General features: G+C 52.0%; 2 protein-coding genes and 3 long non-coding RNA genes across 16 annotated transcripts; 2 read left to right on the plus strand and 3 right to left on the minus strand.

The window, feature by feature from the left end:
- Positions 1–10,350: 10,350 nt before the first annotated feature.
- On the plus strand, positions 10,351–11,159 carry LOC147911202 (uncharacterized). The gene is made up of 2 exons (XR_015551407.1): positions 10,351–10,747; positions 11,027–11,159. It is a non-coding gene; the product is annotated as an uncharacterized LOC147911202 (long non-coding RNA).
- A 1,761-nt stretch (positions 11,160–12,920) lies between these two features.
- On the minus strand, positions 12,921–18,496 carry LOC147911203 (uncharacterized). Of its 2 annotated transcripts, XR_015551442.1 has the most exons (4): positions 18,121–18,496; positions 16,919–17,987; positions 14,374–16,439; positions 12,921–13,510 (listed from the first exon to the last, which is right to left on the minus strand). It is a non-coding gene; the product is annotated as an uncharacterized LOC147911203 (long non-coding RNA). The 2 variants fall into 2 exon arrangements; XR_015551441.1 differs by having other exon boundaries at positions 14,374–17,987.
- A 12-nt stretch (positions 18,497–18,508) lies between these two features.
- On the minus strand, positions 18,509–25,131 carry LOC147911204 (uncharacterized). 2 transcript variants are annotated; one of them, XR_015551444.1, is made up of 4 exons: positions 24,403–25,131; positions 19,575–22,919; positions 19,321–19,402; positions 18,509–18,715 (listed from the first exon to the last, which is right to left on the minus strand). It is a non-coding gene; the product is annotated as an uncharacterized LOC147911204 (long non-coding RNA). The 2 variants fall into 2 exon arrangements; XR_015551443.1 differs by having other exon boundaries at positions 18,509–19,402.
- Positions 25,132–26,070: 939 nt separating this feature from the next.
- On the plus strand, positions 26,071–58,613 carry LOC147911205 (uncharacterized). Of its 9 annotated transcripts, none has more exons than XR_015551437.1 (10): positions 33,880–33,993; positions 35,055–37,407; positions 37,896–39,746; positions 42,009–42,078; positions 43,750–43,834; positions 46,671–49,444; positions 50,248–51,202; positions 52,688–52,937; positions 55,398–56,032; positions 56,203–58,613. XR_015551437.1 is itself a non-coding variant. In XM_087428428.1 (5 exons), the coding sequence occupies exons 1-5, from the start codon at positions 26,145–26,147 to the stop codon at positions 38,064–38,066; spliced, it is 1,005 nt and encodes a 334-aa protein (XP_087284554.1). In that variant the 5' UTR covers positions 26,071–26,144; the 3' UTR covers positions 38,067–38,565. The 9 variants fall into 9 exon arrangements, 2 of the variants coding, with proteins under 2 accessions (XP_087284554.1, XP_087284555.1); XR_015551438.1 differs by having other exon boundaries at positions 36,618–37,407; XR_015551439.1 differs by lacking the exon at positions 35,055–37,407.
- LOC147911206 (odorant-binding protein 2b-like) lies at positions 47,100–49,603 on the minus strand. 2 transcript variants are annotated; one of them, XM_087428431.1, is made up of 5 exons: positions 49,360–49,603; positions 48,849–48,958; positions 48,088–48,176; positions 47,749–47,775; positions 47,100–47,328 (listed from the first exon to the last, which is right to left on the minus strand). In XM_087428431.1, exons 1-5 carry the CDS (start codon positions 49,464–49,466, stop codon positions 47,158–47,160), a joined length of 504 nt encoding a protein of 167 aa, XP_087284557.1. In that variant the 5' UTR covers positions 49,467–49,603; the 3' UTR covers positions 47,100–47,157. The 2 variants fall into 2 exon arrangements, with proteins under 2 accessions (XP_087284557.1, XP_087284556.1); XM_087428430.1 differs by having other exon boundaries at positions 47,749–48,176.
- Positions 58,614–69,030: the final 10,417 nt, after the last annotated feature.

The following is a 69,030-nucleotide window of genomic DNA, read 5'->3' on the forward strand; positions in this document are numbered from 1 at the left end:
CCACGGGCGCGCCCCCGGCCTCCGCCGCCTCCTGCCGGCTCCGCGAGCACACGGCCGCCGTTCAGAGCCCTCGCCCCGGCCCGGGGCAGCCCAGCGGGCGCCCCAGCCGGGCCCTCGCCGCTTCACGCCTTCAGGCCACCCGGCGAGGCCTACTTGTGTGACCCTTGACCCCACGCCCCGGCGAATGCGCCTGCCACCACGTTTCCTATTGGCTGAAGGCAGAGGCGCTCAGGGCCCCCAGTGGCGCAGCCAGTGGGCGTGGCTGGACTGGGCGGAGCCGGGGACCTGTGATTCTCAGTGCGGTGGATGGGGCCCTGGTTCTGGCCCAGCCACCTGGTGCCCGACCTTCCTCTGAGCTCCAGCTCTGCCTGAGCGCAGTCCCCTCCCCGCACAGCGCACGTTTCCGAGCATCTGCCCGGCTCGCGCGGGCGCAGGGCGCTTTCCTGTCGCGAGGCCCTTTGCTTCTTGGCTTCAGCCTGGGAAACGCTGGAGGGGTGGCGCCCTCCTCGCATCTCCGGGTAAGTCCTTCCCCTGCCCTGTGTAGTCCCTTTGCCACTGTCCATCGTCATCTCTCCTCTGGCCTTGTCGTGGGCGTTCCCCGCCCCCATCAGCCACTAGGCCACTCAGTCCCTGCTCCAGCCACAGTGAGCTAGAGGGTAGTTCTTCCTATTGGCGTTCGCTGCCAAAACCCCCCGCAGGCATTCCCCGTTGTCTTCCACAGTACATCCTCCTCCCGGGCTCACCTCGCTCCTCAGCGCTTCATCCACTTGAGCAGAGGGCTCCACTTGTGCCTTCTGATCCCAGCGCTGTTTCAGGCCTCCCTACTTTGCACGCACTGCCTCCAATGCCCTTCAGATGTCTGGCAAACTCCTAGTCATCTTCTAAGATCCAGCTCAAGCACCTCCTTTGAACTTCTGTGAAGGCAAGAACTTCAGTTCCTTCAGGTTGTCCTCACCAATGTTGTCCTCCTACAGGTCGGCAGGCGGCCAGGAACAAGGGGTGCCCTCCTGAATGAATGACCAGGAGTCTGGGGCCCTGGGTTCTAGTCCTGGTTCTGCTACTGAGTAGTTGTCTCCCTTTTCTGGATCTCCTGTCTGAAATGAGGGGACGGGTTAAAACAAAAGTCAATACATGAAATGCATTTTTGTAAATGAATGAGGTGTTTTGACTTTATGGCTTGTCGTAGGATGTCTTGCAGCCGGTTATGATCCCTGATGGGCATGCCCAAATACTAGCGCCAAATGCTGAGGGCCAACGCCCTCTGTCTTCCCTCCCTTGCTTCCTTCTCTCTCTTTCTCTTGATATTGCTTGATCCCTAGAAGTAATCCAGTTTTAATCTACTCCCAACACCAGTTCAGATTACTTTGTTGTCCTGGAATGTGCCTTGTATCCAGTCTGAAATGTGGTTGATGTTTTACTGTTCTGTGGGGCTGTTTTGCAGAGAGTGATCAGGGAAAACTGACTGATAAGATATGGTATCCAGGAGACTGCTCCTCGAAGGCCTCCACCTGCAGCAAACGTAATTAACCAAAGCTATGAAGTCAGTAGTCTGCTGGGCTATGAGATCTATCCTCTGTTTGCACTGAGGTCGTGCTTCCCTTGGACTGCTCCGAATCAGTGAGTGAGGCAGGGATAGACACTCAGGCAGACCTGTTCCTGGGAGGCATGGACTCCTCTGCTGATCTGCTTGTGCTCAAGGACTCCCCAGTGGCATTCCTAAGCCTTCCTTAGACTATACAGCAGTGTAGGACACTTGGACCCATCCTTCCCTCTATCTCCCCCTCATTTAGAGTCAGACTTGCATCATGGCCTGATGGCTCTCCCACTTTGCCAGGCTCCCCCACCCCATTTTCTGTTACAGAAGCATTTCCCCTCATAAAATCCTTGCCCGTTTAATCCTGTCTTGGTGTCCACCTCTCAGAGGACATTTGAGCCAAGGCATGAGGAAATGAAGAGTGAGCCATTTAGACATCCTGGGTAGAGGTTCTAGGCAGAGGCTACCTCAAGTACAGAGGCCCAGAGGTGAGAGACTTCTTGGGTGTGTGTGCTGCAAACCAGCCCAAATACCACCAGCTAACCCAAAATAGTCCTGCCCAACTTTTAGGTTGCTTTTGGTAGAGAGGAGAGCCAGCAAAACTTTGCCTTGGTAATGGTTAGCTAAGCCCCACAACCTCATTACCAGGTTATAATGCAAGCGAGTCTCACGTGAAATGTTGTCACACAAGCAGACATTTACTTAAAAATATTCCTTAGGAATCAGGGAATGAAAGAACTCGTAAATCCTATTCTGTAAGCTCAGCAAAGTCTCAGCTCTCTGTCCTTTTAGATGAACCTACCAGCCACATGCTTGCAAGATTTTCTTTAGGCAAATAGCACATTCCAGAAACAGAATTTTTGTTTCCTTTTTCACAGCAGTTGGCATTAGGCCTGATAGAGCTGCTTGGAGATCAAACCTCAGGCAGACCTGTTCCTGTGAGGCATGGACCTGGTTCTGCAACCTCCTCTTTTCACTCAAAACTACATTGGAGATACTTTTGTAACAATTTGCTTGGACCTATGCCATTCTTTTTCACTGTTACATGTTAGTATGAGTAAACGACATCTCCTTTGACCTTCTTCTTTTGGTGCACATTTGGGTTGTTTCCAGTTTTTGCTATTACAGTATTAAAACTCTTGTTTTAATTCTCACGTCAACAAATGTCCTTTTTCTAATCTATGGAGTGCTACGTTTGTCACCTTTTGTGCTTCTCCTTGGTGCTTTTGCTCTTTAGAATGGCCCTCAAACGTAGTGCTGAAGTGTTGTGTACTGTTCGTAAGCACAAGGAGCCTGTGATGGGCCTTTCGTAGAAAATGCTTGTGTTAGATGAGCTTCCTTCAGGCATGAGTTATAGATAGTGCTGTTGGCTGAGAGTTCAACTAATGAATCAACAATCTATATGAAATAAGGTGTCTTTCAAGAGACACACATAAGACAAGGTTGTGCATTGAGAGGTTCCCAAACATGTCACGACCAGAGGCTGCAGAAACCTCACCTTGTCCTTCCCCTGGGAGCACTGGTTCATTCTTGCTCATGCAGTGTCAGCGAAGAATTGACAGAACATAACTCTTCCAAATAAGGAGGGTCAATGGTAACATAATGGAGATATTTTCAAACCTCTCTTTTAAAAACCATATCTACAAAGCAGGTGCCTTCTCAACTAACTGTTGAACTGTTGTCTTTACTTTGAAAGGACAGAGTTTTTAACAGTATCCACTAGGACGCATATCTTTGATGGCCACTTATAACAAAAACCTCAGCAAATTTGGGACGATTGTCTTTTTGCAAAAGACAATGTGTACGGAATACATGTATTAACGTCAAGACGGTAGTTACCTCTGGGCAGGAAAGAGAGAGGAAGGAGAATGGTGTCTTCCACTGTGTAATATTTCTTAAAAAACGACATCAATAAGGTGTGCTCTGTTAAATCTCAGCAAAGAGTAAATGGTTTCTGTTATCCTATTCTCCTTCTAAGTATATTTAAAATAAATATGTAACTGGAACTGAGATGAAATAACACTAATGTAATAGATGCTATTTGCTGGAGTGCTCCCACCATCTGATGGACAGCTCATGATGGGTTGGTGATGTCACTGACCCCATCTAAAGGTCAGGACACGTTGTTTACCAGCTGTGGAGCTAGAGAAGGCTCAGTCACCAGCAGCAGAGCCAGAGTTACCTCAAACTACAAAGTTCGAGCCACATAGCACCAGATCCTGCTCCAGCTGTGGACTAGTGAGAGCTCTGGCGCCAGCTCTAGAGCTCAGTTGCAGCCAGCTCCAGAACTAGAGCTCCCTCCAGCTCCCACACTTGACCAGCTCCAGAGCAGCAGCCATTGCCATCACTAGCTCCCGCACCAAATCTGTCAACAATGCAGAGCTAGAGTCAGTCTCAGGACCGGAGCCAATTCTAGAAGCAGGTCAGGCACCATCGCCTGAGACAGAACGAGCTCCAGCCCCACATCAGGTCCAGCTCCTGGGCCAGTTGCACAGCCAGAGCTGGTGGGATCTCCAGCATCAGCCACAGCAGTGGCTCCAGCGTAGAGCAGCTGCAGCACCGTCCTCATCGCCAGCAACTAAGGCCCGGACGGCTCCAGCTCCACCCTAGAGTTGTCCTTCACCTTGCCTGTGAGGGCAGGATGTCTTTTCCCTTTTCTATGTTTTGTGATTTTTTTTATGTTTTATGTGTTCAAATGTAGATTCAATAAAGTTTAATGTTTTCATCACTTAAAGTTGTACAATTCAGGGCCGGCCATTAACTACATCTTCTATGCTGTGTACCGTCACCGTTATCTAGTTCCAGATCATTGCTTCACCCCACCAGAACCCCTGTACCCATGAAGCAGCCATGCCCCCATATCCACTCCCCCACCCCCTGACAAGCACTGATCTGCTTCCTGTCTCTGTGCATTTCCCTGTCCCTGGCATGGCTGTCCTGAGCACAGCCAACCCTCCTTTGGCCCCTCCCCTCCATGTTGAAGACCCCTGAGGATGCCAATGTGTTCAGTGCCATGAACCCGAAGCCTAGTATGACTTTGACTTGAAGAAGCCCACCGTCACCAAGGGGGTGAGGTCAGGCATGGAGCCAGCTCAACCCGGCCTCACATGAAGAGGAGGGACTCGATGTTGCCAAGGGCAACTTCTCCTCAGTCCCTAGTGCCGTTCAGCCACAGGGCCACCCTCCCCAGGGTCTGGCTAGCTGGGGAGACGAGCACATACAGACTAGAGTGACAAAAACCAGGTGGCCATCTTTTCTGTCCAACCCGCTGGCCCAGGCTACCCAGGAGCAGTTTCACCCTGAACCTCTCCTGCTGCAGGCCTGATGCCTGCCAGTCAGCAGGCTGTCCTGGCCTGCCGTGGACCACTGGCAGCCTTAGGTGCCTTCTGCCCTCTAGGGTCCAAAGGACTAGCTGACCTTTGCCAAGGAGTGCTGCCCATGGGCATGAAGCCCTGCCTGCCACTGAGGCACTGCCCTCTGTGCACCTCCGTCACACCTTCCCAGGTGCGGGTCACTTTCATCTGTGACTTCAGGTGTCCCAGAGTCCCCACTCACCCAGTGGGTGTGACCTCTGCAAATGCAGCCCTTCCATCGTGCCTCCAAGCCTCCAGGCCCCAACACAGGCTTCAGGACCAGGGACAGCTCCCACACCAAGTGCTGGGACACCTCAGGTGGGGCCAGGACCTCAGTTGCAGGGACATTGTCCAATGCTCAGCGAGCACTTGGCTGGTTCCTCCAGCTCCAAGGTGAGGAGAGTAACATGAGTTTTGACCCAGAGTCCCCTGATTTCAAGGAAAAGAAGGTGACTGCCCTCCCCATTCTCCCTGACAGCCCATTCCCAGTCCCTTCTTGCCCGGGACCAGTGTTCCCCAGCGACACCTACAAAGGGGCCAAGAAGCCCAGGAGCTGGATGCCGGCCTGGGGTGTCCTGCCGGGTCCAGAAAATCTGCTGATCACGCCATCCCCCACAGTTATGGAAATCACCCGCCCCCTGGTCCCCGATGGTCTCTCGTTTCATCTTGGCCTCCAGCAGCACTTCTTCCTCCTCAGCCTCCACCACACCCATGGCAGCTTTGGTCACACACAAGCGTTGTGTCTCAGGCTCTTCAACCATAGCTCCTCGCTGGCCCTCTCCATCCACACGGTGGGCGATGCTGCATCATCCCTGTCCACCTGGAATAAACAACAGCAACGTGGACAGGAGCGTCTTGTTTAGCCCACTGGTGGGACGTGCCCTTGGTCCCATCACTCAGAGCTCTCTGAGCACAGACCTGTCCTGAATGGCTACTTTGACAAGAAGCCCTCTCTGGGCCCTCCAGGCAGCATGCCCAGCCCTGGGAGGAGGTAGGCGACCGCCACAGTGCCCACTGTACATGGGAGGAAATGGAGGCAGCCTTCTCATCCTGTTGGTTCTTGGGGATCTGGGCTTGAGTGGAGGTGGATAAGGTGCCCACACCAAGCTCCCTCCAAATCTAGGATCTAACCGCCAGAGGCTCTGATGAGACTGCTCGTTCACGTCCAACCAACCTGTAGTGAGGCCTGACTCCTTGCCTGAGTCACGGCCCTGTGTGATCTGGTCCAGACACCGTCCCCAGCGTGCACCCCTCACCGCACCCCACCCTCCCTAGAGCCTTCCTCCCCAAGGACCCTGCCAAGCCCCTGCCCCATTCAGAACTCCTAGCCTGCAGTGCCCCTCCCCCGAGCCCCCATGCAGGATGCACTCACCTCTGTGCTGGACTCACAGGCCACCTCCTCAGGCTCCTGTGCTAGCAGAGCCTTTAGGGTCAGATTGACCTGGGGTCAAACCCACAGCTGCGTCACCTCACAGCCCTGTGACAGGCAAGGTCATGTGGTGTCTTCTCGGAGCCTCAGTTTCCTCCATGAAAAATGGGGTCAGTGACTCTGACCTCAGGACGGTGTGTTGGGATTCAAGCAGGGAGAAGAAGGTGCCCAAAGTGCTTGGACTCAGGAGGTCGCCTGGCTGGGGGAGCCCCAACGCAGGACAAGGCCTCGATGGTCAATGCTGGGCTCAATGCTGGTGAAAATCAAGGATTTCTAGTCCCCTGTTCACGTCTGGACTTGGTCACTTAGAGCAGAGTCACCTTGAATGCTGGGACCACTGGTCATCTGTAAAATGGGGTGCAATCACTCAGCACCCAGGGGGCTCCCTAATAACAGTGACTCCCTCCACTAGTTGCCCAGCTGAGCTCCCTTCAGCTCCTCCTACACCCGCCAGGGCTTCAGGCAGGGACTGGCTGGACCTCATGTGGCAGGGATGGGGGGTGTAGAGGAGGAGGGAAAAGGGCGGCCTGGCCTTCTTCCTGCCCAGGGTCTGTGTCCACCACTGTCTTCGTGTCTGCAGGACCAGCCATGCATGGAGCTGGACCCTGGGATGCAGTCTGTGGACCAGGACAGTGAGGTCGGTGTATATTCAGTGACCCTCACGTCCCCAGATGTCCAACCTACCCAACTGCGCACCGTGTGGCCCACCTGGCTTGTGTGGCTTGTTCCCGGGACGTAGGGGATGTGAGGGTCACCGAGCAGTTGGCTGGGGGAGGGGACAGATGAAAGCAGCCATGTCAGGGGACCGTTGTGTTACACGTGTGTGCTGCGGGCTGTGTCCCCCGAAGTGCTGTCTGCAGGGCCCCTCTGTGTGCCTGACCGTGGACAGGAGGCCTGGTTGCCCCACAGGAGAGAGGCCTGTGAGACCGTGAGGGTATCCCTGCCACACTCATGCGGGCAGAGATCCCGGGCCATGTCCATGCTCATCGGGGCTGATGTTGCTCCGTGTCCAACCCTCACAGGACAATTGGGAAACTGAGGCCAGGAGAAGCAGGGACAGGCCCTGGGCCCACGAGGTGGGCAGAGTCCAGAGGAGAAGAGAGCATTCCAAGCTCTTAGGCCAGCCTCAGCACTTCCAAGGGGTTTGCTTTGGGAATGAGAGCCCCTAAGATCCTGGCGGACCCCTGCCAACATCCCCCATGTAGGGCCCTTTCCTCCACGCATCCCCACGTGGACACACTCACACACACAAGCATACACACACACTCTGACTGCCCAGCCCTGTGTCAGAAGGAAAGTGCACACTGGGGAGGTGACAGGAGGAAGGAAGAAAGAGGTTGGAGGAAGCTCTGCCATGGGGCAGGGGCATCCGGTCCCCTAGCAACATGCGCAGGCCCATAGCATGAAGGGGAGAGATGCCAGACTGGTGGGCAGGGGGTCCCCAAGGTGCACAGGGGGATGCAGGGGTTGGGACCATCCCTAGAGCAGCCTGCAGAGAACCAGGTCTGGCGTCCTGTGTCCACCACTCTGGGCACTGGGAACTAGGATGTGACCCCCTAGGGGGGAGGGGCTACAGGAGAGAAGGCCTGATCTTAGGCCTCTGTAAATTGGGGTGCATAGATGGGGTGACTCTAAGGGTCCCACAGGCTTGTAGAAGAGTCTATTGACCTTCGTTCTCCATCCATGACCCACTGTTCTCTGAGTCCTTGTAAAATGCATTCCGTTCCCTCGAGGTCTTGCTGAGCAGAGGGCAGCCTGAGAGCTTGGGGACTGGGGCCCCGGGCAGTGCAGAACATGGCAGAGCACTGGTCGACTTATCTGGGGACCAGGGACAAGGCCATCCGTGTCAGAGCCTCGGGGGTCTCCTTTGGAAGTGAGGTGGAGTCATTGCCCTGGCTGGGGTGAGGAGGCCTTGTGAGTCAACGGGACATGCCAGGGCCAGTGTAAGGAAAGTGGGGAGCAAGAGAGGCTTCTGAGGTCCCTCACGTCCCTCCTGGAGCCCACAGGTCCTGCTCCTTTGCGCCCTCGGCCCTGGTGGAACCACTACCTTGAGGACCCCAAACAAAGAAAGGTGTGTGTTTTGCTTTCTGCTTTCCTGTCTGGGGCTGCAAGGCTGGGGCTGACCACCAGGGGTGTCCTGTGTCCACTCGTGCTCAATGGAGCAAGTGGAGCAGGGAAGGGACGCCCAGGGCTTGTTCTGGGTGTTCCCCTGTCCAAAGCAACAGGCACCTTTGATTACTGGCATCCACGTCCACAATGGGAGCTGCTCAGAGGCGGGAGGGGACTCTGAGATCCTCCCATGATTCTGTCAGCTATTGTGGCCCCAGCACTCACCCTGAGCAGGGCCCATGTTAGTCCTGAGGGCAGTGCTGAAAGCACCCACATGGTCCCTGTGCTCCAGGAGCTCACAGCCTAGAGGTGGAAGGGACAAAATCATGAACAAATCCATGCGAAAAAGAAGAGCAGGTGCTACAGGGCAATGAAGCAGGGTGCTGGAGGAGGGAGGGCCTGGAGCCCCTAGGTGGGTGTACAGGGCCCCCCTGGGGACATTTGTGCCCTGAGCAGAAGGACAAGAGGAACCAGCCCTGCATCTGTCTGCAAACAGCGTGCTGGGGGGAAGCTCAAAGGCACAGAGACTTGGAGGCAGAAGAGAATTTGACGAGAGAGGAGGTGAGAAAAGAGCCAGTGTGGCTAGAGTGAGCTGGGGAGGAGAGAAGTGAGGGAGAGAGGATGGCAGGGCCAGACCCAGGCTTGGAAGGAGGTACTAGCTGTCTATGCTGGGTGACAGCATTAGCCTCACTTAGCACTTACGAGACCTATCATTGAGCATCTGACAGTGTCTCTACCAGGGTCCAGGCTCAGGTCAGCTGGGAGGCTCCCCGTCAAGGTCTAGCAGGAGGCTGGGGCTGTGTTCTCCACTGAAGCTCGATAGAGGCAGGAGCCATCTCGGAGATCATTCACAAGTATCGGGGCAGTGGTAGGATTCAGTTTGGATGGGGGGTTTCAGGCCTTTTCTGTCTGTGGGCCGGGACCCTCTGCCAGTTCTTTGCATTAGGGGGTGCCATAGGGAAGGAAGCTCATAATATCTGATCTGGCTTCTCCTGAATAGTGGATCAGAGAGACAGAAAGAGAGAGAGAAAGAGAGACAGAGACACACAGAGATAGAAAGATGGGTAGGAGAGACAAAGAGAGGAGACACAGACAGAGACAGGGAGACAGAGAGGAGAGACAAAGAGAGAGACAGAGAGACAGGGAGAGACCAAGAGAGATACAGACAGCCAGAGACACAGAGACAGGGAGACAGAGACAGAGAGAGAGAGACAGAGACAGAGAGAGAGAATGAACACAGGAGAGACAGAACCAGGCAGAAGTCACAGACTTTTCGTTAAGCCGACCGTGGAAGGACATCCCATCACTCGGCCCTATTCTATTGGTTAGAAGCCAGCTGCAAAGTCCATTCTCACTGAGGAGCGGGGATTACATAGGATGTGTGCCTAGGAAGCGGGAAGGCTGGGAGCCATTGTGGGGGCTGCCCACCACATAGGCTGAGATGACCGCCACTCAGGCACTTGGACCTGAGTCTAAACATAACAGGAGGCCCTGGAGGGTTGCGAGCCAGAAGGAGATGATGGCTGAACGTCATTTCATTTCAACCCTCCCTAGGGACACTGGGAAACAGGCAAGAGGGGAAGTGCCTCTCCCAGACGCCCAGCAGACCCAAGCCTCTTTGCGTTGTATTCTCTGCCACAGCCAGCCCTTCCTGTAATCCTTGCACTGCCAAGTCTGTGCAGGAGCTACGTGTGGGAGCAGCCCACGAGATTCACAGACTCTGAAGGGATCTCTAGGTCTATACACCTGATGACATCCCTAGGAAGTAGATGCTAGAATGACCCCCACTACACAGAGAGGGACATGAACACAGGAGAGACACTGAGAGGGGAGGCCCTGAGAGGCGCAGGGTTGTCCAGGGTGACATCACTGGCAAGAAGCAGGAGCAGGACTGAATTCAACTCTGTGTCCTCAAAGCTGGGGCCCCGGTTGCGTCCAGACCTCCCCAGAGGCTGTGGGGTGGACTGTGTTGGTGTGACTGTGTCTGGACAGGGTATGGAGATGGAGAGTGAGCAGTCAGCAGCCCGGGGGGCCGTTAGGAAGGTCTTGTGTGAGGAGGAAGCTTAGGTAAGTGGATCCCAGGAAGTGACCTCACAGAGCCCAACAGAACTTGGAACCCTGGTAACTAGGCACCCACATCCTAAACACAGCCCCCAAGCGAGCTCACTTGTCTAGCACTTGTCTAGAAGGAGCAACATGTTTAGTTGCTGCTTCCCAATGACCAGGGGCCGGAGCCCCAGGAAAGCCCCCAAAGACCGATGCAGACGCTGGTGCCCCTCTCACGGCCGACGGCTCTGGCCGTTTACCCGGAGGGATGGAAAGGTAACACCGGGAGGCCCAGGGAAGGCCATTCCAAACCAGGCTACCACTGTGGTCCCATCTGGGCAGCCCTACATCCCCTCCCCATGTGTGCCTGGAAGGGCGGGTTCATGTGGGTGGACCACCGTGAACAGGAGCAGTCGGTGAGATGTTAGAAGCCTGGGGGGGTCGGTCAGGTTCAAAGCCCAGGTCAAGGCCGGCTGGGTGGGACGTGGAGTGCGGGGGTGGCGCCCTTCTGCCTGAGGTTTATCCCAAGCCCCTGAGGTGTAGGTCTTTCCTCAGGGGCGGAATACTGTGCAGACACAGGTGTGTGCCTGATCTGGGAGAATTAGGTCCAGAGGGCAGAAGCAGCAGCAAGGACAGCTGGGCAGGGCTCTGATGCCTCTGGGACGGAGCCAGTCACTGTCTTTGCAGAGCTCCAGACAGGAGATCAGCATGGAGCTGCTGGAAGGGGATATTCCATCCATCTCCCCGATGGAGGCACCGGTGTCCCACAGGACTGGATCAGCAGCTACCGGGAGAGGGTCTGCAGTGACAGTGATAAAACCCTCAGAGCCACCAGAGGACCCAGCCTCAATCCCGGGAGAACAATCATATCCACCATGTCCTGGAGCAGACCAGGAGGCAGCTGAGGCCCCAGCCTCCATGCAGGGAGCGCCATCCCCTGCACAGGCTCCTGTAGGATACCAGGAGGCAGAAGAGGCCCAAACCTCTGTGCAGGGAGAGCCATCCCCTGCACAGCCTCCTGCAGGAGATGAGGAGGCAGCTGAGATCCCTGCCTCCGTGCTGGGAGAGACATCTCCTGCACAGCCGCCTGCAGGGCTCCAAGAGGCAGCTGAGGCCTCAGCATCCAAGCAGGGAGAGCCATCCCCTGCACAGGCTCCTGCAGGAGAACAGGAGGCAGCTGAGGCCCCAGCCTCCGTGCAGGGAGAGCCATCCCCTGCACAGGCTCCTGCAGGAGAACAGGAGGCAGCTGAGGCCCCAGCCTCCGTGCAGGGAGAGCCAACTCCTGCACAGACTCCTGCAGGAGAACAGGAGGCAGCTGAGGGCCCAGCCTCTGTGCAGGGAGAGCCATCCCCTGCACAGGCTCCTGCAGGAGAACAGGAGGCAGCTGAGGCCCCAGCCTCTGTGCAGGGAGAGCCATGCCCTGCACAGGCTCCTGCAGGAGAACGAGAGTCAGCAGAGGGCCCAGCCTCCGTGCAGTTAGAGCCATGCCCTGCACAGGCTCCTGCAGGAGACGAGGAGGCAGCTGAGGCCAATCTCTGCGGCCTGGGAGAGCTGGCCTGGGAACCTCCCTCATTAGAACCTCCAGTCCCACCTGTTCCACCTACTCCCTTACCACAAATTTCCTTCACCACCCTCCTAATTGTGTTTCTCTATTTCTTGGTTTCTTACATTGATTTTCTTTTATTGTTTATATCTTGATTATTTAAAATAAATTTCACTTTCGTCTTTTAACACTTTAATGTTTTTCATTTTAAATTGTACACTTCATGAGCATTAAGTACATTCACAATGCTGTGCAGACATCACCGCTGTATGGGTTTAGAATATTTCATTCTCCAAAAGAACACCCTGTTCTAAAAGCACTCACTCCCACTTTCTCCCTCAGGCCCTGGCAACCCCTAATCTCTTTCTGTCACTGTTTGTTTGTTTTTTTTTAAATCTGTTCAGGATGTTTCCTATAAGTGAAATCATGCCGTAGGTGGCCATGTGTGTCTGCCCATTTATTTTCACACGGCCTGAGAGGTTTTCCTTTTCTGTTTTTATTTGAAATAGAATTTCTCTAATTTGATAGGAAAATCCCAGATGGAATCTAGATTTGATGTATCAAAGAAAGCCCTTTTGGTAAATATGTGCATAATCTTGGGGTACAGACTGCTGTTCTAAGTGGGACACCAGAGCCAGCAGCCACACACGAAACGCGTTGCTCTTCCTGCGGCCAAAACAAAAACAAGAAAGGGTAGAAAGCTGGAAAGACAAACCACAAACCGGAAAGTATTCCTCATAACACAAGGCCAGGGAAAGGTTACGCATCCTTGGGGTCCAAAAAAATGCTCGAAAGTCAGAGTTTTAAAAAGAGATAAAGAGCAAACACATTGAACGCCAACGAGACGTGATACACAGGGGCAGCATGTGTCAGAGATGCTCGAGCTCCCCGAGGGGGAGATGCGCACATGGAGACAGTGTGGAGAGGGCACTGGGCCCCATCATACGGGCTGGGTTCCAGTGTGGTGACGACCAGCCCTGGTGACAATGTGAGGAAGCAGAGGCCCCAGTAGACCCCTAGTGACAAGTGTTAAAGGACACTCCTCTCTGGAGACCAGCCTGCAGGACACATCGCAGTCCCCAGAGGCACGCCTGTGCTGGCGGTGCTGATCCCAGGACTTCATCCCACAGAAATTCCTGCTCAACTTTTCAAAGATGTATTTTCCAGACTATTCATCACAGCACTGGTTGCAATAGCAAGCAATTGGAAGGAACGCTACTGTCCATGGCGAGGCGATGGGATCCATCCGTCCCATCTGTAAGACCACGTATATGTGATATCAGCCGGGAGACACGCATCTACGAAAATGAATCTGTGTGTGAGAGAGAGACAGAGACAGACAGACGGAAAGAGAGAGACAGAGCCAGAGAGATACGCACCAAATTGTCCATGGGGTTCAGCTCTGGGGATGGGAATTGCCACTCGCTTCTCTTCTCCTTTAGGGGCCTGCGTGATGTTTCAACTTGATAGAATGTGCCTCTATTCCTCTTATAATTCTAACAAGATTAAAATCACATGGTGAATGTTATCCATTTATCACTCATCTTTGGACTGAAGTACATTATTTAGTTTTTCTTTGTAAAGGTTATTATTACAAAGACAATGAACGTTTATTATAGTAAAAGAATGAATTCTAAGGGAATTAAGAATTAAGTGGAAACTCAGGAGTGCCCTTAACAGGCAGTGTTCACCGTTTCAGTCCTTTGCCTTTGTATGCACGTGTGTGTGCACGTGTGTGCATGTGCCCATTCAGCTGTGTGCATCTGTATGCACATGGGTATGTCTACGTGCAAGTGTGTGTGGGTGTGCACTTGCGGCTATCGTGTGGGAAGGACTGCAGGGGGTGTGCTCTTCTGGAACCTGATCTCCCCAGGGCTGGACCCTGGCCAGTCAATCCTCTTCCTCCTCTGCGTCGGCCTCAGAATTTCCTAAGAGCCTCTGCTGGGCAACACGGATCATTTCTGATTTTTCACCCCCGTCATCGTGCTGAAAGGAACACCTGCATCCATAAATCTCTACTTCTTTAGGACCGATCCCTAGAGGCGGAGATTCTGGCTCATAATGTAAACGTGATGTTAAGGTGTTGGTCACAGTCTCTGACACCCAAGGTCTCCTTCTACGCTGTGATCTTGTTTGGGAACAGGGAGTCCAGAGACCCTGAAGCAGAGACCTGAGGGAGGGAGGGAGAAGGAGGAGAAGCTAGGATGCATGGGATGAAGGTACCTGGGGTGATCTGCCCAGCTGGAAGGCCCCGCTCCTGTTCCTTCTGGCCCTACAACTCCCGTCACCCCTGGTGCCGCCCCTACCACAACTGACACCGCTTTGGCCTTGCCCATGCCCCTCCTGCTCCCTAACTCACCTGAGCTGAGCAGCCTGGCCTGCCATCCAGGACAGATGATGATGAGGGTCTGGACACTCCTGCCTGCTCCCTCTCCCTCCAAGCACAGAGCCCCATCCTCAGTAGGGAAAGCACATCTAGGGCAGTGCAGTGAGTCACAGGGACCTCCTTGAACATGCTCCCTCCAGGGGGAGTTCTCAGTTGCAACAGCAGGACCCACTTGAGCTTGTGTGAGCAGAAGTGACTTTGACAAGACACAGTGGAGGTGTCATAGAAGGTGCCAGAAGGTCAGAGCACGGGGCTGGAGGCTTTGGAGAAGGTCATTGTGCACAAAGCACAACTCAGGGTCTTCCAGGTGTGCTGGCTGCCTCAGGCGCTGTGCCAGCCCCATCCCACATATCCAGCACATTCAGCCTCTGCGATGGAGGGGCCCTGCTCAGTGGAGATGAGGGAGAGAGCCCTGGTGACCTCGGAGAGGCACTGCCATTGGAGCCTCGGTTTCCTCACCTGTGAAGTGGGGTGGCAGCCGACCTTTCATGGTGGTGTCAGACAAGTTCGCTGAGGCTGCACCTGGAGTGCCCTGCACCTTCTCAGAGCTCAACAGCTACTAGCTCTAATGAAGAGGAATCACGGGAGGAGAGATGGGGCTGGGTCCTGGATCCCCACCTGGCTGGCTGACTGCCGTGGGACGAGATGGGGTGGAGAAAGGCATTCCAGAGGAACAGCGGAGTCAGAGCGAGTAGGGCATGCCTGGTGGGAGATCAGAGTGGGCAGAGGCGAAGGGCCCCAGGGGGCTCTCAGTGGGGTGACATCAGCAGGAACAGCTCACGGTGATGAGCACTTACCGGGGCCTCTGTTCTCCTCTTGAGCTATCTCCTTGAATCCTCCCCACAACTCCTTGGGGGAGGAGCAATTATTGTCTTCATTTCACTGATGAGGAAACTGAGGCTCAAAGAGACTTGCCCCCTCTGTGCCCTGCAGAGTGGCAGAGCCGGGATTTGAACCCAGTGCCTCTTAGACCCCATGGGGCCTGCCTGAGAAGGGCTCCCACATGCTCAGGGAGGGACCTCTTTTCCTTAAAGTTCTGAGAACTTTTGGTCCTGATGCCCAGAGAGACCTCACTCTGTGCGGGGGTAGGCTGGTCCTTGGTACTGGGAGAGCCCACAGCGCCCACGGCTGACCGTTCCCCGGCCACCATACCCAGCCCCAGGCAGATGGAGTGACCCTGTGCCTTTAGTTCAGTGACGACTGGCGCCCAGAAGGGTGCAGGCCCCAGGGAGGCCAGGACCCCTGAGCCTGAGGAGGCCGCAGCGCAGGACAGTGGTTTGGAATGATCCCAAGTCAGAGAAACAGGGGTCCTAGTCCCTACTCAGCCTCTTTCTAGCTGGTGATGCAGGTGAGGCTCTCAGCCTCAGTTTCCCCATCTGTACAATGAGGAAAGTAGGCCAAGTAGGACTTGGCCTACTGATGGGCTGTTGGGAGACTTCCCTGAGGAATGGCTTGAGCATCTCTAGCCTGGTGCCCGGAGCGTGTTAAGAGCCCCCTGCCAGGCTGTCACAGTGGTCCTCCAGGGCGCAGGGTCTGGGAAGTCCCTCCTCAGGTTCCCTTCCTGCTGCCCTGCTCCCGGGAACATTCAGCATTGTTTGAGGAGGAGCTGAAGAAGATCCAGGACCACACTGTGTTGCAGGTGATGGAGGCTCAGCGCTGGAAGGACAGCTGGACATGCTCCATGCCACCGTCCAGGGCTTGTGCTGTGACCCCCTGTGAGCCCGCCACAGATAAAGTCTCCTCCTTTGTGGATCCAGCTTCTGTGGTTTATTCACTTATTGCTTCATTCACCCAGTCATTCCTTCACTCATTCCCTCACTCACTCACTCCTGCACTCATGTACTCATTCATGCATTCGTTCATTGTTTCACTCACTCATTCAGCCAATATGCGCTGGTCCCTGCCATGGGCCGAGCACTGTAACTTCACCAGTATGACCCGACGTGGTCCCTGCCCACCTGGAGCTCACATCCACTGTGTGACCTGAAAGAGGGCTGTCCCTCGGGTTAGCAGGGGTGATGAGCACCAGGAATCCACTTCTGAAAGTAGAGGCCACCCATGCAAAGAGAAGAACGGAGAAAACCCACGCTTGGCACTTCATCGACAAAAACAATAATTAAAAGTTAAGAAAAATAAAGATAGCCTATATTTAACAAAATGTGGGTTCTAATCACAAGTGTGCACTCATTCCTACAACCAATGAGAAGTAATCCAGAGTGGACTGGGTATTTGTAACACATTTTTCTGGCCAATAATAGCATTTCAGTAAACATGTTCCAGGGCCTCACGATTTTCCTAAGGCCTCTGTGATCCTCCAACACTTAAATCTTTCTCCTTGGAAGCCTCTGTCCTGTCACCCTCCTTGTCGAATGGCTCTTCCACTGTTCGGGGGCCTACCCTGCACGGCCACACTCGTCAGTGACTCTCCACGTTGTTTGGACAGGCTGCCCGCGTTCCTCCCTCAGCCTCACGAGCTCCTGTTTCTTTGGGAAGGTCGGTGTTTTCACTGGGTGATCACCTGGCATCCTTCTTTGCAGCGGTTTGCATCTTCCCACGCTGTGTCTCCTCTGATGGCTCCGGGAGGCAGGCCTTTTGTCTCCATCTTACAGGTGAGGAAGCTCAAGTCCAGAAGGCTGGACGACCTGCTCCAAGTCACAGCCAGCGTGGAGACTCGGCAGGGTTTGGGCCCCCAAAGCAGACAAGGATGTAGGGCAAGTGGTTTGTTTGCGGGTGATGGAGGAGGCCCGAGGGAGGCCATGGGGAAGGGAGCCTGGAGGAGGAGAGCCAGTGCGGGGCCTGACGAGGGAGCACTGAGGTGAGCATCCATCCTAGTCCTGTTGGGAGATGAGATCCCACCCCCACTGGCTCTGTCCCCGTGGGTGGAGGATTTACCCCGGGTCATGAAGGTTTCTGTGCTACAGGCTGGCACAGGCTTGCAGGAGAGGAACCTCCCAGTGCAAGAGAGAGCCTTCAGGCAGAGAGTGGATGCAGGTGCTCCAGGGGGACACTGTGGGCCTGCTGGGGACTGGCTCCCAGGGACTGCAGGGACTCAAGTGGGCTGAGGGAACTGAAGGGCAGCAGCAGCAATGTGTGCAGCGGGGGTCTGCACACGTCTCACCCTTATGCCCACAGAAAGGCTGCTCTGCATGACATTTCTTCTCCCAGATGCGTGGTTGGCCCAAACCGCCCCTCCACTCCACACTCCCAATTCCTTTCCACTCATCTCAGGTTACTAGAAATTCAGAATATTTTAGTTGGTGTTGGAGCCCAGAGACTTTTGTTTGTCCTGCCCACGTTCTAACATTGCTGGCTTTTTAAAGATCTCAGGGCTTTGACTCCAAAACAGCAAGATGCTGAGGATCCCAGAGAGCTTTCTGGAAGCAAGACTTTATGCTTTGCAATACTGCCATCCCACCAGCTCTTCTCAAAATCCCTCCAGGACACAGACTCACAATCTTGGGTCCTCAGATTGCTGAAAGGACGCGCCTTCAGAAAGTGATCGGGGTGGGGCGGCAGGACACACCGAATGGTGGAGTGAGGAATTCAGCAAATCCTCTTCCCAGAAAGCAACGATCACACTGGACACGCTGTCAGAAAACAACCAGGTCAGGCCACTGGGAAGAGACCAAATAAATACAACCAACTGAGGAGCATTTGAAGCTGAGGGAAGAACAGTGAGAGTTGTGGTGTTTTTGCCCAGGGCAGGTCCCCTCCTCCTACCCTCAGTGTGACGGCCCTGTGAGCGGGGCAAGCCTGAAGGGGGACGGCTTCACTGTCAGAGTTTGCCCACTTGATGTCGCCATGGGTGGGCAATGCCCGGCCCCTAAGCATTTCTGGAAACAGTAGCCATCTCAGTGGCAAGCTACGTGGAAGATCAACTTTGTAGCCGCCTGAGGTTGGATCTAGAACAGAGCGATGAATCAGCCAGCAAGGTGAGATGGACAACCACACAATGAGATAGACACAGCGGCCTTGATGGGATGCACATAACCCCGGGGGTATGAAAGGTTGTGTGCTTGTGCAGGCCTGTGCCCAATCAGGAGAGACCAGGCAGATGGGGATTGTGGGGACGCTTAGAGACCTGCCACCAGCCTAGGGCCTGCCCCAGGGGTTGCTGCCTCCCAGCAAGTCCAAGTTGACCGACGGGACAATGCCCAGCCCTGTGGAAGGTCCCTGTCCACTCTGGGGCTCCCATGGAGAGAGGCCTTCCCACCTGGAAACTTCTCCCTAGGTCTTCTTCTGAGGCTGAACGAGGTGCTCTCAGGGCAGAGAAGATGGTGAGCAGTGAGGAGAGGCTCGTGAGGAGTCGGCCCTCCTGGGGAAGGAAGCAAATGAGCTGGGAGGGGGGAGTGGTCCCTGCTTGCTCTGGCCTCAGCCCCTCAGTGTACATCTCCCTCCTAGAGGAGACAGGAGCCCAGGGAACCCGGGAGAGCACACCTGGGCCCCGAGGAGCAACACTCCCTGGGAAGAGGATGTGAGCTCAACGCAGGATGAGCCCAGGTAGGAAGGGAGCCTTTCACCACCAGGACCCTCGAGTCAAGGTCAGCGTGCTCTTGCAGGGATGATCTCCCTGCCTGTTCTACACGTCCCTGTGGACCACTGACTGCTTAGGGACTGGCTTCTGACCAGCAGACCCAGCACAAGTGACAGGACGTCACTTCCCAGATTCCATCACCGAGGCCGTCGTTCCCTCTCACTCGCTCTCTTGTGTTCCCTCTTCCCTCTCCTCTTGTTTCCCTGTCTCAGTCTGTCTTACCCTGGACCTGGGGACACACACGGACGTGCTGAGCTCCCCTAGGCAGAGGCGCACACAGGAGACAACCGAGGGAGAGCCCTGGCCAACAGACAGAAAGGAGCTCTGCTCTCAGTCCAGCTGATCCTGACCACGCCCATGGTAGTTAGCTTGACAGCACATCTCACCCTGGTCCAGCCTCAGTGGAGGCCACAGCCCCAACCTGGATGACGCCATGAGCAGAGGCTCCAGCTCAGTTGTGCAGGATTCCTGGTCCACAGAGATGGGGAGAGAGGGAATATTTGTGGTTTAAAGATGCAGGGTGGGGAGCAGAGTTAGTTGTCAGAGAGAAGCAGACAACTCACACCATCTCCCAGTTCCCGGGTCTGGCCTGCCCCCTCCCTCCTCTCCCCTCCAGGCTCTCTGCAGCCACAGTGCCCACCTCTCTAACCTCCTCTGGCCAAACTCGTTTCTGCCTGCGTGTCTCCGCACCAGCAGTGCCCTCTCCCTGGCACGCTGATCACAGGTGAGTGCAGGGCTGGCTCCTCCTGTCATTCTGGTCACAGCAAATGTCACCTCAGTCAGGCCTTTCAGACCCTCCTACCCAGTGAGACCCCAGCCCTCCCTGCAGGACTCTCTTTAGTTTCATTCCAGTTCATGCTCTTCTCTTTCACGTGTCTCTGATTTTGTGTTTTCGTCCATCTCTCTGCAGACTGAGCTCCTGGTGGGCAGGGACCGCTGGGTAGATTTCAGCACCACCCTTGGGCCCACCAGGGCTCCTGGCCCAGGGTGAGGGCTTGGCACATAGCTGCTGAATGAACAAATAGGGGCATCTTGGATCCCTCCTTCCTGCTTTTGACCTGCTCCGATGGTGGAGATGAACGCTAGTAATAGGAGGTGCAAGTGGGTCCTGAGGTAGGGGAGGGTTGGCATGACTTCTGCATGACTCCTCCTTTCTCCAGTTGCTCCAGCAAAGCTCAGTGGGCACCACGGACACAGGAGGCTGCCACCTGACGGCCAGCACAGGAACTGCCGCCTCAGGCCGGGACACCACAACACCAGACAGGCATCTATTTCCTGTGGAGAAATGCCTATCCAAATGCATTGCCCATTTTTCATTGGGCCATGTGTATTTTTATTGTTGAGAAGTAAGACTATATTATATATTCTCAATAGTAGATCCTTATCAAACATGTAACGATTTGCAAATACATTCTCCCCTTTCGTGATCTGTCTTTTCACATTCTTGATAGCGTCTTTTGACACACTCAAGCACTCCTTTTGGTGAAGTTTAAGTGATCTGTTTTCCCTTGGGTTCCCTACACTTTGGGTGCCACACGTAAGAAACGATTGCCTAATCCAGGGCCATGTTTCCTTCTAAGAGCTTTACAGTTTTAGGTCTTACATTTACATCTTTGATTGTAAGAAGATGTAACATTTTTGTATGCGGTGTGAGGTAGGGGTTCACCTTTATTATTTCACATGTGGAGCTCCAGTTGTCCCAGCACTACTTGTTGAAAGATTATTCCTTCCTCATTGTCTTGGCATCTAAGCTAATTCTATAATCTGTGATTGTTGGGGGTAGTTTAACTTTCAATTGCTTAAAAGTTTTCTTTACACGAAGGTTGTTTTTTTCTGCCCTTGTGGACTTTCACCCACTGCATATGTACACTGGTCATTAGTGAAACAATCATATCACGTATTTTGACCAGCCTTTTCTTTGTTTGTGTTGGAATGTAAGTCCATACTCTGTTACTCCCTGATGGCTGGGTACACCACATTGCGTCATTGTTCTGGCCTGGATTATTGCAGTAGCTGTCTAACTTTTCTCTGCCTCTATATTGGTCTCCCCTAATCTATCCTCAAGGCAGCAATTGGAGTGACCCTTTAAAACCAATAATCACACGCTGACATTGTAAAATCTCTCCAGGGGTTCTCCATTTCTCTCAGGGTCAAAGTTGAAGTCCTTATGATGGACTACAAGCCCAACACAATCGGTCCCACCCTCTCTCTGACATCATCTTTGGCCAGTCGTCTCCTGTATCATTTGCTCCAGTCCCTCTGCCATCCACTGTGCTCCTGGTACATGCCAGGCACTCTCCCACCTGAAGACTTGCACTGTTTGTTCCTTCCACTTGGAGTCCTCCTCCACATGATGATTTCATGCCTCATTTTCTACACTGTCTTTAATTCTGTGTTCAAATGTCATCTTGGTGACGCTGTATCGACCATGTCATTTAAAATACAAACTACCCCCTTGCCCTGACGCTCCCTATCCAACTTGTTCGCCTTTGATTTTTCCCCTTAGCACTAAAACCCTGTAAAATAATGTATAATTATGAGAATCAGTGTTCAATCAGGACAAGGAAACCAATCAATTGATTGAGCAGGGATAGTTTATATAATGAACAATTACCTATAAATGTTCAAAGAGAACTATAGAGAATAGCCCAGAATTACAGTAGAGTAGTTAAGAAAGAAACAAATTTGGGAGGAGACCCCCTCGCCAAGACTGTGTTCAGGCCTTGTTGGAGAAGGAATGATCGCAGCACAGGGATGGGGCAGAAGACCGTCATGCTTCCCAAGGCCAGTACTGGTCCCTGGTCAGGGCAGAGCTCAGCAGGTAGGGAACGGCAGGCAAATAGGAAAGCCTGTGCCCTCCCAGGGGCAGGTGGGCTGAGGCTGGGATGCTATAAGATTCACTGGGATTCCACTTGTGGGGGTGCTGCTGAATCTCCCTAGGAAGCCATCCAAGGGGATCCACTGAACCCAACGTGGATCACCCACTGTGGATGAGCCCCTGTGGACACCCCTGAATTGTGCCACGGCTGCTTGTGCCGCAGGAGAAAGTGAAAGGAAGGAATGGAAGCACCCCGGAATTAGGAAGGAAGGCCCTTTGTCCCAAACCTTCTCTAACAAAGCTTAAGCCCTGCCAGGTGCAAAAGAGACATGCCTATTGGGTCCAGCTCCATTATTGCAGAACAGACAATGGAGGGCAACACACTGATGTTGTTATACAGAGGCAATCCATTGATAACTGGCACCATAATTCCCTTCTTATTTTGTTTATTTTCTGTATTCTATGCTTTTACTTCCAACTTGCCTCTGTCAAAGTAAGATTTTGAAGACAGCATATGGTTGTATCAAGGTGTCTAATCTACTCTGCCAATCCCTGTCTTCTAATTTTTCTATTTAGTCCATTTCTATTTGATATAATCATTAATATGTTAGGGCTCGTATGAGTTCCCTTGGGCTGCTGTACCTAAGTGCCACAAACCAGCTGACTAAAACACAGACTTTCATTCTCCCAGAGTCCTAGAAGCAGAAGTCTGTGATCAAGTGAGATGGGGAAGGCAGAATATCCAATAAAGAGTATGTTAATGAGAAGGTCACCATCAGGGCCACTCAGACTCAGTCTTCCTGAAGACCCTCCATTAAAGAGGGTGGAAACATCTCAGACTGCCCCATGGAGAACAAAAAGCTTAGGACATTTAGCCCATCAGTTACCATCTCTAGTGACGTGGTGTGTGAATTCACCTGCACATCTGCTTTCACCACGTGTGTCAGGGGAAGCAGAGAAGAACAGAGGGTGCGGGCACTGAGGTGGGAAGCTGGGAACCTGTCAGTGTGCAGGAACAGCAGCTGCAGTTGGGCTGAGGGGGTGGGTCATCAGCTCTGTCAACCACAGTCCACCCCTTGCACTGCACTGATGCACTCGTGCTCCAAATCCAAGCCGTTCTGGCAAATTCTGGAACTGAGGCTTCAGGGTGGGAGCTGACCATGATCTCTAAAATAATGAAAATAGACGGTTAGTGGAACAAGCTACAGTCCCCATTTTCCAGTTGGTCTTGCGGCCTTAATCGGTATTCACGTTGACTCCTCTCCTACCCCTTCCACATGCCCCTCAGTCCCAGCCAGCATGCCCTCTAGACTTGGTGTTTGTTTGGTGGGGCCATCAAGACCATCTTGCCCCCAAATGCCAAGGAAAGCCCAGACTTTGTCCCCTTTAGTGAGGCACCTGAGAAGTAGCAGCACTGAGAAGCTGAGACCACTCTGAGATTCAAAGGACAAGTTGCGAAGTGTCAGCACAAGTGGTGAGAGCTAGAGCTGTGGAGTAGGGGCAGTCCTCATGGTGTGGCTGGTGTGAGGGTCTCCCATCGGAAAGGGATGCAGCCATCCAGAGAAATGCCTCAGGGCATGGGGTTCGGGGGCAGGGATAGCTCACTCCTCCTGCCCCGGTGTCTCCCAGTGGTGTCTACCACCAGTTGAACACATCCAGTATCCAAAGGGAACACCGTTGGAGAACTCTGTAGAGTTCACCTGCTGGGGCACAGGGCAAGATGGTGGATGATGGGCAGCCCCTGGAGAGTTCCAATCGCACCAAGTATAGGGTTCACGGGGTCGCCTGGACTCTCAATGATCTCTGCATGTCTTCCACCATCTTTTTCGAGGAACGAACTACATTTGTCAATGTCACAAGATGCTTCTTTCAGTGACTCCATATAATAAGGGAAATACCAGGTCTCTGCGGTACAGTCAACAAGAACAGGGACAGGAAGAGCTCTCACACTGATACAGAGGCTCCAGCACGTTTACTAACCTCTGGTCCTAAAGTACACTGGCCTCGCCCTGTCCCACTCCCAGGAGGGCAGGCTCTCTGCTCAGCAGCACCTTCCGAGCTGGGAGTTAATCACTGGGTCATGCCCGCACCCTCAGTGCAATCCCCCAGGGCTTATTAGGGAGCGCTCATGATGATTATTCAGGGAGTACTTGGGGATGAGCGACACACGGTGGTGTCCAATCCCGGGCCAGAGAGGCACAAAGGTGCCCTTGTGTGGCCCAGCCCCTGCGGACAGGCTCTGGGTCAGCTGTGGGTCTCAGGGAAGATGATTCAAGCCCAGGAACTACAGGGTCAGGGAGGGAGAAGGCCAAGTTCTCGCTCAGGAGGCAGCGGGGCTGAGGCCAGCAGAGCCTGGTGCCCAGAGACGCTCAGCCATGAACTCTGAGCACAGCCCTGCACGTGGCCTCTTTGTGCCTCACTCGGCCCATTTATCCAAAGGGAATGAGATTTGAGGCCTGTCTTGAGGGACACGGAGGGGGGTCAAGGCTGAGGAGGGAGGTGAAAGCGCTCTGGAGAGTCGGGGTTCTGCAAGAATGGAAGTTAAGGCAGTTGCACAAGTGTGGTCTTGGACAGGCTCTGATGGAACCTGGTCCCGGGCCGCACTCCAGGCAGAAGGAGGGGAGGAGCCCTCGTTCACGGAGCCTTGTACCTGCCAAGGGAGCGGGCTTCACACGTCGTCCCAGCAGAGCCTCACGGAGATCAAAGCGATAGAAGTTGTGGGTCCCCTGTCGGAGAGGAATGCTCTGAGGCTCCGAGAGACTCAGTAACTGGTTTACTCCTGAGGGAACAGAGAGAGGTCTGAGAGCACCGAGCATGTGGGAGGAGCTCCCCATACAGTGGCATCGCCCTTGTGAGACAGGAATCAAGCCTCTACCTTTGGGGAACTTAAATTCTAACAGGGGAGGCGGGCGGTGAACACGCGTGTGAAGAAATGAGCAGCCAATCCGGAGAGTAACGAGTGCTCCCTGGGAAACACAGCCCGGCCCCGGGGTCCAGAATGAAGGGGTAGGGTAGCCATAGCGCTCCCTCCTGTGGCCTGGGGAGGCCCCTCTGAGGAGGTGATATTTCAACTCATCCCGAGTCCTAAAAGAGTGCCCCCACCCCAGGAAGATCTGGGTGAGCATCCCAGTCCCTGGAGGAGCAAATGCAGGGGCCCCAGGGTGGTGAGAGCCTGGGCTCTGGGCAGCCTGTGGGACTCGGCTGATCGCATGCCGTGTCTCTTTGGTTCTAAAGCTCAGGCCCTCTCCCCTCAGCAGCTGGCGGGGGCCCGTGTCCAGAGAACTTGCTGAGGGTCCAATCCTGGGCTCCTGGGAGGAGCAGGGGTGGGAGGGAGGGAAGCAAGCCCTTGGCCTTCCCTCTGTGACCGTAGTGCAGACACGCACACCTGCCCATTCTGATAACATCCTCCTCCAGATGGCTCACCTGGAGTGAGCGCCCTTTGAGGTGCAAACGGGATGGCAGGATCAGTCTTATTATGTGGTTGGCACTTAACTCTCACTCGTCAGGTTCCAACAATCATGACAGTCCACCTTCCCTGATGCAGGACTGGCCAGGATGCTGGGTGGGAGGGGTGTGGTCTGTGCCAAGTGTTCACGGGCAGGAGCTGAGCTGGGTATAAAGGGCAGCCCTGTGAGGGGCCCGCACAGCCTCCTCCAGATGCCCAGTGACCTGCTGGGGGCTGTGAGCGCAGAGCCCTGGAGATGAAGGTTCTGTTCTTGCCCACCACCCTCGGCCCGATCACGGCCCTGCAGACCCAGGACCCCCTGTTCTTCCCCTTGGTGAGACAGGGTGTGAGCCTGGGGAGGGGCGGGGAGGATGGGTGTAGGGGAAAGATGGTGACTGGCTGTGAGTGCGCAGTGACCAGGGGCCCTGTCCTAGGAGGTGTCATTCAGGGTCGAAGTTCTGACCCTGTGCTCCCTGCAGACAGCGGTCAGAGGGGGCAGGAGGGCTCTGTTCTTGTGTTTTCAGATAGTGCAGCTCCTTGAGCACAGAGGCTGAAGCAGGGGAGCAGGTTCAGCTCAGGGACTGTTGAACTGACCTCCTGGGGACCCCAAAGGCACTGAGGATCCTGTGAAGTGTGGACTCATAGGGAGCTGTGGCCTGGTCCCAGCAGAGAAGAGATTCGTGGGGTCTCAGACAGCCCTGCCTCTGTTTAGGGCTGGGAGCCCTGAGTGCTGGGCTTGTTCTGACCGAGCCCTGGGGTGCGGATGTGTGGAACCAAGCCGGCCTGTGGAGGACTGCAGCCGGGGTGCTGGGGATGTCTGGGGATGGCTGCAGCCTGCGCACCAGGGAGGCAGGCAGGGGGGGTGAGGAGGAGAATCTGGGCCGTGCCCTTGCTGGGTTCACGGCCCCCACCCTGCTCAGATCACAGGGACATGGTATGTGAAGGCCATGGTGGTTGAAAAGGACCTACCTAAGGAGAAGAGGCCCAGGAAGGTGTCCCCTTTGATGGTTACTGTCCTGGATGGTGGAGACGTGGAGGCCATTTTCACCTTCATGTGAGTGTCCCTCCTCCTAGGGTCCAGCTCTCTCCTCCCTCTCCCCCTCCCCAGGCTGTGGGGTGGCCCAGAGCAGACCCTCCTGGTGCCTCTTCCCATCCCAGTTTGGCATGTGGGTAAAATGAATGTCCCCCGACCTTGAAGGGACAGAGTCCCAGGCGGTGGGGGGTGACAGTGGAATTTGTGGGGACACCAGGGCAGAAGCCCATGTGCCAGGTGAGCTCAGGTTGCCTCAAGAATGTTTCTCGAGTGCAGCTTCTCCTGCCTCCTGTTTTCCAGGAAGGGGGAGCAGTGCCACGAGGGTGGAACTGAGAGGCACCAAATGTTCCCTAATGTGGTCTCGAATATTTTCTCCAGGAATGAAGACACTCAAGACCCATTTTCTCTCCGTCTGTCCACAGATGGGGGCAAGGGCATATGGACACCCGGGAGCTGTCAGTGAAGGACCACCACATCTTTTACTGCGAGGGCCAGCTTCAAGGGAAACTGATCTGCATGGGAAAACTCATGGGTAACAGGCTGCTGTCCGGGTCCTCTGAGATCCGCCTCTCCTGACCCAGCCCCACAGTCTCCGCTTCCAGAAGCCAGTAGAACTGGTTTCAGCCCTGGATCTGGGAAATATGAACTCCCTGTGGCTGTCTTTCTGGGCCTGGCATGGTTTGCTGTCCTGGGGCGGCCAGTCCGTGCTCCCTCGGTGACCTGACCACTCACAAGGTGGATGGGGCCACAGCTGTAAAGTGCGACTTCCTGGGGCCTGGTGGTGGGGCCAGGTCAGCGTGGGGGAGTGTGCTGTTGCTGAGAGAGGCCTTCTCGGGGCAGTGACCCTCCAGGGTGGGGGGAAGTCCAAGATTTCTCTGGCCAGATGGTAGCATGGTTCCTTCAGGTCACGAGGTTCTTCTAGGTCAGGGGTGTGACCCTGCAGGTCGGCTTTGGGAGTGGGCCCGGGACCCCAGGGGCTTTCAGTGGCTCTGGGTATCCCCATGGCTATCCCCCTTCCTGGCAACCTGTCAGCTGGGTGGTGGCTTGTCTACTCTGTGCCTGTTCTGCACCCACCTTCAGGCTGAGCCCTCCACTCCCGGCCTCTGCTGCTCCAGGGCAAAGCCCCCCAAGTGCTGGGAGGGGCCATCTCCTCCCGGAGTCTGATTCCTGACAGCCCGGGCTAACCTGGTCACCTCACCTGCAGGCAGAAATCCCGACTTGAACCTGGAAGCCCTGAAGAAATTCCTGCCGCACAGGGATTGCCACAGAACAGCTTCACGCCTGTCCAGTTGTGTGAGCAGACAATTCTGCCCATGTTCCCTGGGTCCACTCTGCATTCCCCACTGTCCCCAGTGTGCCTCCCTGTGTTTCCTCCAGGTTCCTCACTTCACACTGTGTCCCTCGTGTCCCTCCTTGTCCCCCATGACCCTCCCGCCTCCTCGCCCATCCCCTCCACGGGGGAGACATCAGCACTGTGACATGGCACAGGGATGTCAGGGCCCCACTCTGGGTCTTCACTGTCGGTGTCTGAGCTGCGGCAGTGATGAGGTCTGTGTCCTTGTCCAGGGCATCTTCTCACTCCTGAATTCTCCTTGGTTTCTACAGAAAGCTGCATTCCTGAAGGTGACTAGGGTAAGTGACCCTTAAAGCAAACAAGAGTCCTGGGTTCAGTGGGATGTCAAGAGCACCGGGGCCCCCCAAGCTGCCGACAGGAGGGACCTCTGTCTGATTTGTCCGCTCTGAGATCCCCTCTGGGACTGGATCCTCACTTGGGATGTCTGTCCCCGAGCATCATTCCCGAGGCATTTAGGGACTCTCTTCTTTTGTCTAAATGTCTGTGTAACTCAGGAACAACGGGCTAGGGCCTGTCCCCTACCATACCGATGCACCTGGTGGTAGTGGGATCCTGCCCCCACGCAGCACCCCTGAGAGCTTTGCACCTGACTCCCTTGGCAACCCGACATCTGCCCCCACCCTGCAGCCCTGAGAGCCCCATGTCTGCCCCTCCCACCTCCCCTTGTCCTGGACTCACCCACCCTCCCTCCTTTCTAGGGCGGGGGCACCAGAGCTCCACAGCAGCCCCAGGGCGGCACCACCAGAACCTCTTTCCTGCAGGACATGGACGGAGCTCCTGCCTCTGGGGTCTGGGCTGCTCTCCCCTCCTGCCACCCCCACTGCCCTTCCTCTCCCAGCCCTGGATCGACTTTCCTGGTTCCATGTAAAGAGCTTCGGCAATTCCTGGTGACTCTGCCTGTCTGTGGGGTACCACGGGTGGGCTGGGGATGAGGAGGACGTGGGCAAGCCAGTGCAGGCAGGATGGGTGGACCCAACAATGCCCTGATTCTCCTTGGTGGGTGGCGCAGTCCAACAGGCATGAGGGTGTGGGTGGAGGAGAGCGGGCTGCAGCTCCAGCTGAGGGTCCTCTGGGGGGCTTTCTGCAGGTCTGACAGCCAGGAAGCTCAGGTTCTGGGCGGTCGCATGGTTAGGGAGAGATGGTGTGAAGCTAACAGGGTCAGCTCCAGCCCCAAGGTGGGGACACGTGTGCAGGTGAGGATCACCTGGCCCATGGCTCCCGACTGGCTGGAGGTGGTGGCAGGAGTGAGGGGGAGGCTTTCTTCGAGGGCACAGGCAGGAGGCCATGCTTCCCCAGGTCACCAGGATGGAGACAGAATCCCAATGACATTCTTCACGGAAATAGAACATAGAATCCTAAAATATAAGGAACAACAAAAGACCCCAAATAGCCAAAGCAATCCTGAGAAAAAAAAGAACAAAAGAACAAAGCTGGAGGTATCACAATCCCTCACTTCAAAATATATTACAAAGCTACAGTAATCAAAACAGCAGAAAAACAGACACACAAATCAATGGAACAAAATTGAAAGCACAGATAAAAAAACCACACGTCTATGGACCTCTAACCTTTCACAAAGGAGCCAACAACATATAATAGAGAAAAGAAAGTCTCTTCAATAAAAGGTGTTCCGGGCCGGCCAGGTGGCACAGCGGTTAAGTGCGCGTGCTCCACTGCGGTGGCCCGGGGTGCGGATCCCAGGCACGCACCAACGCACTGCTTGTCAAGCCACGCTGTGGCGGCGTCCCATATCAAGTAGAGGAAGATGGGCACAGATGTTAGCCCAGGGGCGATATTCCTCAGCAAAAAGAGGAGGATTGGCATTGGATGTTAGCTCAGGGCTGGTCTGACTCACAAAAATAAACAAACAAACAAACAAACAAATAAATAAATAAATAAATAAATAAAAGGTGCTGGGAAAACTGGGCAGCCATGTGCAAAGGAATGAAAGCAGATCATTATCTCGCACCACACACAAAAATTAACTCAAAATGGATTAAAGCCTTGAATGTAAGAGCTGAAACCATAAAACTCTTAGAAGAAAATACAGGCAGTACACTCTCTGACATCAGTCTTAGCAGTATCTTTTTGAATACTATGTCTACTCAGGCAAGGGAAACAAAAGAAAAAATAAACAAATAGGACTACATCCAACTAAAAAGCTTCTGCAAGGCAAAGGGAACCATGAACAAAATGAAAAGACAGCCCACCAATGGGGAGAAAATATCTGCAAATCATGTATCAGACAAGGAATCAATTTCTAAAATATATAAAGAACTCATATAACGCAACAACAAAAAACCAAGCCACCCGATTAAAAAATGAGCAGAGGATATGAACAGACATTTTTCCAAAGAAGATATACAGAGGGCCAACAGGCACATGAAAAGATGTTCAACACCACTAATTATTAGGGAAATGCAAATCAAAACTACAATGAGATATCACCTCACACCCGTCAGAATGGCTATAAATAACAAGACAAGAAATAACAAATGTTGGAGAGGATGTGGAGAAGAGGGAACCCTCGTACACTGCTGGTGGCAATGCAAACTGGTGCAGCCACTACGGAAAACAGTATGGAGATTTCTCAAAAAATTAAAAATAGAAATACCATATGATCCAGCTATCCCACTACTGGGTATTTATCCAAAGAACAGGAAATCAACAATTCAAACAGATTCATGCATCCCTATGTTCGTCATAGCATTATTCACAATAACCAAGACGTGGAAGCAACCCAAGTGCCCATCAATGGAGGAATGGATAAAGAAGATGTGCTATGTATATAGATAATGGAATACTACTCAGCCATATAAAAGAGAAAATTGTGCCATTTGTGACAACATGGATGGCCCCTGAGGCTATTATGCTAAGCGAAATAAGCCAGACAGAGAAAGACAAACTCTGTATGATTTCACTCATGTGTGGAAGATAAATACATGGAGAAGGAGAACAGACCAGTGGTTGCCAGAGAGGAAGGGGGTGGGGAGAGGGCAAAAGGGGGAAAGGTGCACCAATGTATGGCAACAGATAAAAACTAGACTATTGGTGGTGAACACGATGCAGCGGATATAGAAACTGAGATGTAGTAAAATATGCCTGAAATTTACACCATGTTATAAGCCAATATGACCTCAATAAAATAATTGACAGAAGAAAAAAACTGACATAGTAATGAAATTAGCACACTGAAATTGCCAATACTCATTGCTAGTGGGGATATGATTCAAGCTGTACTTCTATCCATTGCTGCTGGCAGTATAAACTGGTAAAACTTCTGGAAAGAAAATTAACAATACATTCCGACAACAATAAAAATATCCTAATCCTTTGACACGCTTTTGGGATTTATCCTAGAGCAATAATCCAAATGAAAGAAAAAGTTACGTATGCACAGGAGACAAATGTCATAATATCTCCAATGGCCACTGCACCCAGCCCCCCAAAGAAGTATGCCACCTGACAACAGGGTAACGCTTAAGTAATTATTTAATAAAATAACTAAAAGAATAATTAATTATGGTAAATTAAATTGATGCTCTGTCATACAAATTTTAAAAACTGTAACTGTGATAGTTGTACCAACTTGGAAAAAAGTTTCATGGAAACGGAAATGATAAAACAAGCATACAAAGCGACACTTACACTGTGATTACAGTATAAATGATGTGCACATCTGAACGAGGACTGGAAGAAAACACTAGACAATGAACAAAGATGATTTCATGTGCTGGTAGGATTACTGAGGATTTACACAAGATCCAATCTTATTTTGAATGGCCCTCCCTTCAGACAAATATCAGACACAAAATGGTTAAATATACAAGCTTGAGAAAGTTTCTCAATCATTCCTCCCTGCACCAATCACATCCTTCTCAAATCAGTGAAAATCAAGCTCCTTTTAGGGGGCACTTGTCTTATCTTTGAAAGCCTCACACAGTTTCCTGTCTCTGCTGAGAGAAAGGCTCACAGCTCCTCTGCTGAGGGGTGGCTCTAATCCTCCACCCAATCCTTTATCTGTTCCTTTCCATGGGAGCCGGGGGTGAGGGAACTGGGAAGGGACAAACAGAACAGTGGCCCCAGGAAGTGATAAGAGAGGTAAGAGTCAAATGAAGGCAGGTGGTTTTAGCCCATGAGAGCCCCACCGCTCACAGCTCCATACTGCACCATCCCAAGGGGGTGTAAGGTCCATTACCTGTTTGCCCAGCTGCGCCCCATCCACCAGAATAGACTTCTCCTTTATCCGTTAGGAACAGACTATGGTCCTGACCACAGGCGACCTATCAGACGAACAGAGGGAAGGCTGATGAGAAGAAATCCTTGGAAGCCCAGTGTCCCGCTCAAGGGACCCAAAGCACGGGAGCATTCCCTACCACCCCTGAGCCCCGAGGGGGCCGGATCCAGGCAGGCTGCCCCACACAACCTCCACTTCTTATTCTTTCTCACTCCACTGCAGCCTGGTTTCTGCCTGCCCCTCCACTGACGCGGCTCTTGCTAAAGGAAAGGGCCAGATGTCCTGAGGAGAAGACCCAAGAGCACCTCCATCCCAGTCCATCCCTGAGGAACCACTCCCTCCTCCACAAGCCTTTCTCTTCCCCATCCCTCTCTTCTGCCTCTCCAGTAGCTTCCAATCTTGTTCCTTAGCTCAGCCCTACTGCTTACCCTTCAGTGTTGGAATCCTTCTCCAAGGTCTGTCTTCTGCCCTCTTCTCTCCTCCTCTTCACGCTCCCCTGGGAGGCTGCATCCGTTTCCAAGGCTTTCCCTCTCACCTCTACACTGCTATCTCCACTCCCAACAACTCTACTGAGTTCCAGACCTGCTTTTCTAACTGCCTAATGAAAAGCACCGTTTACTAAATGCTTATTATGCCAGGCACCGTGCTAAGTCAATAACCAAGAACACCTAATAAGAAACCGAATCTCAGAGAAGGGTGGTAACTTGCCCAAAGTCATCCAGTTAATATGTGGGGAAGCAGAGACTTGAATTCGCATCCATGGGACTTTCAAGTCTGTGCAAGAAGCACTACACTCCACTGCAAACTTAAAAGCAAATTCACTCTCTACCTCCTCCTCGCGTCTCCCTCCCACTCAACCCAAGCCTGCCCCTCCTCCAGGACTCCCCCATCTGAGTTGAGAACATCAGCAGCCACTCATTTGCCGGTGGAGTCAGGCTCCACTCCTTCTGGCTCACTCCCTGGACCTCTTATCAAGCCCCAAATCTGGTCAATCCTCTTTACATGTCTCTCCACATGTCCCTTCTCCCCACGCCTTCCCAAGTGGCCTTCATCACCTCCTCCCCCAACCCTAGAAAACCCTGCATCGCTCACTCTCCACCTGTCTTCCAGCCTATGCCACAGCACTCCCCTGTAAGCATGCCAAACTCCAGCCACCCCGCATGCTCTCAGCAGTTAAAGTCTCCACCTGCCCCCTCCCCTCTGCCATGAAACCTTTCCCACCCTCCATCCCCGGCCTATCTGGTAGATGCCTCTGCCACCTCCTCCAGGATGCCTTCTCTCCCTTCCATTCCACCCCACGGACTTAACAATTCCCCTTTTGGTACTCTTATAGCACTTTCGAGATGCATTCACTTTCGTATTTAAGGATTGATTATAGCTATCTACCAGTCTAGCTGAAGAATTGTCAACTTATTTGTGTTTCGAGAGAACCAAATTTTGGTTGAATTGATTTTCACTATTGATATTCCGTTTTCTGTTTGATTGATTTCTAGCTGTATTTTTAGTATTTCCCTTCTTTGCTTGCTTTCGGTTTAGTTTGCTCTTTCTAGTTTCTTAAGGTGGAAGGTTTGGCTATTGTTGAGGTCTTTTTTCTTTTGTCATGTAGGTATTGAAAGCTACATTACAAGCTTTAAACTAAAGTTTAAAGCTAAAATTATAATTTTGTCTCTAGGCACTATTTAGCTACAACCCATAAATTCGGATATGTTGTATTTCTTCTGTCTTCATTTACCTTCAAGTAGTTTTCAGTTTTCTTTGGAATTTCTTCTTCCACCCTGGAGTTATTTAGAAGTGTTTACTTCCCAAATATTGATGGTTTTCCTAATTTCTTTATTTGTGGATTTCCAATTTCATTCTGTTGTGGTTAGAGAACATATTTTAATTTCAGTCCTTTTAAATGTATTGAGACTTTCTTTTTTTGCTTAGCCTATGGTCTATCCTGGAGAATGTTCTGTGTGTGTTCTAAAAGGATGTGTATCCTGCTGTTGTTTGGGTGCAGCGTTCTAGAGATGTCAGGTAAATTTGGTTGATAGTTTCAGTGTTAATCTATATTGTTTGCTCCTACTATTATGCACCACCCAGGCAGCTTGAATGTTCTTTATTAGCCTCTCATTGTTTTCAACAGACACCCCGGGAGGAAAGGCTGTTTGCTCTGGGTGATATCTGCGTCAGGTCAGAAAAATAGAGCCTTGTTAATGGGGTCTTGCAGGGCACCACCAGACAGATGAAATGCGAGTTCTCTGGGAGTGGGGCTTTGCAGTTGTTCCAATCCTTTTCTGCCTCCCCCCGTGGCTGCCAGATTGCTGATTTCCACTGAAATTGTGAGCTGTTGGTGTTGAGGGCTCCTGCAGAGCTGAGGAGAGGTGGATGGGAATAGGTCAGATTAAAATGCCACCAAGCTTGCTGTTCTGACTGAGAGTCAGCTGCTTTCCTGGAGTAAACCTCCCCCAGATTGCTTGAAGTCTTTGGTTCTTTGTCAGAGTTTTGAAAAGTGGATTCTGACAGTTTCCCCGTGTTTTTGTTGCTCCACTATTTTCACTGACGTTGCTCAATCCATGTCCTTTGAATGTAGTTACTGATGTGGTCGGATCACATCTGCCGTTTTGCTCTTTGTTTCTTTATGTCATTTTTATCTCTCTGCTCTTCCTTTGAGGCCCTCTTTTGTGGTTAATAGGTATTTTTCTAGCGGACCTTTTAAATTCCTTTGTTTGGTGTTTTACTATATTTTTTTTGTTTGTTTAGTAGTTGCTCTTGGGATTAAAATATGTGTCCTAATTTATCACAATCTACTTCAGGTTAATAGTGACCTAATCCTGAGGAAACTAACTTTGTTCCAACATTGCTGCATTTCCTCCTCTCGCGTTTGTGTGGTTGTTGTGATATATACCACATCTTTATACATTTTAAGTCCGACAAAGCAATTTAGGATTATTATTTTATGCAATTGTCTTTTTAATCTCTTAAGGGATGAAGATAGTCAAAATATATTTGTGCAGTGTTTTATATTTACCTTTATAATCACTCTCACTGATGTTCTTCATTTCTTCTTGTCACTGTTAGTGACCATCTGCTGTCATTTCCCTTCAGCCTGAAGGACTTCTTAAGACAGGTCTGCTAGCAGTGACTTCTCTCAGTCTTTGGTTGGGAATGTCTTTATTCCATCTTCAATTTTTTTTAAGTATGTTTTTGTGGGATATAGAATTAATGCTTGGTTGACAATTTCTGTCTTTCAGCACTTTGAAAATGTCATTCTACTGGTTTCTGGTCTCCACAGTTTCAGAAGAGAACTGAGTCGTTAATCTGATTGTTGTTGCCTTGTACTTGATGAGTCCAATTTCAGTACAGGTCTCACTTTCTTATTTCTTTGCATGTCTTGTATTTTTTTTGTTAAAAACTGGAATTTTTGATGATATAACAACTCTGGATTGTGGTATTTTTCCCCCTGGGTTTTTTTTGTTTTCTTTTCAATTTTTGGGGGCTTAAGCTATAGTCTCAGCCTCCTCTGCTATCCATGGCTACTGATGTCTTTGCTCAGGTTTCCTTTTTGTCTCCGTCCCTTTAGTTTTTTTAGCCTGGCTGCTTGAGGGTTTCCCCCTGTCTCCATACCTTTGTGGTCAGGCAATGATTTGGGCAGAGGTTGTGCTCAAACACCTTGAGCTTCTAAGGTTTCTACCCTCTACCTTTGGTTCTGTGGGTAGGTTGGAACCACATCAAAATTCAGCCTGTTTTCCAGTCTCCTCATCTTTACTTTCCACTGGTGCTCAGGTCTCCTCTGTCCATCCGTGCTGTTTCCCAGGTGGCGTGGGTGTGTGCAGAGCCTTCTGTGGCTCTCTCCTTTCTAGGATCTTCCCATCAAATTTCTGGCTGGTCTGCCTCTCCTCTTGCCCCCAATCAGGATTGCAGTCAGGCTCCTCGAGTTGTGCATTTTCCCTGTTTGTTTCCTACTAGTTTGCTGCTGGGCCTGAGTTTGCATCCTCCAGTTTCAGCACCCAATTTAAGTCTGTCCTTTCTGGCAACAAAGCTGAAGGTTTTCATGGCCAGCCCTGCCCTGTTCAAACTTCTGTGCTAACTGAGCTGGGGTGGACGAACAGCACAAGACAGGAAGTCTGGAGACTCCAGCTGTTCTTACCTGTAGTTCTCGCAGTCTTCTGTGAATAATTCCTCAGTTTATTGGCCTTTTATTGATTTCCCAGGCCGTGAAGTGGTGTTTTTTAAATAATTTTGTCCATTTTTGTAGTTCTTTTTTGGTGAGAGCTTCACTAACTTCTTCACTCCACCATAGTTGGAAGTGCTCTGCTGGCACATTATTATAGCGCACATTACTGAATGCTGACTCTGTGTCAGGTGTTGTTCGAAGCCTTTTCCCATACTAGCAGATGTAATAACACAGTAGGTGCTCACCAAGTATTTGTTGAGTGTTGAATCAACAGCTACCACAAGCAATGAGAGAAAGCATAGAGTGCTGGGCATCCTCTGTGGACTCGCTTCTTTTCTATGTTTCCTGCCGTGTGGTCAGGGGCTGGCTCCTGCCTCCCCAGTGGGTCGTTTCTGTGGACCCAAGCCGTTCCCAAAGGCCAGGGAGCTGAGCTTTTTGACTCACACAGGGGTGCATGTGTATATGTTCCCTGTGAATGTGAGGAGAGGAAATATCACAGGGCAAAAGGAGGGATGTGTCACTTTGGGATGACTTGATTAAACAAGTCACCAACAAGTCAAGTTTAAAGGAAATACTTAGCTAGCTTTCTTCCAGAAATGCTGGAATTAAAAAAAATTATTTTCCTTTGTTTTTTGCACAGGAAGTGTCACCCTGAGCTAACACATGTGCCAGTCTTCCTCTATTTCCTATGTGGGTCGCCGCCCCAGCATGGCCACTGACAAGTGGTGTAGGTCTGCGCCAGAGAACTGATCCCAGGCCACCAAAGCAGAGCACACCAAACTTAACCACTGGGAAGCGGACCACTGGACCGCCCCCCGCCCCCCAAAATTCTTCATCTTTGTTCACTATTAGTGGTCAGCTGGCGTTTTCCTCAGGAGTAGATTTACGTGTAGTCTCTGAGATTGACTCCGGAGGCCTGTGATGAACTGTAAACCGCTAAGAGACAGTGGGGGCTCATGTGGGTGACCATAGAATTTGTCATCCAGTTTGTTCGAGAGTGAACGTTGGGACATCAGGTGTAAACTAGGCCTATCCCAGGCCACACGGGAAGGTGCTCACTCTGGGTTTTATGCGAAGGGGGTTAATTCTAAAGCCAGGCTGCCTTTGATTGGCTTCAGCCCCACCTAATCCTCAGTTTCCTCACGCGGCCAGTGAAGGTGAGGATTGATAACATCACATGTGGGTGAAACACCCCACAAAGCCACTGGGCTGTGAATGTGTCACGTTCGATGTAGCTGTGGTATGAATGCTTCTTCATGGCAGGGGTTTGAGAATGTCACAGTGCAGCATGAGGCTCACGAGTGTGCATTCTGGAACCAGACAGCCTCCACTTATTAGCTGTGTGACTGTGTCGGGAAAGTTATTTAATCTCTAGGAGCCTCGATTTTCTCCTCTACCGGATACTCCTCCTGCTACCACCAGTAATGATAGTGAGTATATGCCGTCGCTCTTACACGTTAAGTCAGGTTCTATTCACTGTAGGGGCTTTAGCTCTATTAACTCATTTAGTCCTCACAACAACCCAATAAGAGAGATATTATTCTCAACTCCAATTCACATAGAGGGAAACAGACACAGAGAGGTCAAGCAGTCCATCTCAGGTCGCACAGCTGGTCAGAGTCTGCCAGCTGTAGACCCCATGGTCTTTCCAAGATTCAAACTAAGGTAATCTTCAATTTAACTGCTCTGTGAGACTGTGTCTTCGTGAACGGGGAGGATCTGATACCTAGACCCTTGGGTGAGTGTGAAGATGAAATGGGACAGTACATCTCAAACACTTAGCACATAGGAAACGTTCCTTAAGTGTTTGCTGCTGTGTTAATAGTGTGTGTTCTTGGAGTGGGTGAACAAGCTGCCATTTATTGCTGGAAAAACTGGACGTCCCAGGTCAGTGAATGCTTTATGGGAACTCTTTCAGATTTCACCTGCTGCCTGTGGCCATGGATTCACACTGCTGTCCTCTAAAACCAAGGATGGGACGAAAGTTTGGGGGATGGAACTCAACAGAGATTCCCGGCTTGGCTTTCACAGGAGCCAGGAAGAGAAAAGTGAAGCTCTCCCCTTGGCTTTCTCTGCTGTGATTGGCTGAGGAAGCTCCCTCTGACTTTCAAGAATCTGATGACATCAACCAAACCATAACGACAACAAGGATGGAGTCTTGAAAGGCATGTTGTTTGAAACCATCTGGGCTAGATTATTTTTCAGCCCGTTTGGTAAAGGTCATTTGCTGCTAAGTAGGGGTGTTGTTTTTTGGCCCCAGAGTGATGACCTTTGTTTCCTCGCTTGAGATAGCCTGAGACACTCTACAGTGCCTAGAATGTGGTCTGGGGAAGAAATTCAATGAAAGCCTTAAGATGGAGGCTTTATTCCAATTATTTGAAACTGGATTGTAAAAATGTTAGAAATTATTTATGATATTTTAACAAATAGACATTAGTCAATGAATAGTATGAGGACAATAAGAAGCATTTTTTAAAATAAAGTGGAATTACCCAGAAGTACATACTGGGCAAATCTTTCTTGTCATTTTTTTCGTCTTCCCTCATTTGTATGCAAGTATCTTTTTATATAATTTTGATCACAGTGTATATTTTGTGTTCTGCCTTCTTTCAGTTAATTTTATATCAGAATTCTTTTACAGTTAGTATTGAAGTCTTGATTGGCTGTATGATGCCACATGACGTTTCTTTTTACCTTTTGTTAGGAACGATTGTAGACATACACAGAAGTGGCTGGAATAGGATAATGCACCCCGTGGGCCGTCGCCAGCTTCTGCCGTCATCAGCACATGACGGTCTTGTTTTACTCATTTCCCCCACCTTCCCCCTCGGCAAATTGGGAACAATCGTCAGATTATTGATTTCATTTATGAATATTTCAATCCGTATCTAAAAAATAAGGACCCCCCAAAAAGTAAATACATCATCACACCTAAAAATAATTAACAATATAATCCCTGAATATCAAATATGTAGTCAGCATTCAAACTGCCTTTTGTCTCCGAACTGTCAATAGATTTTTATTTTAAATTTAAAAATTTATTTGAATCAAGGGCCAGAGAAAGTCTAGGCGTGGCAACTGGTTGATAAGACTTTTATAGTCTTTTAAGTCTGTTTTAATCTTTTCTCCTTGATATTTATTTAATGAAGTCACGTTGTTTATGCTACAGAATTTTCCAGTCTGCAATTTGTTGAATGCATCCCTGTGGTGCCGTTTGACATGATCCTCTGTCCTCTGTATTTCCTGCCAATTGGTAGTTGGACCTAGAGCCAGATTCCCTTTCGATGTTATGTATTTACTGCTTCCCAGGCCCTTAGGGGTCTATGCAGATAGTAATGGGGGATGTGAATCAGTTTTCAGTATTTTAAAGTACCTCATGTTTTCAGCTACTAATATAAGCTAACAACATCGTCCATTTTCTTTGATTTTGCCTAGAATCACATCATCTCATTGAGATAAACCAGATATTTCATGCAGGTAAAAAGTTGTCTGGAAATTATATCATTCACTGATGAATACGAATGGGCAAGTGTATTATTATAGCAGTCATAATGCCATTTATTTGGTAGACGAGATCTTTTGAAAGATGGGGATCATAGGAGAAAGTAGGGGATCCTTAGTAAGGAGTATGTTGAGAACCAGTGCATTCGCAGACCTTCTCCTGAACTCTAGCCTCCATGGTAAATATTCAGAAGGTCATCGTTTAAAACCTGCAAGAGGCGTTCCCTACATAGCCCATCTGGCTTCCTCGGTAGGATTGTAAAGAACAGTAAGTTTCTTTAGAGTGACTTCTAAACATCTTTCCCCCTTACTTGCTTATTTAAAAATTAAAATTTTCTATTATGAATAGATACCATGTTTGCATAATTCAGAATCCTAGAGGCACAGTCGAACATATGATGAAGACTCTGCTTTCCACCTCTGTCCTCCCAGCACCATGGTTTCTCTTCCTGTAGACAACTTGTGTTAACAGTTTCCAGTTCATCCTTCCGAAGAGATTTAATGCATGTGCAAGCAAATGCATCTGTGTATACTTTTTACCTCCTTTTATTCTACGTGCTGTCGTATAATGTAGATCCTGTTCTTCACCTTACTGAGAAATCCTAGTGGCTATTGCAGGAAGTGGCTATTGCTTTTACTTTCCTGAAGAATTCAAATGGTGTGAAATGACACGTGAAGAGCTTTCTTTAAAGACTAAGGATGCTTTTCCCTAACCCAGTGTGTCATGGAGGCAATGTGGTGCAGTGGGTTGGAGTTGGGGACTGCTCCTCGCTCTGCCACTAACTTATGTACCTTGAGTAAGTCTTTCCAATCTCACTGCGTAACAACGTGAGGATGGGGCAGTGATCTCTCATGTTAGAAATGCTCTGACTCTGCATCAGTGCACTGACCCCGGTTGTGTTCATTTGAGCGAGGGGAGACGAGTGTGTTTTAGAGCTCTCACCTGTCCCACTGCCTCTGGATAGACCTCAGGAGACACAGGTGTACAAGTCTCCTGTGCCAGAGCCCACTCTCTGGTCCTGACAGATGATGGAGGAGGTGAATTGACCTGTTGGAGATTGGTGGAGGGTGGGGGGACCACTTTCTTGCCATTGGGCCTGAAGTTGACCATTTGATTGAGCCACATGTGATTTGTGAAGCTGTTGGAATTTCCCGGAGCAAATCAGTAGGATGGCTCAAGAGAGCTGTGTTGGGCAGACCTTGCTGACTCTCTTCTGTTTCTGCACTCTGTGGTTCTTGGGAAATCTCAGGTATTTATAAACGTGACAGTGCACACCAGGCAGCCTCATCAAGGCCTCCCTTTGCCGTGAAGTCACTGAGCCAGGCTGCGTATGTAGACGGCTTTTTCTATTGTACTGAGAGAAGGCTGTTTGCTAACGCTTCCTCCAAGAGGTGGGGCTTTCAGAGTCCAGGCTCCTTGGTAACCCTGATCGTCGCCAAAAAAGTGGTTATCCCAGGGAAAGCCACCTCGACTAAATTTTTCACATTTCATTTTCTGGCTAGGGGTGCTTTGTAGGAAAAGGCCAAGGTGGTGTTTAGGAACTCTTTCCAGAGGGGACTTGGCCTCGAGGGCAGCCTATTGACAGGTCCAAGGAATGGGGGTGCTGAGGCCTTTCACAGGAGGTACTCGCCTCTTACGGAATTCCTGAGAGGCAGAACGAGGGCCCAGAGGGGAAGCAGAGGGAAAGTACAGGTGGCCCAGTCTGTCGCAGCAGGTCTGCACCCCAGCATGCCTGGAGGTGTGCCTGCACTGGCTGGGAATATTGGAGAAGGAAACCCAGTGGCAGTTGGGTGAGCAGTTGGACTAAGACCACTTTCCAGAGCCCCTTCCAGTCCTGACATTCTTGGGTTCCACACACCTGTAGAACTGATTTCATTGGTGGTGGTATTCTTTAGTCTTCAGCCTGGCAAACAGCTATTACGGACAATGTGGAAGGAAGGTGGCGGAAAATGAACTTTACAGGTGAGTTCCCACAAGGACTACCCCTCCCCAAGTTGTGTTGAGCATTAAACATCTCCGGAGTGACTACTGTGTGATAGAGCCACCGAGCAGTACCAAGCAAGGTTCCTCATGCCTGAGAGGAGCAGTGAGCGCTCCCCAGAGAGCTGTGGAGAGTGTTGTTCCATCGCAGGGGGAGCATCAGCCTGGTGGGAGGGCAGGTGCATGAGCATTGATTGGGATACCTGGACTTTCTTTGGATTCACTCTTTATTTTTAACCAAATTGATTAACTTCAAAAATTCCTCTGTTTCAGTTCTATGTCTGTCTTTAAAAAAGTTTCTCTCTAGATCCTCGCATTATGCTGGTGGGTCTAAACACCAGTCTCAACTCTGGCAGCGTATTAAAATCACCAAGCGATTTTGTTTGTTTTGTGTTACTTTCCCACCTGGGTCTACCTCTGCCTGCTATTTGACCTTGAGAGTTTCCCTGATAGTTATTATGCGTGTGTGGGGCCACCAGTTAGGGGTGACAGAGGAGAGGCCAGAACCCCACAGTGCTTACTATGACCATATGTCTTGCTTCTACCCAGATTGCCCTCAGTCATTAGCGAAAGTCAGAGAGTCCATAGAAGGCAGGACGTCAGTGGACAGGTGGTCCAGGTAAGAGGCTTGGGCTGAGAGCCCCTCATTCTGCCTCCTGGGGCACTTCTGAAAGCGTGAAATTTGGGTGGGGTGATGGCAAATTTGTTAGAGGGATTTTATGAATTAATAAGATGTTTTATAAAAATTATTACCTGCCTACTATAGGCCAGGATGTATCGTAGATCATGGGGTATGAAGTTTGATAATGTTTGGGGGGATAACACTGTAGTGGGAAAGACAGGTTAAAAAACTAGCTGTGCCCGAGTGTGTCCCGGCACTGTGTGTGTTCCAGGCTGCCTTTATCTTGCTCACCATTTATTCCCACCCCGGGGGCAGTGCCTGGCACATGGTAGATAGCTAAAATCAATCCTTAAATACGTAAGTGAATGCATCTCGAAAGTGCTATAAGAGTACCAAAAGGGGAATTGTTAAGTCCGTGGGGTGGAATGGAAGGGAGAGAAGGCATCCTGGAGGAGGTGGCAGAGGCATCTACCAGATAGGCCGGGGATGGAGGGTGGGAAAGGTTTCATGGCAGAGGGGAGGGGGCAGGTGGAGACTTTAACTGCTGAGAGCATGCGGGGTGGCTGGAGTTTGGCATGCTTACAGGGGAGTGCTGTGGCATAGGCTGGAAGACAGGTGGAGAGTGAGCGATGCAGGGTTTTCTAGGGTTGGGGGAGGAGGTGATGAAGGCCACTTGGGAAGGCGTGGGGAGAAGGGACATGTGGAGAGACATGTAAAGAGGATTGACCAGATTTGGGGCTTGATAAGAGGTCCAGGGAGTGAGCCAGAAGGAGTGGAGCCTGACTCCACCGGCAAATGAGTGGCTGCTGATGTTCTCAACTCAGATGGGTGAGTCCTGGAGGAGGGGCAGGCTTGGGTTGAGTGGGAGGGAGACGCGAGGAGGAGGTAGAGAGTGAATTTGCTTTTAAGTTTGCAGTGGAGTGTAGTGCTTCTTGCACAGACTTGAAAGTCCCATGGATGCGAATTCAAGTCTCTGCTTCCCCACATATTAACTGGATGACTTTGGGCAAGTTACCACCCTTCTCTGAGATTCGGTTTCTTATTAGGTGTTCTTGGTTATTGACTTAGCACGGTGCCTGGCATAATAAGCATTTAGTAAACGGTGCTTTTCATTAGGCAGTTAGAAAAGCAGGTCTGGAACTCAGTAGAGTTGTTGGGAGTGGAGATAGCAGTGTAGAGGTGAGAGGGAAAGCCTTGGAAACGGATGCAGCCTCCCAGGGGAGCGTGAAGAGGAGGAGAGAAGAGGGCAGAAGACAGACCTTGGAGAAGGATTCCAACACTGAAGGGTAAGCAGTAGGGCTGAGCTAAGGAACAAGATTGGAAGCTACTGGAGAGGCAGAAGAGAGGGATGGGGAAGAGAAAGGCTTGTGGAGGAGGGAGTGGTTCCTCAGGGATGGACTGGGATGGAGGTGCTCTTGGGTCTTCTCCTCAGGACATCTGGCCCTTTCCTTTAGCAAGAGCCGCGTCAGTGGAGGGGCAGGCAGAAACCAGGCTGCAGTGGAGTGAGAAAGAATAAGAAGTGGAGGTTGTGTGGGGCAGCCTGCCTGGATCCGGCCCCCTCGGGGCTCAGGGGTGGTAGGGAATGCTCCCGTGCTTTGGGTCCCTTGAGCGGGACACTGGGCTTCCAAGGATTTCTTCTCATCAGCCTTCCCTCTGTTCGTCTGATAGGTCGCCTGTGGTCAGGACCATAGTCTGTTCCTAACGGATAAAGGAGAAGTCTATTCTGGTGGATGGGGCGCAGCTGGGCAAACAGGTAGTGGACCTTACACCCCCTTGGGATGGTGCAGTATGGAGCTGTGAGCGGTGGGGCTCTCATGGGCTAAAACCACCTGCCTTCATTTGACTCTTACCTCTCTTATCACTTCCTGGGGCCACTGTTCTGTTTGTCCCTTCCCAGTTCCCTCACCCCCGGCTCCCATGGAAAGGAACGGATAAAGGATTGGGTGGAGGATTAGAGCCACGCCTCAGCAGAGGAGCTGTGAGCCTTTCTCTCAGCAGAGACAGGAATCTGTGTGAGGCTTTCAAAGATAAGACAAGTGTCCCCTAAAAGGAGCTTGATTTTCACTGATTTGAGAAGGATGTGATTAGTGCAGGGAGGAATGATTGAGAAACTTTCTCAAGCTTGTATATTTAACCATTTTGTGTCTGATATTTGTCTGAAGGGAGGGCCATTCAAAATAAGATTGGATCTTGTGTAAATCCTCAGTAATCCTACCAGCACATGAAATCATCTTTGTTCATTGTCTAGTGTTTTCTTCCAGTCCTCGTTCAGATGTGCACATCATTTATACTGTAATCACAGTGTAAGTGTCGCTTTGTATGCTTGTTTTATCATTTCCGTTTCCATGAAACTTTTTTCCAAGTTGGTACAACTATCACAGTTACAGTTTTTAAAATTTGTATGACAGAGCATCAATTTAATTTACCATAATTAATTATTCTTTTAGTTATTTTATTAAATAATTACTTAAGCGTTACCCTGTTGTCAGGTGGCATACTTCTTTGGGGGGCTGGGTGCAGTGGCCATTGGAGATATTATGACATTTGTCTCCTGTGCATACGTAACTTTTTCTTTCATTTGGATTATTGCTCTAGGATAAATCCCAAAAGTGTGTCAAAGGATTAGGATATTTTTATTGTTGTCGGAATGTATTGTTAAATTTCTTTCCAGAAGTTTTACCAGTTTATACTGCCAGCAGCAATGGATAGAAGTACAGCTTGAATCATATCCCCACTAGCAATGAGTATTGGCAATTTCAGTGTGCTAATTTCATTACTATGTCAGTTTTTTCTTCTCTCAATTATTTTATTGAGGTCATATTGGCTTATAACATGGTGTAAATTTCAGGCATATTTTATTACATCTCAGTTTCTATATCCGCTGCATCGTGTTCACCACCAATAGTCTAGTTTTTATCTGTTGCCATACATTGGTGCACCTTTCCGCCTTTTGCCCTCTCCCCACCCCCTTCCTCTCTGGCAACCACTGGTCTGTTCTCCTTCTTCATGTATTTATCTTCCACACATGAGTGAAATCATACAGAGTTTGTCTTTCTCTGTCTGGCTTATTTCGCTTAGCATAATAGCCTCAGGGGCCATCCATGTTGTCACAAATGGCACAATTTTCTCTTTTATATGGCTGAGTAGTATTCCATTATCTATATACATAGCACATCTTCTTTATCCATTCCTCCATTGATGGGCACTTGGGTTGCTTCCACGTCTTGGTTATTGTGAATAATGCTATGACGAACATAGGGATGCATGAATCTGTTTGAATTGTTGATTTCCTGTTCTTTGGATAAATACCCAGTAGTGGGATAGCTGGATCATATGGTATTTCTATTTTTAATTTTTTGAGAAATCTCCATACTGTTTTCCGTAGTGGCTGCACCAGTTTGCATTGCCACCAGCAGTGTACGAGGGTTCCCTCTTCTCCACATCCTCTCCAACATTTGTTATTTCTTGTCTTGTTATTTATAGCCATTCTGACGGGTGTGAGGTGATATCTCATTGTAGTTTTGATTTGCATTTCCCTAATAATTAGTGGTGTTGAACATCTTTTCATGTGCCTGTTGGCCCTCTGTATATCTTCTTTGGAAAAATGTCTGTTCATATCCTCTGCTCATTTTTTAATCGGGTGGCTTGGTTTTTTGTTGTTGCGTTATATGAGTTCTTTATATATTTTAGAAATTGATTCCTTGTCTGATACATGATTTGCAGATATTTTCTCCCCATTGGTGGGCTGTCTTTTCATTTTGTTCATGGTTCCCTTTGCCTTGCAGAAGCTTTTTAGTTGGATGTAGTCCCATTTGTTTTTCTTTTGTTTCCCTTGCCTGAGTAGACATAGTATTCAAAAAGATACTGCTAAGACTGATGTCAGAGAGTGTACTGCCTGTATTTTCTTCTAAGAGTTTTATGGTTTCAGCTCTTACATTCAAGGCTTTAATCCATTTTGAGTTAATTTTTGTGTGTGGTGCGAGATAATGATCTGCTTTCATTCCTTTGCACATGGCTGCCCAGTTTTCCCAGCACCTTTTATTTATTTATTTATTTATTTATTTGTTTGTTTGTTTGTTTGTTTATTTTTGTGAGTCAGACCAGCCCTGAGCTAACATCCAATGCCAATCCTCCTCTTTTTGCTGAGGAATATCGCCCCTGGGCTAACATCTGTGCCCATCTTCCTCTACTTGATATGGGACGCCGCCACAGCGTGGCTTGACAAGCAGTGCGTTGGTGCGTGCCTGGGATCCGCACCCCGGGCCACCGCAGTGGAGCACGCGCACTTAACCGCTGTGCCACCTGGCCGGCCCGGAACACCTTTTATTGAAGAGACTTTCTTTTCTCTATTATATGTTGTTGGCTCCTTTGTGAAAGGTTAGAGGTCCATAGATGTGTGGTTTTTTATCTGTGCTTTCAATTTTGTTCCATTGATTTGTGTGTCTGTTTTTCTGCTGTTTTGATTACTGTAGCTTTGTAATATATTTTGAAGTGAGGGATTGTGATACCTCCAGCTTTGTTCTTTTGTTCTTTTTTTTCTCAGGATTGCTTTGGCTATTTGGGGTCTTTTGTTGTTCCTTATATTTTAGGATTCTATGTTCTATTTCCGTGAAGAATGTCATTGGGATTCTGTCTCCATCCTGGTGACCTGGGGAAGCATGGCCTCCTGCCTGTGCCCTCGAAGAAAGCCTCCCCCTCACTCCTGCCACCACCTCCAGCCAGTCGGGAGCCATGGGCCAGGTGATCCTCACCTGCACACGTGTCCCCACCTTGGGGCTGGAGCTGACCCTGTTAGCTTCACACCATCTCTCCCCAACCATGCGACCACCCAGAACCTGAGCTTCCTGGCTGTCAGACCTGCAGAAAGCCCCCCAGAGGACCCTCAGCTGGAGCTGCAGCCCGCTCTCCTCCACCCACACCCTCATGCCTGTTGGACTGCGCCACCCACCAAGGAGAATCAGGGCATTGTTGGGTCCACCCATCCTGCCTTCACCGGCTTGCCCACGTCCTCCTCATCCCCAGCCCACCCGTGGTACCCCGCAGACAGGCAGAGTCACCAGGAATTGCCGAAGCTCTTTACGTGGAACCAGGAAAGTCGATCCAGGGCTGGGAGAGGAAGGGCAGTGGGGGTGGCAGGAGGGGAGAGCAGCCCAGACCCCAGAGGCAGGAGCTCCGTCCATGTCCTGCAGGAAAGAGGTTCTGGTGGTGCCGCCCTGGGGCTGCTGTGGAGCTCTGGTGCCCCCCGCCCTAGAAAGGAGGGAGGGTGGGTGAGTCCAGGACAAGGGGAGGTGGGAGGGGCAGACATGGGGCTCTCAGGGCTGCAGGGTGGGGGCAGATGTCGGGTTGCCAAGGGAGTCAGGTGCAAAGCTCTCAGGGGTGCTGCGTGGGGGCAGGATCCCACTACCACCAGGTGCATCGGTATGGTAGGGGACAGGCCCTAGCCCGTTGTTCCTGAGTTACACAGACATTTAGACAAAAGAAGGGAGTCCCTAAATGCCCCGGGAATGATGCTCGGGGACAGACATCCCAAGTGAGGATCCAGTCCCAGAGGGGATCTCAGAGCGGACAAATCAGACAGAGGTCCCTCCTGTCGGCAGCTTGGGGGCCCCCAGTGCTCTTGACATCCCACTGAACCCAGGACTCTTGTTTGCTTTAAGGGTCACTTACCCTAGTCACCTTCAGGAATGCAGCTTTCTGTAGAAACCAAGGAGAATTCAGGAGTGAGAAGATGCCCTGGACAAGGACACAGACCTCATCACTGCCGCAGCTCAGACACCGACAGTGAAGACCCAGAGTGGGGCCCTGACATCCCTGTGCCATGTCACAGTGCTGATGTCTCCCCCGTGGAGGGGATGGGCGAGGAGGCGGGAGGGTCATGGGGGACAAGGAGGGACACGAGAGACACAGTGTGACGTGAGGAACCTGGAGGAAACACAGGGAGGCACACTGGGGACAGTGGGGAATGCAGAGTGGACCCAGGGAACATGGGCAGAATTGTCTGCTCACACAACTGGACAGGCGTGAAGCTGTTCTGTGGCAATCCCTGTGCGGCAGGAATTTCTTCAGGGCTTCCAGGTTCAAGTCGGGATTTCTGCCTGCAGGTGAGGTGACCAGGTTAGCCCGGGCTGCCAGGAATCAGACTCCGGGAGGAGATGGCCCCTCCCAGCACTTGGGGGGCTTTGCCCTGGAGCAGCAGAGGCCGGGAGTGGAGGGCTCAGCCCGAAGGTGGGTGCAAAACAGGCACAGAGTAGACAAGCCACCACCCAGCCGACAGGTCGCCAGGAAGGGGGATAGCCATGGGGATACCCAGAGCCACTGAAAGCCCCTGGGGTCCCGGGCCCACTCCCAAAGCCGACCTGCAGGGTCACACCCCTGACCTAGAAGAACCTCGTGACCTGAAGGAACCATGCTACCATCTGGCCAGAGAAATCTTGGACTTCCCCCCACCCTGGAGGGTCACTGCCCCGAGAAGGCCTCTCTCAGCAACAGCACACTCCCCCACGCTGACCTGGCCCCACCACCAGGCCCCAGGAAGTCGCACTTTACAGCTGTGGCCCCATCCACCTTGTGAGTGGTCAGGTCACCGAGGGAGCACGGACTGGCCGCCCCAGGACAGCAAACCATGCCAGGCCCAGAAAGACAGCCACAGGGAGTTCATATTTCCCAGATCCAGGGCTGAAACCAGTTCTACTGGCTTCTGGAAGCGGAGACTGTGGGGCTGGGTCAGGAGAGGCGGATCTCAGAGGACCCGGACAGCAGCCTGTTACCCATGAGTTTTCCCATGCAGATCAGTTTCCCTTGAAGCTGGCCCTCGCAGTAAAAGATGTGGTGGTCCTTCACTGACAGCTCCCGGGTGTCCATATGCCCTTGCCCCCATCTGTGGACAGACGGAGAGAAAATGGGTCTTGAGTGTCTTCATTCCTGGAGAAAATATTCGAGACCACATTAGGGAACATTTGGTGCCTCTCAGTTCCACCCTCGTGGCACTGCTCCCCCTTCCTGGAAAACAGGAGGCAGGAGAAGCTGCACTCGAGAAACATTCTTGAGGCAACCTGAGCTCACCTGGCACATGGGCTTCTGCCCTGGTGTCCCCACAAATTCCACTGTCACCCCCCACCGCCTGGGACTCTGTCCCTTCAAGGTCGGGGGACATTCATTTTACCCACATGCCAAACTGGGATGGGAAGAGGCACCAGGAGGGTCTGCTCTGGGCCACCCCACAGCCTGGGGAGGGGGAGAGGGAGGAGAGAGCTGGACCCTAGGAGGAGGGACACTCACATGAAGGTGAAAATGGCCTCCACGTCTCCACCATCCAGGACAGTAACCATCAAAGGGGACACCTTCCTGGGCCTCTTCTCCTTAGGTAGGTCCTTTTCAACCACCATGGCCTTCACATACCATGTCCCTGTGATCTGAGCAGGGTGGGGGCCGTGAACCCAGCAAGGGCACGGCCCAGATTCTCCTCCTCACCCCCCCTGCCTGCCTCCCTGGTGCGCAGGCTGCAGCCATCCCCAGACATCCCCAGCACCCGGCTGCAGTCCTCCACAGGCCGGCTTGGTTCCACACATCCGCACCCCAGGGCTCGGTCAGAACAAGCCCAGCACTCAGGGCTCCCAGCCCTAAACAGAGGCAGGGCTGTCTGAGACCCCACGAATCTCTTCTCTGCTGGGACCAGGCCACAGCTCCCTATGAGTCCACACTTCACAGGATCCTCAGTGCCTTTGGGGTCCCCAGGAGGTCAGTTCAACAGTCCCTGAGCTGAACCTGCTCCCCTGCTTCAGCCTCTGTGCTCAAGGAGCTGCACTATCTGAAAACACAAGAACAGAGCCCTCCTGCCCCCTCTGACCGCTGTCTGCAGGGAGCACAGGGTCAGAACTTCGACCCTGAATGACACCTCCTAGGACAGGGCCCCTGGTCACTGCGCACTCACAGCCAGTCACCATCTTTCCCTACACCCATCCTCCCCGCCCCTCCCCAGGCTCACACCCTGTCTCACCAAGGGGAAGAACAGGGGGTCCTGGGTCTGCAGGGCCGTGATCGGGCCGAGGGTGGTGGGCAAGAACAGAACCTTCATCTCCAGGGCTCTGCGCTCACAGCCCCCAGCAGGTCACTGGGCATCTGGAGGAGGCTGTGCGGGCCCCTCACAGGGCTGCCCTTTATACCCAGCTCAGCTCCTGCCCGTGAACACTTGGCACAGACCACACCCCTCCCACCCAGCATCCTGGCCAGTCCTGCATCAGGGAAGGTGGACTGTCATGATTGTTGGAACCTGACGAGTGAGAGTTAAGTGCCAACCACATAATAAGACTGATCCTGCCATCCCGTTTGCACCTCAAAGGGCGCTCACTCCAGGTGAGCCATCTGGAGGAGGATGTTATCAGAATGGGCAGGTGTGCGTGTCTGCACTACGGTCACAGAGGGAAGGCCAAGGGCTTGCTTCCCTCCCTCCCACCCCTGCTCCTCCCAGGAGCCCAGGATTGGACCCTCAGCAAGTTCTCTGGACACGGGCCCCCGCCAGCTGCTGAGGGGAGAGGGCCTGAGCTTTAGAACCAAAGAGACACGGCATGCGATCAGCCGAGTCCCACAGGCTGCCCAGAGCCCAGGCTCTCACCACCCTGGGGCCCCTGCATTTGCTCCTCCAGGGACTGGGATGCTCACCCAGATCTTCCTGGGGTGGGGGCACTCTTTTAGGACTCGGGATGAGTTGAAATATCACCTCCTCAGAGGGGCCTCCCCAGGCCACAGGAGGGAGCGCTATGGCTACCCTACCCCTTCATTCTGGACCCCGGGGCCGGGCTGTGTTTCCCAGGGAGCACTCGTTACTCTCCGGATTGGCTGCTCATTTCTTCACACGCGTGTTCACCGCCCGCCTCCCCTGTTAGAATTTAAGTTCCCCAAAGGTAGAGGCTTGATTCCTGTCTCACAAGGGCGATGCCACTGTATGGGGAGCTCCTCCCACATGCTCGGTGCTCTCAGACCTCTGTTCCCTCAGGAGTAAACCAGTTACTGAGTCTCTCGGAGCCTCAGAGCATTCCTCTCCGACAGGGGACCCACAACTTCTATCGCTTTGATCTCCGTGAGGCTCTGCTGGGACGACGTGTGAAGCCCGCTCCCTTGGCAGGTACAAGGCTCCGTGAACGAGGGCTCCTCCCCTCCTTCTGCCTGGAGTGCGGCCCGGGACCAGGTTCCATCAGAGCCTGTCCAAGACCACACTTGTGCAACTGCCTTAACTTCCATTCTTGCAGAACCCCGACTCTCCAGAGCGCTTTCACCTCCCTCCTCAGCCTTGACCCCCCTCCGTGTCCCTCAAGACAGGCCTCAAATCTCATTCCCTTTGGATAAATGGGCCGAGTGAGGCACAAAGAGGCCACGTGCAGGGCTGTGCTCAGAGTTCATGGCTGAGCGTCTCTGGGCACCAGGCTCTGCTGGCCTCAGCCCCGCTGCCTCCTGAGCGAGAACTTGGCCTTCTCCCTCCCTGACCCTGTAGTTCCTGGGCTTGAATCATCTTCCCTGAGACCCACAGCTGACCCAGAGCCTGTACGCAGGGGCTGGGCCACACAAGGGCACCTTTGTGCCTCTCTGGCCCGGGATTGGACACCACCGTGTGTCGCTCATCCCCAAGTACTCCCTGAATAATCATCATGAGCGCTCCCTAATAAGCCCTGGGGGATTGCACTGAGGGTGCGGGCATGACCCAGTGATTAACTCCCAGCTCGGAAGGTGCTGCTGAGCAGAGAGCCTGCCCTCCTGGGAGTGGGACAGGGCGAGGCCAGTGTACTTTAGGACCAGAGGTTAGTAAACGTGCTGGAGCCTCTGTATCAGTGTGAGAGCTCTTCCTGTCCCTGTTCTTGTTGACTGTACCGCAGAGACCTGGTATTTCCCTTATTATATGGAGTCACTGAAAGAAGCATCTTGTGACATTGACAAATGTAGTTCGTTCCTCGAAAAAGATGGTGGAAGACATGCAGAGATCATTGAGAGTCCAGGCGACCCCGTGAACCCTATACTTGGTGCGATTGGAACTCTCCAGGGGCTGCCCATCATCCACCATCTTGCCCTGTGCCCCAGCAGGTGAACTCTACAGAGTTCTCCAACGGTGTTCCCTTTGGATACTGGATGTGTTCAACTGGTGGTAGACACCACTGGGAGACACCGGGGCAGGAGGAGTGAGCTATCCCTGCCCCCGAACCCCATGCCCTGAGGCATTTCTCTGGATGGCTGCATCCCTTTCCGATGGGAGACCCTCACACCAGCCACACCATGAGGACTGCCCCTACTCCACAGCTCTAGCTCTCACCACTTGTGCTGACACTTCTCGCAACTTGTCCTTTGAATCTCAGAGTGGTCTCAGCTTCTCAGTGCTGCTACTTCTCAGGTGCCTCACTAAAGGGGACAAAGTCTGGGCTTTCCTTGGCATTTGGGGGCAAGATGGTCTTGATGGCCCCACCAAACAAACACCAAGTCTAGAGGGCATGCTGGCTGGGACTGAGGGGCATGTGGAAGGGGTAGGAGAGGAGTCAACGTGAATACCGATTAAGGCCGCAAGACCAACTGGAAAATGGGGACTGTAGCTTGTTCCACTAACCGTCTATTTTCATTATTTTAGAGATCATGGTCAGCTCCCACCCTGAAGCCTCAGTTCCAGAATTTGCCAGAACGGCTTGGATTTGGAGCACGAGTGCATCAGTGCAGTGCAAGGGGTGGACTGTGGTTGACAGAGCTGATGACCCACCCCCTCAGCCCAACTGCAGCTGCTGTTCCTGCACACTGACAGGTTCCCAGCTTCCCACCTCAGTGCCCGCACCCTCTGTTCTTCTCTGCTTCCCCTGACACACGTGGTGAAAGCAGATGTGCAGGTGAATTCACACACCACGTCACTAGAGATGGTAACTGATGGGCTAAATGTCCTAAGCTTTTTGTTCTCCATGGGGCAGTCTGAGATGTTTCCACCCTCTTTAATGGAGGGTCTTCAGGAAGACTGAGTCTGAGTGGCCCTGATGGTGACCTTCTCATTAACATACTCTTTATTGGATATTCTGCCTTCCCCATCTCACTTGATCACAGACTTCTGCTTCTAGGACTCTGGGAGAATGAAAGTCTGTGTTTTAGTCAGCTGGTTTGTGGCACTTAGGTACAGCAGCCCAAGGGAACTCATACGAGCCCTAACATATTAATGATTATATCAAATAGAAATGGACTAAATAGAAAAATTAGAAGACAGGGATTGGCAGAGTAGATTAGACACCTTGATACAACCATATGCTGTCTTCAAAATCTTACTTTGACAGAGGCAAGTTGGAAGTAAAAGCATAGAATACAGAAAATAAACAAAATAAGAAGGGAATTATGGTGCCAGTTATCAATGGATTGCCTCTGTATAACAACATCAGTGTGTTGCCCTCCATTGTCTGTTCTGCAATAATGGAGCTGGACCCAATAGGCATGTCTCTTTTGCACCTGGCAGGGCTTAAGCTTTGTTAGAGAAGGTTTGGGACAAAGGGCCTTCCTTCCTAATTCCGGGGTGCTTCCATTCCTTCCTTTCACTTTCTCCTGCGGCACAAGCAGCCGTGGCACAATTCAGGGGTGTCCACAGGGGCTCATCCACAGTGGGTGATCCACGTTGGGTTCAGTGGATCCCCTTGGATGGCTTCCTAGGGAGATTCAGCAGCACCCCCACAAGTGGAATCCCAGTGAATCTTATAGCATCCCAGCCTCAGCCCACCTGCCCCTGGGAGGGCACAGGCTTTCCTATTTGCCTGCCGTTCCCTACCTGCTGAGCTCTGCCCTGACCAGGGACGAGTACTGGCCTTGGGAAGCATGACGGTCTTCTGCCCCATCCCTGTGCTGCGATCATTCCTTCTCCAACAAGGCCTGAACACAGTCTTGGCGAGGGGGTCTCCTCCCAAATTTGTTTCTTTCTTAACTACTCTACTGTAATTCTGGGCTATTCTCTATAGTTCTCTTTGAACATTTATAGGTAATTGTTCATTATATAAACTATCCCTGCTCAATCAATTGATTGGTTTCCTTGTCCTGATTGAACACTGATTCTCATAATTATACATTATTTTACAGGGTTTTAGTGCTAAGGGGAAAAATCAAAGGCGAACAAGTTGGATAGGGAGCGTCAGGGCAAGGGGGTAGTTTGTATTTTAAATGACATGGTCGATACAGCGTCACCAAGATGACATTTGAACACAGAATTAAAGACAGTGTAGAAAATGAGGCATGAAATCATCATGTGGAGGAGGACTCCAAGTGGAAGGAACAAACAGTGCAAGTCTTCAGGTGGGAGAGTGCCTGGCATGTACCAGGAGCACAGTGGATGGCAGAGGGACTGGAGCAAATGATACAGGAGACGACTGGCCAAAGATGATGTCAGAGAGAGGGTGGGACCGATTGTGTTGGGCTTGTAGTCCATCATAAGGACTTCAACTTTGACCCTGAGAGAAATGGAGAACCCCTGGAGAGATTTTACAATGTCAGCGTGTGATTATTGGTTTTAAAGGGTCACTCCAATTGCTGCCTTGAGGATAGATTAGGGGAGACCAATATAGAGGCAGAGAAAAGTTAGACAGCTACTGCAATAATCCAGGCCAGAACAATGACGCAATGTGGTGTACCCAGCCATCAGGGAGTAACAGAGTATGGACTTACATTCCAACACAAACAAAGAAAAGGCTGGTCAAAATACGTGATATGATTGTTTCACTAATGACCAGTGTACATATGCAGTGGGTGAAAGTCCACAAGGGCAGAAAAAAACAACCTTCGTGTAAAGAAAACTTTTAAGCAATTGAAAGTTAAACTACCCCCAACAATCACAGATTATAGAATTAGCTTAGATGCCAAGACAATGAGGAAGGAATAATCTTTCAACAAGTAGTGCTGGGACAACTGGAGCTCCACATGTGAAATAATAAAGGTGAACCCCTACCTCACACCGGATACAAAAATGTTACATCTTCTTACAATCAAAGATGTAAATGTAAGACCTAAAACTGTAAAGCTCTTAGAAGGAAACATGGCCCTGGATTAGGCAATCGTTTCTTACGTGTGGCACCCAAAGTGTAGGGAACCCAAGGGAAAACAGATCACTTAAACTTCACCAAAAGGAGTGCTTGAGTGTGTCAAAAGACGCTATCAAGAATGTGAAAAGACAGATCACGAAAGGGGAGAATGTATTTGCAAATCGTTACATGTTTGATAAGGATCTACTATTGAGAATATATAATATAGTCTTACTTCTCAACAATAAAAATACACATGGCCCAATGAAAAATGGGCAATGCATTTGGATAGGCATTTCTCCACAGGAAATAGATGCCTGTCTGGTGTTGTGGTGTCCCGGCCTGAGGCGGCAGTTCCTGTGCTGGCCGTCAGGTGGCAGCCTCCTGTGTCCGTGGTGCCCACTGAGCTTTGCTGGAGCAACTGGAGAAAGGAGGAGTCATGCAGAAGTCATGCCAACCCTCCCCTACCTCAGGACCCACTTGCACCTCCTATTACTAGCGTTCATCTCCACCATCGGAGCAGGTCAAAAGCAGGAAGGAGGGATCCAAGATGCCCCTATTTGTTCATTCAGCAGCTATGTGCCAAGCCCTCACCCTGGGCCAGGAGCCCTGGTGGGCCCAAGGGTGGTGCTGAAATCTACCCAGCGGTCCCTGCCCACCAGGAGCTCAGTCTGCAGAGAGATGGACGAAAACACAAAATCAGAGACACGTGAAAGAGAAGAGCATGAACTGGAATGAAACTAAAGAGAGTCCTGCAGGGAGGGCTGGGGTCTCACTGGGTAGGAGGGTCTGAAAGGCCTGACTGAGGTGACATTTGCTGTGACCAGAATGACAGGAGGAGCCAGCCCTGCACTCACCTGTGATCAGCGTGCCAGGGAGAGGGCACTGCTGGTGCGGAGACACGCAGGCAGAAACGAGTTTGGCCAGAGGAGGTTAGAGAGGTGGGCACTGTGGCTGCAGAGAGCCTGGAGGGGAGAGGAGGGAGGGCAGGCCAGACCCGGGAACTGGGAGATGGTGTGAGTTGTCTGCTTCTCTCTGACAACTAACTCTGCTCCCCACCCTGCATCTTTAAACCACAAATATTCCCTCTCTCCCCATCTCTGTGGACCAGGAATCCTGCACAACTGAGCTGGAGCCTCTGCTCATGGCGTCATCCAGGTTGGGGCTGTGGCCTCCACTGAGGCTGGACCAGGGTGAGATGTGCTGTCAAGCTAACTACCATGGGCGTGGTCAGGATCAGCTGGACTGAGAGCAGAGCTCCTTTCTGTCTGTTGGCCAGGGCTCTCCCTCGGTTGTCTCCTGTGTGCGCCTCTGCCTAGGGGAGCTCAGCACGTCCGTGTGTGTCCCCAGGTCCAGGGTAAGACAGACTGAGACAGGGAAACAAGAGGAGAGGGAAGAGGGAACACAAGAGAGCGAGTGAGAGGGAACGACGGCCTCGGTGATGGAATCTGGGAAGTGACGTCCTGTCACTTGTGCTGGGTCTGCTGGTCAGAAGCCAGTCCCTAAGCAGTCAGTGGTCCACAGGGACGTGTAGAACAGGCAGGGAGATCATCCCTGCAAGAGCACGCTGACCTTGACTCGAGGGTCCTGGTGGTGAAAGGCTCCCTTCCTACCTGGGCTCATCCTGCGTTGAGCTCACATCCTCTTCCCAGGGAGTGTTGCTCCTCGGGGCCCAGGTGTGCTCTCCCGGGTTCCCTGGGCTCCTGTCTCCTCTAGGAGGGAGATGTACACTGAGGGGGCTGAGGCCAGAGCAAGCAGGGACCACTCCCCCCTCCCAGCTCATTTGCTTCCTTCCCCAGGAGGGCCGACTCCTCACGAGCCTCTCCTCACTGCTCACCATCTTCTCTGCCCTGAGAGCACCTCGTTCAGCCTCAGAAGAAGACCTAGGGAGAAGTTTCCAGGTGGGAAGGCCTCTCTCCATGGGAGCCCCAGAGTGGACAGGGACCTTCCACAGGGCTGGGCATTGTCCCGTCGGTCAACTTGGACTTGCTGGGAGGCAGCAACCCCTGGGGGCAGGCCCTAGGCTGGTGGCAGGTCTCTAAGCGTCCCCACAATCCCCATCTGCCTGGTCTCTCCTGATTGGGCACAGGCCTGCACAAGCACACAACCTTTCATACCCCCGGGGTTATGTGCATCCCATCAAGGCCGCTGTGTCTATCTCATTGTGTGGTTGTCCATCTCACCTTGCTGGCTGATTCATCGCTCTGTTCTAGATCCAACCTCAGGCGGCTACAAAGTTGATCTTCCACGTAGCTTGCCACTGAGATGGCTACTGTTTCCAGAAATGCTTAGGGGCCGGGCATTGCCCACCCATGGCGACATCAAGTGGGCAAACTCTGACAGTGAAGCCGTCCCCCTTCAGGCTTGCCCCGCTCACAGGGCCGTCACACTGAGGGTAGGAGGACGGGACCTGCCCTGGGCAAAAACACCACAACTCTCACTGTTCTTCCCTCAGCTTCAAATGCTCCTCAGTTGGTTGTATTTATTTGGTCTCTTCCCAGTGGCCTGACCTGGTTGTTTTCTGACAGCGTGTCCAGTGTGATCGTTGCTTTCTGGGAAGAGGATTTGCTGAATTCCTCACTCCACCATTCGGTGTGTCCTGCCGCCCCACCCCGATCACTTTCTGAAGGCGCGTCCTTTCAGCAATCTGAGGACCCAAGATTGTGAGTCTGTGTCCTGGAGGGATTTTGAGAAGAGCTGGTGGGATGGCAGTATTGCAAAGCATAAAGTCTTGCTTCCAGAAAGCTCTCTGGGATCCTCAGCATCTTGCTGTTTTGGAGTCAAAGCCCTGAGATCTTTAAAAAGCCAGCAATGTTAGAACGTGGGCAGGACAAACAAAAGTCTCTGGGCTCCAACACCAACTAAAATATTCTGAATTTCTAGTAACCTGAGATGAGTGGAAAGGAATTGGGAGTGTGGAGTGGAGGGGCGGTTTGGGCCAACCACGCATCTGGGAGAAGAAATGTCATGCAGAGCAGCCTTTCTGTGGGCATAAGGGTGAGACGTGTGCAGACCCCCGCTGCACACATTGCTGCTGCTGCCCTTCAGTTCCCTCAGCCCACTTGAGTCCCTGCAGTCCCTGGGAGCCAGTCCCCAGCAGGCCCACAGTGTCCCCCTGGAGCACCTGCATCCACTCTCTGCCTGAAGGCTCTCTCTTGCACTGGGAGGTTCCTCTCCTGCAAGCCTGTGCCAGCCTGTAGCACAGAAACCTTCATGACCCGGGGTAAATCCTCCACCCACGGGGACAGAGCCAGTGGGGGTGGGATCTCATCTCCCAACAGGACTAGGATGGATGCTCACCTCAGTGCTCCCTCGTCAGGCCCCGCACTGGCTCTCCTCCTCCAGGCTCCCTTCCCCATGGCCTCCCTCGGGCCTCCTCCATCACCCGCAAACAAACCACTTGCCCTACATCCTTGTCTGCTTTGGGGGCCCAAACCCTGCCGAGTCTCCACGCTGGCTGTGACTTGGAGCAGGTCGTCCAGCCTTCTGGACTTGAGCTTCCTCACCTGTAAGATGGAGACAAAGGCCTGCCTCCCGGAGCCATCAGAGGAGACACAGCGTGGGAAGATGCAAACCGCTGCAAAGAAGGATGCCAGGTGATCACCCAGTGAAAACACCGACCTTCCCAAAGAAACAGGAGCTCGTGAGGCTGAGGGAGGAACGCGGGCAGCCTGTCCAAACAACGTGGAGAGTCACTGACGAGTGTGGCCGTGCAGGGTAGGCCCCCGAACAGTGGAAGAGCCATTCGACAAGGAGGGTGACAGGACAGAGGCTTCCAAGGAGAAAGATTTAAGTGTTGGAGGATCACAGAGGCCTTAGGAAAATCGTGAGGCCCTGGAACATGTTTACTGAAATGCTATTATTGGCCAGAAAAATGTGTTACAAATACCCAGTCCACTCTGGATTACTTCTCATTGGTTGTAGGAATGAGTGCACACTTGTGATTAGAACCCACATTTTGTTAAATATAGGCTATCTTTATTTTTCTTAACTTTTAATTATTGTTTTTGTCGATGAAGTGCCAAGCGTGGGTTTTCTCCGTTCTTCTCTTTGCATGGGTGGCCTCTACTTTCAGAAGTGGATTCCTGGTGCTCATCACCCCTGCTAACCCGAGGGACAGCCCTCTTTCAGGTCACACAGTGGATGTGAGCTCCAGGTGGGCAGGGACCACGTCGGGTCATACTGGTGAAGTTACAGTGCTCGGCCCATGGCAGGGACCAGCGCATATTGGCTGAATGAGTGAGTGAAACAATGAACGAATGCATGAATGAGTACATGAGTGCAGGAGTGAGTGAGTGAGGGAATGAGTGAAGGAATGACTGGGTGAATGAAGCAATAAGTGAATAAACCACAGAAGCTGGATCCACAAAGGAGGAGACTTTATCTGTGGCGGGCTCACAGGGGGTCACAGCACAAGCCCTGGACGGTGGCATGGAGCATGTCCAGCTGTCCTTCCAGCGCTGAGCCTCCATCACCTGCAACACAGTGTGGTCCTGGATCTTCTTCAGCTCCTCCTCAAACAATGCTGAATGTTCCCGGGAGCAGGGCAGCAGGAAGGGAACCTGAGGAGGGACTTCCCAGACCCTGCGCCCTGGAGGACCACTGTGACAGCCTGGCAGGGGGCTCTTAACACGCTCCGGGCACCAGGCTAGAGATGCTCAAGCCATTCCTCAGGGAAGTCTCCCAACAGCCCATCAGTAGGCCAAGTCCTACTTGGCCTACTTTCCTCATTGTACAGATGGGGAAACTGAGGCTGAGAGCCTCACCTGCATCACCAGCTAGAAAGAGGCTGAGTAGGGACTAGGACCCCTGTTTCTCTGACTTGGGATCATTCCAAACCACTGTCCTGCGCTGCGGCCTCCTCAGGCTCAGGGGTCCTGGCCTCCCTGGGGCCTGCACCCTTCTGGGCGCCAGTCGTCACTGAACTAAAGGCACAGGGTCACTCCATCTGCCTGGGGCTGGGTATGGTGGCCGGGGAACGGTCAGCCGTGGGCGCTGTGGGCTCTCCCAGTACCAAGGACCAGCCTACCCCCGCACAGAGTGAGGTCTCTCTGGGCATCAGGACCAAAAGTTCTCAGAACTTTAAGGAAAAGAGGTCCCTCCCTGAGCATGTGGGAGCCCTTCTCAGGCAGGCCCCATGGGGTCTAAGAGGCACTGGGTTCAAATCCCGGCTCTGCCACTCTGCAGGGCACAGAGGGGGCAAGTCTCTTTGAGCCTCAGTTTCCTCATCAGTGAAATGAAGACAATAATTGCTCCTCCCCCAAGGAGTTGTGGGGAGGATTCAAGGAGATAGCTCAAGAGGAGAACAGAGGCCCCGGTAAGTGCTCATCACTGTGAGCTGTTCCTGCTGATGTCACCCCACTGAGAGCCCCCTGCGGCCCTTCGCCTCTGCCCACTCTGATCTCCTACCAGGCATGCCCTACTCGCTTTGACTCCGCTGTTCCTCTGCAATGCCTTTCTCCACCCCATCTCGTCCCACGGCAGTCAGCCAGCCAGGTGGGGATCCAGGACCCAGCCCCATCTCTTCTCCCGTGATTCCTCTTCATTAGAGCTAGTAGCTGTTGAGCTCTGAGAAGGTGCAGGGCACTCCAGGTGCAGCCTCAGCGAACTCGTCTGACACCACCATGAAAGGTCGGCTGCCACCCCACTTCACAGGTGAGGAAACCGAGGCTCCAATGGCAGTGCCTCTCCGAGGTCACCAGGGCTCTCTCCCTCATCCCCACTGAGCAGGGCCCCTCCATCGCAGAGGCTGAATGTGCTGGATATGTGGGATGGGGCTGGCACAGCGCCTGAGGCAGCCAGCACACCTGGAAGACCCTGAGATGTGCTTTGTGCACAATGACCTTCTCCAAAGCCTCCACCCCCGTGCTCTGACCTTCTGGCACCTTCTATGACACCTCCACTGTGTCTTGTCAAAGTCACTTCTGCTCACACAAGCTCAAGTGGGTCCTGCTGTTGCAACTGAGAACTCCCCCTGGAGGGAGCATGTTCAAGGAGGTCCCTGTGACTCACTGCACTGCCCTAGATGTGCTTTCCCTACTGAGGATGGGGCTCTGTGCTTGGAGGGAGAGGGAGCAGGCAGGAGTGTCCAGACCCTCATCATCATCTGTCCTGGATGGCAGGCCGGGCTGCTCAGCTCAGGTGAGTTAGGGAGCAGGAGGGGCATGGGCAAGGCCAAAGCGGAGTCAGGTGTGGTAGGGGCGGGGCCGGGGGTGAGGGGAGTGGTAGGGACAGAAGCAACAGGAGCGGGGCCTTCCAGCTGGGCAGGTCACCCCAGGTACCTTCATCCCCTGCATCCTAGCTGCTCCTCCTTCTCCCTCCCTCCCTCAGGTCTCTGCTTCAGGGTCCCTGGATTCTCTGTTCCCAAACAAGATCACAGCGTAGAAGGAGACCTTGGGTGTCAGAGACTGTGACCAACACCTTAACATCACGTTTACATTATGAGCCAGAATCTCCACCTCTAGGGATCGGTCCTAAAGAAGTAGAGATTTATGGATGCAGGTGTTCCTTTCAGCACGATGACGGGGGTGAAAAATCAGAAATGATCCGTGTTGCCCAGCAGAGGCTCTTAGGAAATTCTGAGGCCGACGCAGAGGAGGAAGAGGATTGACTGGCCAGGGTCCAGCCCTGGGGAGATCAGGTTCCAGAAGAGCACACCCCCTGCAGTCCTTCCCACACGATAGCCGCAAGTGCACACCCACACACACTTGCACGTAGACATACCCCTGTGCATACAGATGCACACAGCTGAATGGGCACATGCACACACGTGCACACACACGTGCATACAAAGGCAAAGGAGTGAAACGGTGAACACTGCCTGTTAAGGGCACTCCTCAGTTTCCACTTAATTCTTAATTCCCTTAGAATTCATTCTTTTACTGTAATTAACGTTCATTGTCTTTGTAATAAAAAACTTTACAAAGAAAAACTAAATAATGTACTTCAGTCCAAAGATGAGTGATAAATGGATAACATTAACATGTGATTTTAATCTTGTTAGAATTATAAGAGGAATAGAGGCACATTCTATCAAGTTGAAACATCACGCAGGCCTCTAAAGGAGAAGAGAAGCGAGTGGCAATTCCCATCCCCAGAGGTGAACCCCATGGATGATTTGGTGCGTATCTCTCTGGCTCTGTCTCTCTCTTTCTCTGTCTGTCTCTGTCTCTCTCTCACACACAGATTCATGTTCCTAGATGCATGTCTCCCAGCTGATATCACATATTAGTGGTCTTACAGATGGGACGGATGGATCCCATCGCCTCGCCATGGACAGTAGCGTTCCTTCCAATTGCTTGCTATTGCAACCAGTGTTGTGATGAATAGTCTGGAAAATACATCTTTGAAAAGTTGGGCAGGAATTTCTGTGGGATGAAGTCCTGGGATCAGTACCGCCAGCACAGGCGTGCCCCTGGGGACTGCGATGGGTCCTGCAGGTTGGTCTCCAGAGAGGAGTGTCCTTTCACACTTGTCTCTAGGGGTCTACTGGGGCCTCTGCTTCCTCACATTGTCACCAGGGCTGGTCGTCACCACACTGGAACCCAGCCCGTCTGATGGGGCCCAGTGCCCTCTCCACAGTGTCTCCATGTGCGCGTCTCCTCCTCGGGGAGCTCGCGCATCTCTGACACATGCTGCCCCTGTGTATCACCTCTCGTTGGCGTTGAATGTGTTTGCTCTTTATCTCTTTTTAAAACTCTGACTTTCGAGCGTTTTTTTGGACCCCAAGGATGCGTAACCTTTCCCTGGCCTTGTGTGATGAGGAATACACTCCGGTTTGTGGTTTGTCTTTCCAGCTTTCTACCCTTTCTTGTTTTTGTTTTGGCCGCAGGAAGAGCAACGCGTTTTGTGTGTGGCTTGTGGCTCTGGTGTCCCACGTAGAACAGCAGTCTGTACCCCAAGATTATGCACATATTTACCAGAAGGGCTTTCTTTGATACATCAAATCTAGACTCCATCTGGGATTTTCCTATCAAATTAGAGAAATTCTATTTCAAATAAAAACAGAAAAGGAAAACCTATCAGGCCGTGCGAAAATAAATGGGCAGACACACATGGCCACCTACGGCATGATTTCACTTATAAGAAACATGCAGAACAGATTAAAAAAAAAAAAAAACAGTGACAGAAAACAGATGAGGGGTTGCCAGGGCCTGAGGGAGAAAGTGGGAGTGAGTGCTTTTAGAACAGGGTGTTCTTTTGGAGAATGAAATATTCTAAACGCATACAGCGGTGATGGCTGCACTACATTGTGAATGTACTTAATGGTCATGAAGTGTACAATTTAAAATGAAAAACAGTAAAGTGTTAAAAGACGAAAGTGAAATTTATTTTAAATAATCAAGATATAAACAATAAAAAAAAAGCAATGAAAGGAACCATGAAATAGAGAAACACAATTAGGAGGGTGGGGAAGGAAATTTGTGGTAAGGGAGCAGGTGGAACAGGTGGGACTGGAGGTGCTAATGAGGGAGGTTCCTGAGCCAGCTCTCCCAGGCCTCAGAATTTGGCCTCAGCTGCCGCTCTGTCTCATGCAGGCGCATGTGCAGGGCTTGGCTCTCCCTGCACAGAGTCTGGGCCCTCTGCTGACTCTCGTTCTCCTGCAGGAGCCTGTGCAGGGCATGGCTCTCCCTGCTTGGAGGCTGAGGCCTCAGCTGCCTCTTGGTTTGTCTTTCCAACTTTCTACCCTTTCTTGTTTTTGTTTAGGCCGCAGGAAGAGCAACGCGTTTCGTGTGTGGCTTCTGGCTCTGGTGTCCCACTTAGAACAGCAGTCTGTACCCCAAGATTATGCACATATTTACCAGAAGGGCTTTCTTTGATACATCAAATCTAGACTCCATCTGGGATTTTCCTATCAAATTAGAGAAATTCTATTTCAAATAAAAACAGAAAAGGAAAACCTATCAGGCTGTGCGAAAATAAATGGGCAGAAAACACATGGCCACCTGTGGCATGATTTCACTTATAGGAAACATCCTGAACAGATTTAAAAAAAAAAAAAGGAAACAGTGACAGAAAACAGATTAGGGGTTGCCAGGGCCTGAGGGAGAAAGTGGGAGTGAGTGCTTTTAGAACAGGGTGTTCTTTTGGAGAATGAAATATTCTAAACCCATACAGTGGTGATGGCTGCACTACATTGTGAATGTACTTAATGCTCATGAAGTGTACAATTTAAAATGAAAAACATTAAACTGTTAAAAGATGAAAGTGAAATTTATTTTAAATAATCAAGATATAAACAATAAAAAAAAATCAATGAAAGAAACCAAGAAATAGAGAAACACAATTAGGAGGATGGGGAAGGAAATTTGTGGTAAGGGAGTAGGTGGAACAGGTGGGACTGGAGGTGCTAATGAGGGAGGGTCCTGAGCCAGCTCTCCCAGGCCGCAGAGATTGGCCTCAGCTACCTCCCTGTCTCCTGCAGGCGCCTGTGCAAGGGATGGCTCTCCCTGCACAGAGGCTGGGGCCTCAGCTGCCTCTCGTTCTCCTCCATGAGCCTGTGCAGGGCTTGGCTCTCCCTGCACAGAGGCTGGGGCCTCAGCTGCCTCCCTGTCTCCTGCAGGAGACTGTGCAGGGGATGGCTCTCCCTGCACAGAGGCTGGGGCCTCAGCTGCCTCCTGTTCTCCTGCAGGAGCCTGTGCAGGGGATGGCTCTCCCTGCACGGAGCCCGGGGCCTCAGCTGCCTCCTGGTCCCCTGCAGGAGACTGTGCAGGGGATGGCTCTCCCTGCACAGAGGCTGGACCCTCAGCTGCCTCCTGTTCTCCTGCAGGAGTCTGTGCAGGAGATGTCTGTCCCAGCACGGAGGCAGGGATCTCAGCTGCCTCCTCGTCTCCTGCAGGAGGCTGTGCAGGGGATGGCTCTCCCTGCACAGAGGTTTGGGCCTCTTCTGCCTCCTGGTATCCTACAGGAGCCTGTGCAGGGGATGGCGCTCCCTGCACGGATGCTGGGGCCTCAGCTGCCTCCTGGGCTGCTGCAGGACATGGTGGATATGATGGTTCTCCCGGGATTGAAGCTGGGTCTTCTGGTGGCTCTGAGGGTTTTATCACTGTCACTGCAGACCGTCTCCTGGTAGCTGCTGATCCAGTCCTGTGGGACACCGGCGCCTCCATCGGGGAGATGGATGGAATATCCCCTTCCGCCAGCTCCACGCTGATCTTCTTCGTGGAGCTCTGCAAAGACAGTGACTGGCTCCGTCCCAGAGACATCAGAGCCCTGCCCAGCTGTCCTTGCTGCTGCTTCTGCCCTCTGGACCTAATTCTCCCAGATCAGGCACACACCTGTGTCTTCACATTATTCCACCCCTGAGGAAAGACCTACACCTCAGGGGCTTGGGATAAACCTCAGGCAGAAGGGCACCACCCCGCACTCCACATCCCACCCAGCCGGCCTTGACCTGGGCTTCGAACCTGACCAACCCCCCAAGGCTTCTAACACCTCTCCGACTGCTCCTGCTCACGGTGGTCTACCCACATGAACCCGCCCTTCCAGGCACACATGGGGAGGGGATGTAGGGCTGCCCAGATGGGACCACAGTGGTAGCCTGGTTTGGAATGGCCTTCCCTGGGCCTCCCGGTGTTACCTTTCCATCCCTCCGGGTAAACGACCAGAGCCGTCGGCCGTGAGAGGGGCACCAGCATCTGCATCGGTCTTTGGGGGCTTTCCTGGGGCTCCGGCCCCTGGTCATCGGGAAGCAGCAACTGAACATTTGCTCCGTCTAGACAAGTGCTAGAGAAGTGAGCTCGCTTGGGGGCTGTGTTTAGGATGTGGGTGCCTAGTTACCAGGGTTCCAAGTTCTGTTGGGCTCTGTGAGGTCACTTCCTGGGATCCCCTTACCTAAGCTTCCTCCTCACACAAGACCTTCCTAACGGCCCCCCAGGCTGCTGACTGCTCACTCTCCATCTCCATACCCTGTCCAGACACAGTCACACCGACACAGTCCACCCCACAGCCTCTGGTGAGGTCTGGACGCAACCAGGGCCCCAGCTTTGAGGACACAGAGTTGAATTCAGTCCCGCTCCTGCTTCTTGCCAGTGATGTCACCCTGGACAACCCTGCGCCTCTCAGGGCCTCCCCTCTCAGGGTCTCTCCTGTGTTCATGTCCCTCTCTGTGTAGTGGGGGTCATTCTAGCATCTACTTCCTAGGGATGTCATCAGGTGTATAGACCTAGAGATCCCTTCAGAGGCTGTGAATCCCGTGGGCTGTTCCCACACGTAGCTCCTGCACAGACTTGGCAGTGCAAGGATTACAGGAAGGGCTGGCTGTGGCAGAGAATACAACGCAAAGAGGCTTGGGTCTGCTGGGCGTCTGGGAGAGGCACTTCCCCTCTTGCCTGTTTCCCAGTGTTCCTAGGGAGGGTTGAAATGAAATGACGTTCAGACATCATCTCCTTCTGGCTCGCAACCCTCCAGGGCCTCCTGTTATGTTTAGACTCAGGTCCAAGTGCCTGAGTGGTGGTCATCTCAGCCTATGTGGTGGGCAGCCCCCACAACGGCTCCCAGCGTTCCCACTTCCTAGGCACACATCCTATGTAATCCCCGCTCCTCTATGAGAATGGACTTTGCGGCTGGCTTCTAACCAATAGAATAGGGCCGAGTGATAGGATGTCACTTCCACGGTCAGCTTAATGAAAAGTCTGTGACTTCTGTGTGGTTCTGTCTCTCCTGTGTTCATCTATCTCTCTGTCTCTGTCTCTCTCTCTCTGTCTTTGTCTCTCTCTGTCTCTGTGTCTCTGGCTGTCTGTATCTCTCTTGGTCTCTCCCTGTCTCTCTGTGTCTCTCTTTGTCTCCCTGTCTCTGTCTGTGTCTACTCTCTTTGTCTCTCCTCCCCATCTTTCTATCTCTGTGTGTCACTGTCTCTCTTTCTCTCCCTCTTTCTGTCTCTCTGATCCACTATTCAGGAGAAGCCATATCAGATATTATGAGCTTCTTTCCCTATGACACCCCCTAATGCAAAGAACTGGCAGAGGGTCCCGGCCCACAGACAGAAAAGGCCTGAAACCCCCCATCCAAACTGAATCCTACCACTGCCCCGATACTTGTGAATGATCTCCGAGATGGCTCCTGCCTCTATCGAGCTTCAGTTGAGAACACAGCCCAGCCTCCTGCTAGACCTTGACGGGGAGCCTCCCAGCTGACCTGAGCCTGGACCCTGGTAGAGACACTGTCAGATGCTCAATGATAGGTCTTGTAAGTGCTAAGTGAGGCTAATGCTGTCACCCAGCATAGACAGCTAGTACCTCCTTCCAGGCCTGGGTCTGGCCCTGCCATCTTCTCTCCCTCACTTCTCTCCTCCCCAGCTCACTCTAGCCACACTGGCTCTTTTCTCACCTCCTCTCTTGTCAAATCCTCTTCTGCCTCCAATTCTCTGTGCCTTTGAGCTTCCCCCCAGCACGCTGTTTGCAGACAGATGCAGGGCTGGCTCCTCTTGTCCTTCCGCTCAGGGCACAAATGTCCCCAGGGAGGCCCTTTACACCCACCTAGGGGCTCCAGGCCCTCCCTCCTCCAGCACCCTGCTTCATTGCTCTGTAGCACCTTCTCTTCTTTTTCACATGGATTTGTTCATGATTTTGTCCTTTCCACCTCCAGGCTGTGAGCTCCTGGAGGACAGGGACCATGTGGGTGCTTTCAGCACTGCCCTCAGGACTAACATGGGCCCTGCTCAGGGTGAGTGCTGGGGCCACAGTACCTGAAAGAATCATGAAAGGATCTCAGAGTCCCCTCCCGCCTCTGAGCAGCTCCCATTGTGGACGTGGATGCCAGTAATCAAAGGTGCCTGTTGCTTTGGACAGGGGAACACCCAGAGCGAGCCCTGGGCGTCCCTTCCCTGCTCCACTTGCTCCATTGAGCATGAGTGGACACAGGACACCCCTGGTGGTCAGCCCCAGCCTTGCAGCCCCAGGCAGGAAAGCAGAAAGCAAAACACACACCTTTCTTTGTTTGGGGTCCTCAAGGCAGTGGTTCCACCAGGGCCGAGGACGCAAAGGAGCAGGACCTGTGGGCTCCAGGAGGGACGTGAGGGACCTCAGAAGCCTCTCTTGCTCCCCGCTTTCCCTCCACTGGCCCTGGCCTGTCCCGTTGACTAACAAGGCCTCCACGCACCAGCCAGGGCAATGACTCCACCTCACTTCCAAAGGAGGCCCCCGAGGCTCCGACAAGGATGGCCTTGTCCCTGGTCCCCAGACAAGTCGACCAGTGCTCTGCCATGTTCTGCACTGCCCGGGGCCCCAGTCCCCAAGCTCTCAGGCTGCCTTCTGCTCAGCAAGACCTCGAGGGAATGGAATGCATTTTACAAGGACTCAGAGAACAGTGGGTCATGGATGGAGAACGAAGGTCAATAGACTCTTCTACAAGCCTGTGGGACCCTTAGAGTCACCCCATCTATGCCCCCCAATTTACAGAGGCGTAAGATCTGTCCTTCTCTGCTGTATCCCCTCCCCCCTAGGGGGTCACATCCTAGTTCCCGGTGACCAGAGTGGTGGCCACAGGATGCCAGACCTGGTTCTCTACAGGCTGCTCTAGGGATGGCCCCAACCCCTGCATCCCCCTGTGTACCTTGGGGACCCCCTGCCCACCAGTCTGGCATCTCTCCCCTTCATGCTATGGGCCTGGGCATGTTGTTAGGGGACCGGATGCCCATGCCCCATGGCAGAGCTGCCTCCAACCTCTTTCTTCCTTCCTCCTGTCACCTCCCCAGTGAGCACTTCCCTTCTGAGACCGGGCTGGGCATTCAGAGTGTGTGTGTATGCTTGTGTGTGTGAGTGTGTCCACGTGGGGATGCATATAGCAAAGGGCCCTACATGGGAGGGCGTTGGCAGGGGTCCCCCAGGGTATTAGGGGCTCTCATTCCCAAAGCAAACCCCTTGGAAGTGCTGAGGCTGGCCTAAGAGCTTGGAATGCTCTCTTCCCCTCTGGACTCTGCGCACCTTGTGGCCCAGGGCCT

This window comes from Ceratotherium simum, unplaced genomic scaffold (genome assembly GCF_057802395.1).
Source record: "Ceratotherium simum simum isolate JZ-2026a unplaced genomic scaffold, ASM5780239v1 HiC_scaffold_47, whole genome shotgun sequence".
Taxonomy (NCBI): domain Eukaryota; kingdom Metazoa; phylum Chordata; class Mammalia; order Perissodactyla; family Rhinocerotidae; genus Ceratotherium; species Ceratotherium simum.

Coding starts and splice junctions, on each gene's coding strand:
- LOC147911206 (XM_087428430.1), bottom strand. CDS start 49,466: ATGGTGGTTGAAAAGGACCTACCTAAGGAGAAGAGGCCCAGGAAGGTG. Junction 48,959..49,359: donor GAGGCCATTTTCACCTTCAT/GTGAGTGTCCCT, acceptor GTCTGTCCACAG/ATGGGGGCAAGGGCATATGG. Junction 48,177..48,848: donor CTGCATGGGAAAACTCATGG/GTAACAGGCTGC, acceptor CCTCACCTGCAG/GCAGAAATCCCGACTTGAAC.
- LOC147911205 (XM_087428428.1), top strand. CDS start 26,145: ATGGTGGTTGAAAAGGACCTACCTAAGGAGAAGAGGCCCAGGAAGGTG. Junction 27,863..28,282: donor CATTCCTGAAGGTGACTAGG/GTAAGTGACCCT, acceptor CCTCCTTTCTAG/GGCGGGGGCACCAGAGCTCC. Junction 28,472..37,895: donor AAGAGCTTCGGCAATTCCTG/GTGACTCTGCCT, acceptor GAACTCTTTCAG/ATTTCACCTGCTGCCTGTGG.